Genomic DNA, 70,562 nt, shown 5'->3' on the forward strand with positions numbered 1-70,562 from the left:
TATTGCCTCTGCCTGGATCCTGCAGTGCCCTTGGAGCTGTGTCCCCCAAAGGAGAAGCCTTTTTTCCCCTCAATAGCCCTGCCTTTCCCTGGGGCCCTCCCTGGCACCAGCACAGCCCCACTTACACCCAAACCCTGCAAATCCACCCTTGTCCAAGGAGGAGTGTCCCATCTCCACACTGAGCAGTTCCAACAAGGCAGCGACCAAACCACACAAAAATGATTTATCCAGACAGAAGTACTGCTGTGGTGCCAGTGCAGCACAGGACATCAGCAAGGACTTAGGGAGAAAACATCATCCCACTGGGAAACAGGGCTGCAGCAAACACTGCAAGCTCTCCCCAGGCAGGACCGGGCTGTGAGGATGGGTTGAGCCCCAGCCAGGCTGTGTCAGCCCCTCACCTGCCCTCCAGCTCATTCAGTCCTCTGGCCAAACCTGCCTGCTCAGGGATGCTGCTGAGCTGTGGGCACTGACTGTCACCCTCTATGGTGACTCTGTTGGTGGGGGCCAGGCAGGGTGAGCACACAGGCTGCCCCACACACCCAGGAAAACAGAGCAAATAAAATAACTTTTCCCAGGCAGCTGTTCCCCCCAAAACACCTCTGTAATACAGAGCAGGTTGGGGAGAAAACTCCTTTCACATGAAACCCCAAGTCCCCAGGGAATTGCTGCCACTCCAGGGCAAGAAAGACAGCGGAGCCTCCAGCTGCTGTTTGCCGTTTATTTTAGCAGAGAGAAAAATAACATGGACAAGAGGCATTTTGCATAACTTAACAGGAAATAACACTTTTCCTCCACTCTTCACAGATCAACAGGCAAAAGCATTTCCTACACATGGCTACTACTGGGTGCTAACAGCTTGGTGTATTGGCTTCCTCTAACACGCTGTGATAGTTGATGTGAAATCCAGAGCCAGACTCGGGCTTGGGGACTCCTTTGCTGTTGAATGTAGCTCCTGTCACTGCTCAGTGCCAGGTTCATCCCCATGAATACTCGCAGGAGGGATTCTGCAGCCGGGGACGGGCCGGGGATCCAAGCAGCTCCACGGCTCTCCCAGCCCAGGCCATGTCCTGACTGCTCCTCCTGGCACAGCTGGAGAGGTGACCCGGAATGAAGGGGGGTGTGGGCAGCCCCAGCAGCCTCAGTCCAGGGCCAGGGAGGGGATCTTGCAGACGAAGGGGAAGGATCTGCCACAGGCGTTGTCATTCCAGGAGCGCAGTGCTACCCTCCAAAAAAACCACCAAGGCATTAGCTGAAAAAAGGCAAAAGGAGGGAACCATGCACTGCCCCTGGGACCAGAACCTCCTGCCACTGTGGGAGGCTTTCCCTGGATGTGCTCCCATTTGTGCCATTCAGTCATGCTTCCCCCCAGCATCCTCATCCGGGGGAGGTGAGAGGGGAAGGCTGGGCCCCAGCTTGGACTTGGTAGTGGAGGGGCAGCTGCAAACACAGTCCTGTTGCCCCAAAATTATCCAAGGGCTGCCCATGGACAGGACATTTAGGCACATCAGGGGGGCCTGAACACACCTGGCTGGTCTCACTGGCAGTGAGGGTGTGAAGTGAGATTTTTGCATAGGCAGGGTCTTGTCCCGTTTCAGCAAGATGTCCTGGCCCAAGCATGGGAGAGAAAAGCTGGCAGACCAGGGAGTGTTTCCACAGGTTTCCCATGTGGGAGGGGAAATGGAAAAATTTGACCTTTGACTAAATCTGGTAATTCTTCAAGGCAGCTGATGGTCCTGTCCTACTGCTACTGTGGGAGAGGGAGATGGGCTGGGAGCAGAGGGAAGATGAGTATGTATGCATGTATGTACATGGTGAAAGGGAAAACACCTTTTCACTGTAAAGAAAAAATAAAAAAAGAAAATAATACTAAAAAATTAAAATGCAAATCCTGCCTGCCAGCAAGCTCTTCAGAAAAGCAGGAGCCACGGTGGATTGAATTTATTGACATGCAAATAACACTGAAGGTGCCCTGGGCGCTCACCACTGCTGTGTCTGTACCAGATCTGCACGCAGTCCTCCTCCTCCGGGATGGAGTGGATCCCATCGTCAGGCTGGCTGCCATCCCAGTAGTGGTAGTCGAAGGAGGAGCCATCTGTCCACTCAAAGTGACCCTCCTGACACGAGGCCAGTGGAGAGAGGCTGTCACCACAGGGCTGTGACTGCAGAAGGTGGGAGGTCCACTCCATGGTGTCCCCACCCCATCCCCAGTGCCACACAGCCCAGGGACACAGACAGACACCACTCAGCAAAGCCCAAACAGCATGTTTGGGTTTTACAACTGGAAACCTGCCAAGAACAGCCCCAGGTTTCACAGTGTTCTCACCAGGGGAAGCCCAGAAATTAAATCTGTATATTTTTAACACTCCCACCCAGCTCTGCAATCATTTTCCTTTTCATTTTCCATTCCTTTTCCAGTATCTGCAAAAAAATTTGCAGACATGAGACTCTCTCAGGGTCTCAATTTTTCTTTCTAACATATAAGACTATATATTTCCAATATGTCAGCTTTCAAAAGTCACAGAGGATCACAAGAGAGCAATGGAACTTGGTGATGTTTGACACTGAAGACCTTTCAGTTTATTTGCTCTTCTTGGACCAGCAGTACAATACTCTTTCTATTAATCCAGTAATCAAATGCGATACAAGTAATTATTGATTAATCTATTAATTCTAGTAACACTTCTCTTTTAAAAGCAGACTGGAATGGGTGAAGTAACAAGTTGCTCTACACCACAGACTCTATGCCACCTCCTGATTAAAGGGGGTATAAGGGGAAAAGAAGAAAATCAAGTGGCTTTCCAGGGGGGAAGCACAGGGGTGAGTTTTTCAAAGCCATTTCCCATATGATACAGGGAGCTCCCACCTGCCGTAGGTCGTTGAGTCCTGTCCAGATGTCGGTGGGGATGCCGGGCACGCGGCTGTTCACCAGGTCGTACACAAAGACGTTTTCTTCCCAGCTGGAAAAACAGAGCAGCGCGGGGCAATCAAGAGGAGATGTCAGCAAATGCTCAGGAGTGCCCCTAAGCACTCACCCTACCACAGGGCCCGTGGGCAACTGGGTCCCCTGCTTCTTACTGCTGCTGGTTCCTTTCCTGGCTCTGTGCAAGAGGAGCACTGCTGAGAGCTGGGGGAGAGGGAATAGGGAAAAAAGCCTGTGTAATTGTGTACTTCTATCCCTTTTTCTAGAGTAAAAAACTGCAGTTTGGGGCAATTTAGGGAATACTATGCCAGTTTCCCTGCCCATCCAGGAAAAGGGATTTATTTTCTCGTATTGCCTTTGTGTGACCTGTGCATCAGCCCTGACTGGGCCACTGCTGCAGAGGGATGTGTAGGCTGGAACATGAGCTGTGATGTGGGAATGGGATTGCCCCCAGTTCCCTTCCTCCCCAGGCTGTGTCAGGTGGGATGACACGTTTCTGCACACCTCACCTGTGGATGGAGGCCAGCTTGGCTGATCTGATGCCGATGGAGAACTCGGCACAGTAGAGGTCGGCTTCAGCCCAGGTTTTATTGATGGGGAAGTACCGGTAGCAGTGGCCTTCGTATTCCGTCCAGAAGAGTGGGCAGGAGTAGGCGTGGACAGGCTCAGGTATGGCTGGGGGCAGAGCAGAGGACATCCAGCAGCTGGTGGTGAGGCAGCTTGGCCAGGAAGCTGAGCAGGTGGTGGAGGCAGCAGTGCTCAGCCCTGCTCTCCCACCTCACCCAGGCAAATAACCACCAAACACACCAGGGGAAACACAACTGCTGCAGCAGCCGTGCAAAAGTTTGCAGAAGTCAAAATACATTTTAAACAAGTTGCAGGCTCTCAGTTTCATCATGTGTCTAAATCAGGAGGGACATTCCAACCTTGCTTGACATCATTTTGGATAGAGGATGCTTAAAATAAAGGCACTGACATTTGCTACTGGGAAAACCGAGATAAGGGTTCCTCTCGCCTCTGTCAGCACCGCTGGAGCCCCTGTGCTGGGACAGGAGCTGACAGGCAGGGCTGAGGGGTTATGGCCGTGTTCTGCCCTCCTGCAAGGACAGCCTGCACCTCCTCCCCCCAAGGAAAGCCCCATGCCCTGTCCCTGGGATGCAGCCGTGCACGTTCGCATCGGGCCCCAGCCCCAGGAATAGCTGCCGGCAGCGGTGCCAGCCTGCCTGCCTCCCACCAACAGATAACACCGGGCCACACAGCTGCTCCTCCTCCCCTGCCTTCCAGCACGGTGGGGAAGTTGCCCCAAAAGAGGCCACTGTGAGGACAGGATGTCCCTTTGGAGCCTTTGTAGTTGCCGCTGTCTAAACACAGCAGTGGCATTAACACACTGCTCCAACCTCCTCCGTGTTCTGCTCCCCCACGTGTGGGGAGGATGCAGCACTCAGGTCTTGGGGCACACAGACTCAACTCTCTTGGCTGCTGGTTTGTGAACATGGGGGAATTGCCAGCTCCCCCTGAGCCAGTTCCCACTCCCCAGGGAGCCGTGCTCTGGGGTCAGCGCTGCTGTTGAAGCGAGTGGGGCAGTGGGCAGGGTGGGTGTGCAGGGGCTGAGGGCAGATGTCAGATGCCATCAGACTATCCATGCAGGTAACAGGCTCAAGCCCAGAGAGGTCAGGGTGGTGCCTGCAGTGCTGAGGGGCCAGGGGAATGGCTTTCCCTGAGGGTGGGGAGAGCAAAACCCTGCCAGCAGCAGCAAGGGATGTGGCTGTGGCTAGGGAAGCAACAGTGTGGAGAAAAAGAGAGGCAAGGTGAATCCAAAGCAGCTGTGTGAGCATTCTTAGAGCCAAATCCTTCCCTGTGCCAATGCTGGCAGCTCTGGGTGATAATTTCATCTCTCATCAGCTCTTTCCACATGGGGATCTCTGAGTGTTCTACAGCCACCAGCCAGCCCACAGGGTCCCCGCTGTCACAGCCCCCTCCCAGGTGACAAACCACAAATGCAAAGAGTCTTTTTTTCCTCCTGAGCAAGGCCAAGTCAACTGCCAAGCCCTGTGGGGCTGTCACCCCATCAACCTGCCTTGGGACCCCCAGGCATCCCTCCAGAGGAGCTGAGACTGGGGCAGCTCTGCACCAAACAAACCCTTGAGGGGCTCAAGGGGCTCTCCCATCCTCATCAGCACCAATTATGGGCTATGGAGGAAAAAGGATAAGGCCTGCTGGGCTGGAAGAGAAAAACAGCTTTTGGGGAGAGTGGGTAAGATAAAGACAGCTCAGTGGTGATGCAGAGTTCAGTTCTCTGATTTACACCTGGCCAAAATTGCACTGGGAAAAACAGCCCTAGGAGATGCAAATTACTTCATTGAGCAATAGAGCAGGACCAAGAACTCCAAAAGCTGATGTGATTCCTGGGAGTCAAGCGCTCCTCCCCTCATGATGCTGGCCAGGATTCCCTGTCCCCACCAAAACCGAAGCAGAGCAAGGGTCAAAGTTCCAGTATGAGGCTTCAGCTCTACCACCAGGTCTCAGGTGAGGCATGTACCCCCAATAAGGACAGGGCTGGGATCTGGTCCTGGCTTGCAGAGACTCGAGGTTGCTGTTCCCTCCTGCTGAGGACAGCCCAGAGCTCTGTGCCAGACAAGGCACCACCAGCTGCCCCAGCAATTGGGATTTTATTATAGTGCCTTGACAAAATCCTCACCTCCAGCAGCGTGGTGGCAAAATTCACAGGGCTTAACCCAGCAGCATCCCCAGCAAACGGAGCCTTCACTGCTGAGTGCTAATTGCAGTGGGAGTCCCACTGTCCTGGCTCCCAGCTGGCCCATGGGCACCCCAATTGCCAGGGAAAATCAGCCTCATGTTTGTTCAGAGCAGCTGAAACCAAGTCAGAAACTGAGACAGTCCCTCTTTGTTATTCCATACTGGTTCCCATTAGGTAGCATTAATTTGACGAGCTTCAGTGAACCAGAGGTGCCTGAAGGAATTTAAGGTTAAATATACCAAAAAGGAAAATATGGGAGGTCAGCTTTTAATTAGCATCTTTTCTGTTAGGTCAGGATCAGAGGCTTTGGCTGTCTCTTTGGAGGAGAACTACCGGTCCCAGTTTTTCAGGCACGAACAATTAGGGGAGCTGCTTTATTTGAAATATTTGTAGCAGAAAGACCATAATAAATCTGATGTAGGGTTGTGAATATAGGGGCCTACTCATGGCTCTCCAGGAAAGCCTCACAACCCAAGCCAGCAGCTGTGTGTGGTATTTTGGTCTAGAAGGTGACAGGGAAAGCATCTGGGGGCTTTTTAGACCTGATCCTCACTTTTAACCACACCAGCAAAACATCAACTCCTCCACACAGGGCAGGATCAGCACAGCCAGTGCCTGCAGCATGGGGATTCCTGCTGACCTCAAGTCAGTCCACCCATTTGTCCCCAAACTCCTGGTGAAAAATGATGGCAAGAATCTTTTCTCCCTTTTTTTGCTTACAAAATTGACAGCAATTCAGCAGTTTTAAGGGTAGGACCATGTTTTAAACCAGCACCAAACTTGGGTGAGGATAAGATTCAGATCAAGCAGCTGTTACTAACTCAGAAAAGCTGGAAAACAAATATTTGGGGTCAGAAATAAAGTTTTGTGCTCTCTTCATTTGTGTCAGTGCCAAATTGGAGCCTTTTTATTTATTTACTAGCTGAGCCCCACTGTAGAACTACCAGGAAAATCACTTATCAAAATCTTACAGAAGCTGGCACTGCTCTGCCAAAAAAGTTTCACTTCCCCAGCTGGCCTATTTCCAACTAGAAATAATTAACTGAGAAAATCCTAGCCAGTTTCACAAGGGTTTATCTTCATTTCAGGATGCTACTGGAAAAAAAAAAAAAACCTGCTACCAGCTGCATGGCTCCCCTGGACTCAGCTGGTGAAGAGCAAGTTTGCTCCTGGAATCTTTGTCCCAAGGAGTAATGCTGCCTCACTTCCATGGATCTGCAGGTTTGAGATGTGAAATCTGAGGGTAGGACAAGGCTGGCAAGAGATGCCCAGGAAAGGAAGACTCCTGAGGGGCTGCAGCTCCATCAAAGGGTTTTTGACAGCAGACCAGCTCAGGTCAGTGCTGGCAGCAGATGCTCTTCTTGTTGCAGAGAATCAAAGAACTTCATTTCATCAACAGCTGGCAGCTTTCCTCAAAACTTAGAGGTGCCAGGAGACACCCCCTGCACATCCATAAGCTAACGCTGCCATCTGACCTGAAAAGGCAAGTGAACCTCTTCAGCTCTTGGCAAGCAGCTGGGCTTGGAGAGTGTCCATCAACGCCCAAGAGCCTCGTCTGAAATTAATGTCAGCAGAGAAGAGCTGAGGAGATCCCTGTCATGTGTCAGTCTGGTCCTTCCCAGGGCAGAAGCCGTGCAGCAGGACCCGAGGGCTGTGGTGTGAGAGTGAGGGATGGGCAGTGGGCCCGGCTGGCAGAGCTGGGCTCAGGACCAGCATCCTGGGGCTCACCCACACCAAGTCACCTCTCAGCAGCTCCGGCCACGGGGAGAGCCAGCAGCAGGGCTTCACCCAGGCTTGGCACTGCTGGAGCTGCAGGAGTTAGAGGGGACAGGGGACCCCCAGAACCCACCCCCAGGATGACTTCAGCAGAAACTGCCCGTGGCTAAGCTGGGGGTGCCAGCTGAGCCGTTGTCCATCCCACCACATCCTCTTCTGAGTAAACCCACAGAATAAGCATTTAAACAGGGGGTTGGAGGGCAGGAGCGTGTGGCAGGGACTAAGACAGTGCTGTTGTGTGATGTTGGGATGCCTCAACTCAGCCATGGCTTTAGAAGCAAGTCCTTAAGCCCCGACATTACAGTCACCATGGGCAAACAATGCCACCTTCATGTTACTTGCAGTGTTTGTTTTTCATTAACAGATGAAAGAATATCACACTGAGAATCCACCTTTGAAGGAAGTGATCAGAGGAGGTATCTTGGTCTCAGTGTATCTGGGGGTTGTATGGAGCTGCAGGGGATGTCTCCACTGATGGAGACATGAATCTCATAACTGGGCAATATTTTACACACCCTGAAATGTTTTTAAGGCACATAGCAAAAGTTTTCAAGTAAAATATTAAACATCAGTTGAAGCACATTGGGAGAGACATCCTCTCACACCGAGGACTTTATTTTTAAAATTATTTAATGAAACCAAGCTGGTTTTACAGCTTCAAATCCTCTAGCAGGTATGTTTCAAGTTGTGAGGCTACAGCCAATACCAGCAGCAATGCTCTTGCAGCTGGCACTGACAGATAGAAGTTATCTTGCAGAGATTTTTTTTCCTCCTTAATTAGTTTTGGCAACGCTCCCACGGATTAGGCATCTGGCAGGAAAGCTAGGCTTGTATCGATCCCTTTTCTCACGATCTCACCAAAAAGCACTTAAGGAGTCCCTTTCCACTCACAGTCCCAATAAACCTAACAGGGTTCAAACAAACTTGGTGCAGCAACTCTCCCTTGCACCGACACCATGGAAAAGTTGGAAGAAACCTAAGTGACGTTCAGCGGCCAGCAGCAGTTCGGAGCAGAGAGGGGGAATAGGGGAGAATCCCGGATTTGCTTCACATGCAGTAAGTGTGAATGAACGAGGAGCCCTGGTGGTCCTCAGCCTGTCCTGCTGGGACACCCCGCACCCTTCCCGTGTGTGCCTGGTGCAGAGATTCCTGCCACCGGAGCCAGGCAGGGCCAGGGCAGCGTGCTGGCAAAGGGCTGAGCTGACACACAAAGCCAGCCCAGAGACCTTTGGCATCGCCAAGAGAAGGACCGGGGTAGCCCTTGGCACGTCCCCATGAAGAAGGTTGATTTCGAAGAAAGTCAAAGATTTCTGGAGCAGGGGGAAGGCAGCTGCCAGCCCTGCGGGAGGCACACACGCTCCTTCCCGGCGATCAGATCCCCGCGGCCAGCGCCGGGCACTCACCTTGGCTGATCTTGATGTTGGTCTGGGGGAAGGCGTGTGCGGCCAGCAGGGCAGTGGCCAGCAGGGCAGTGGCCAGCGGGGCTGTGGCCAGCAGCGGGCACAGCGCCCGCCCGCCGCCCATGGCCGGAGCGGCCGGGCACGGCTCCCGCTCGGTGCCGGCGGGGCTCGGGGTCCGGCCGGCTGCGGCTCCCGGGGAGCTCCGGCCGGCGCGGGGCTCCCTCCGGCTGCGGGGGTCGCGCTCGGGCCGGGCCCCGCGGGTTCTGGGGCTGCCGCCGGGCGGGGCGGATATAGGGGCCGCTCTGCCCCCTCCCCCGAGCGGCGGCTCCTCCGCAGCCCGCCCCTGGCCCCACTCAGAGCATCCCACCGGGACCCGCACCCGGGCCACTGCCCCCAAACCCGCCCCCGGCCCCGCTCAGCGCATCCCACAGGGACCCGCACCCGGGCCACTGCCCCCAAACCCGCCCCCAGCCCCGCTCAGAGCATCCCACCGGGACCCGCACCCGGGCCACTGCCCCCAAACCCGCCCCTGGCCCCGCTCAGCGCATCCCACAGGGACCCGCACCCGGGCCACTGCCCCCAAACCCGCCCCCAGCCCCGCTCAGAGCATCCCAGCCGGGGCCGGGGCCGGGGCTGGGGCCGGGGTCCCCTGCGCTGCCCGCAGCCCGGCTCGGGCACACGCTGCTCCCGGAGAGCTGTTGTTGTCACCCGCCGGGGCCGCAGGTAAGGGCATCACCCCGCTCGCCCCCGGGGGGCTGCCCGACACCGGGGGGTGGCAGGCGGGACCCCGCTGCCGGCACGGACCGGGCAGGGCGATGGGCGAGGGCTGCGATGGCACCGGGGAGCGGCCCCCGGCAGCGGGCAGCTGGGGAAAGGCTCCCAGGGCTGCAGGGCAGTGGGGTTTAACACGGCACTGCCCCATTGTGGGGCGTCCTTTTTTTTTTGTTTCGGTTTAGTTTCGGGCGGGTGGGGGGATTGTTGTTTTTTTTTCCTGTGTTTGGTTTGGGATTTTTCTCCCAGAGCAAGGCAAGGCGCTGACACACTTAAACGGCCTCGAAGAAGGAACCCCCAGCTGTGCCCGGGGCTCCAAGGCTATTTCAGGAATTCACTCTGTGCCCATCTGCCAGGTGCTGGGCCCATGCCATCATGTAACAGCAGAAAAGCTGATATGATACAGCAGCCTGTACCAATATAATCCAGCATGTCTCCTTCCTGTCATCACCATTCTGTTAGACATAAACTTCAGATTTTTAAAAACACTCTATAAGATCCTTCTCTAACTGTTTCACTCATAAGGGAAATAGTACAGGCACAAATACTATACAATGTTGTGGTCCTGTTCAGTTTCCAGTTTATGCCTTAAATTAGCACTGAAGGAACTGCTTAGGAACACTCTCAATGCTGTTCCCTTTTTATTCTTAGCTACAGATTAAAATTTTTGACCCATTTTTAGACATTCAAGTACAAACCATTTGGGGTGATACCAAGCCTTCAGTAGAGTAAAGCACCCAGATTTACCCCAGAGACAGTAACTCATTCAATTAACTTTTCTGTATTAAGTTTTCTTCATATTAAATAAAGCCTTTTACGAACGCCTCTCCCCTCCCATACATTCATCTGAAATTATTTGGTTCAAGGAAAAGCCTACTGCTACAGCAGAACACTAAAAATGAAGGAATCTGGATTATAAGAAGTTCAGGCATGCCTCTTCTTTCCTGTGTGCCATCCTTAGATAAAGCCAATGTTATAAACAACTTCTGGCAAACTACGGAACAAAAATCTTTGAGCATGTTTATCTACTCCCAAAGCACACAAATATTCACGTTTAAAGAGGGAGCAGAGACCCTGAATAATTTTTACCCCGGTTTCTAAGAACCAGACTGATGGCAGCAGCATCCCCCAGCGCAGCTGGGAGCACTGAGCCCCCCGTGCTGCCCCCGAGGCACAGCCCCGAGCCTGGCACAGCAGCTGGGCACCAGCTTTGCTCCCAGCACTGGGACAGCACAGGCACGTCCAGCACGCAGTGCCAGCTGGAGCTGCAGCTGCACTTTGGCTTACCTTCCAACTTCACCAAACATGAGATGTGCTTCACCTGCCGGCTGCAGAGCCAGGAGCATGGCCACAATTCATCCCTCCTGCTCCCTTCCCTCCCACGCTGCTCTGTTCTGCTCTTACTGACCTTCCCTCTGGGCACCCTCTTCAATTTTTGGCATCCTGTGTACATGACTGTTCCTCCCCGTGGAACAGACACCTCATGACTTCAAGGACAGACTCAGGCAAGATTACCTTCTGTTCACATTTCATCCCCAGTGCTGGGCAAAGCATGTGTCTGCACCCATGGATGTCCTGAGCTCGTTCTGCTGTCCACAGGCCCCACATGGAAGAATATTAATGTCAACCACAGGAGCTGCTGAAACCACAGCCCCTTGCCTCAGTTACAGGAAGAGATCAGCCTCCTACAGCATATGCTCAAACTGCTCCCAGTTCATCTGCAGGGAGTAAAAACAGGGTAACTGCCAACATTGTGGTGGTTTTTTCTGCCATAAGCATAACTGAAGGAGGTCAACACAAAGGTGAATTCAACAAGTATCGTCCCAATCGATGTGGCACAATTAAATAGAATTTTATTTTCAATAAATATACGATCTGCATCATACCAGACAATACGCTGTGAAAAAATAAAGTGTACAGAAGCAACCAACAGGACAGCTTGACCGTAGCAAAGTTCACTTGGTGACCTGAAGAACTACCTGGGTAAACACACACAACACAGAAAGAGCCACTGCAGTCTGTGAGAGAATTAAAATTGTGTTTTCTGGGTCTTCTTCACCGCCAAAGTCCCTGGAGCAGGTTTTTTTTTTTTTTGCACAGCACGTTTGAAAGGACGCGAGCCGGTTTTCCCAGTACAAATGCTATTGGAAATGTTTATTTTTCTATATCAGCACGGAATCTACTACGCACACAGACTGCTATCGAGACTGGCAGGTCACCGCTGACGGGACATGGGATCCGTCCGACGTGGGCCACACGCGTGCCCCGGCACACAAACGCACACACTAACAGCAGCTTAACTCTGTAAAAACTAGTACAAGGACAAAACTGCAGTCAGAATCGATTTCACCACAGGTTCTACCATTTAAAAAAATATTCTAGCCTAATTACCACGTTCACCAATGACAGCACACGGGTACTTATATCTCCAAGAGGATGAGCCATGGATTTGGACTGGAAGGACAACAGAGGCAACTCCCAGCTCCTCCACCCACTCCGTGCTTCCCACGGCCCGTCCATGCCCGGCCCGGCCCCACGCTCCTCCCGCGGGATGCGAACAGCTGGGGGCAAGCGGCCAGAGGTCGGGCCCCAGGGGAACAGCTGGACCCGTGGGACACGGATCACGGAGGCCAGCGCGGCCGGCCGGGTGCCGGCGGCCGCTTTAATCCAACGGAGCTGCTGTGGGGTGCGTGTAGGGTGTGAGGTGGGGTGTTTCGGTCCTCAGTTTATTGTTTATCTCGTCCGCCCGCTCGGTCCGGCTGCCGTCGGTGCCCCAGCTCATGTCACCTCGAGGGACGCGGGCGACACGCGGTCGCACTCCTCGCGGGAGCGCAGGCTGTGCCACTGCTCCACGGCCGTGCGGTGCGCGTTCAGCATGCGGCGCCAGTGGTTGGACTCGGGGGCTCCCGTCGAGTACTGCCCGATCACAATCCTGCCAATGAAGTCGTTGCTGCTCTTCACGTTGTGCCCATACACTGGGGAGAGCAGAAACAGAGACTGGTCAAGGCAAAAGCACCACTCGCCCACCCAGAGCCCTGCCCCAGGAAACCAAACCTCCTACAGATGTCTCCCCCACTGCAGGTGCCAGTAACTCAGCATCTGAAAAACCTTAGAGAAACAAGAGCTTGGAAGGAGCAAAACAAGCTGTACTACAGATTGAAATACAATTCAAATAAGACACAAATACACAGTTGCCACAGGATTTACCATGAATAGGTAGATCAATAAAATGATTTGTGTTGGAAGGGACCTGAAAGGTCATCCTATTCAACCCCCATGCCATGGACAGGGACACCTTTCACTGGAAGCAGGCTGATCAAAGGCCTTGAAGGAGAATTTCATTGTGTAAAGAAGTGCCAGAAGCTCTGCCTGGGCATCATGAAATCACAAAAGCAGCCCAGCAGCCTGAGCCCAGGGGAACACCAAAGCAGCATCCCAAGCTGCCCTCCTCCAAACACACATCACACGAACACTCCAGTGCTGATGGACAGCCTTCCCTGCTCCGAGACAGGAATCACACACATCCAGGCTGGCAGCAGGATGTTTACACAGTAACAATTTCCATCATTCTCTCATAATGCAGCTACTTGCTAAAAGTCCAGGAAAGCAACTGAGGGAGAGACATCAACCCAACAGCCTGTCCTTTGGATTAGCCCAGTCTCCTGGAACAAAAGATCACAGACAGCAGCAAACCCTAATGATGGGCCTTATCCTGGGGAGGGCTGAACACTCCCAGCAGACAGGAGCAAAAGCACTTCGTGTGTTTCAAAATGAAGCCCTGCCTCAACTCATTAGAAAGCTGAAACAAAGTCCTTGCAAGCTGAAGCCAGGATATCCACAGGCACTGCCTGGAATATTAACGATTAAAAAATCTCCTCAGGAAAGAGAGGGATTTTTAAGGACAAATGTCTACAGGAGCTCCAAATCCAGCTGGGCTGGTGCAGCCAGAGCATGTTCAGCCTGGCATCGAGCCCCTGCCAGCAGCACCAGCTCTCCAGGGCTGCTGGAAACCAGCACTGGCAGCAAAACAACATCTGGGAACCCCCACAGCATCACCTGATGTGAGCACACCCTCACAGGCAGGCATGACAGCGAGCACAACACACCCAACCTCGCTTTTAACCACACACCATTGTCAGGGCTGTGCATTTCCTATTATAACACACCCCCAAGTGATCAGCATCACTTTAACCTGCCCCTCTGCCTTCTCCACACTCAGCAAAGGCTGGTTCCTCTCCTCTGCACCGGTCTGGGATCTTGCCCTGGGAAACAGGCACCACCTGCCAGTGCAGTCCTGACATCGAGCAGTGCCAGGTTACATCTCACTTTATCCCTCCTGACAGCCCTGACACACACAGTTTATGGTCAGAGATGCTTCTGCTCACCAAATTACCTGTGGATATTTTAGGTGACAGCAAACCTTCCAATGCCCAAGTAATTTGTTCAAATAATTGCTCTAAAAAATCTACCCTGCAACTCAGGCCCCTCTAAGTCTATCTTCAAATGACATTTAGAAATGATCTGGGGTTTACCACCCCAGCAGGAAGACTGCATCTCTTGTGCCTGTCACCATCAGTTGTCTAGGGCTGATGGCATCAGGACGTGTTGCCAAGCAAGTGCCCCTGTCAAGAGGCCAGGCTGGTGTTTTTGGAAAGGCCACCTTCTGAGGACACAGTCAGGAATTCTAAGCCATCCATCTCCAACTAATACACAGCCTGTCAGGGTTATTAACGAGTTCTACAAGGCAATGAATCACAGGTGTAGCTAGCAGGACTATACTAAATATTTTGCTATGATTTATTAGCCTACAGAAATCAAATATTGTGATAAAACCACATAAAAATACCCCAAAACCAAAATTTTCAATAGGATTTTTTTTCTTTTTTGTTTGTTTTTGTGGGTTTTTTGGTTTTTGGTGGTTTTGGGTTTTTTTTAATTTGGAAAAATGAAGGAAGATGAAGCTTAATCCTGGGAGACAGTACCAAGTAATTTAAACCAAGAAGCCTTACAGGCCATCAATTAATCACAGGATAAATTAACAGTGGAGAAGTACCCCAGGCATACCAATTCTTCAAAAATACTTCATGCCAGGACTGTAAAACAAGCAGGTGTGCTAAGGACACCTGTTATTCTACTGTTGATCCAAGTATTTTGAATTCTAGTAATGCAACTTGCTAATCGCATTGTGTCAGGTAATTAGCATGCTGAGTCCTTTGGAGTATTAATGGGCTAATTATACAAGCATTGTTGCTTCTATCATTAACTACTGTAGATAGCACAGAGAATTATTGCTGAGGAACAGGGAAGACATTTTCCAAGGCCAAATGCTTATTCACACATAGATCATAAGAGGTAGCACTAGGCTGACCCCAGGTTTACAAACTCACAGCTTCACCACAGCAGCTTTGAGAAAGATGAGAGGTCTTTGTGTGCCAGAAATTCAGCTTTACCCATCAGTTCAGAAGCCTTTTAAACTCAAGGACATGCCTTTCTGGGAGGCTAACAGCTAAATGGCCAGGATTTGCTGAGCAATCTGCTGATGGCTGAGTTCACCGAGCTGTGGAATGCATCTTACCCGAGAAGAGGCTGGAGCTCACATTGAGAAAATAAAACCTTTCCTTTGCTCACATTCAGGAGCATCATTTGCCCTGTTGCTGCCACCAGCACTTCCAAGAGCAGCTTGGGAAAGAGAACAGTAGGAGCCCACAGGCGCAGGTGAGCAGCTGGAAGCAGAGACTGGCGCTCCCATCCCGACACAGGGAGGGAGAGAGAGCATCTTCCCGGTCCTCCCGTGCCTGCAGCAATCGCTTCTCAAGCAGGGCAAGAACCATTTCCTTGAGCACCAACAAGCACCAGCCCTGCTGCACTCAGGTCTGAGCCTTCAGCCTGCTCCAAGCCCTGCAGAAGCAGCAGCAGCACAGCCTCGCTGCACATTCTGCAGCGAGCAGCACTGCTCAGGCACACCCCACAGCCACAGCTGCTCCAGACACAAGCTGAGCTGGGTGCTTACTCCACTCTGGGGCTGGCCCCTGCCTGGCTGGAAGGTGACTGCTGATGCAGCATCCGTGGGGAGACCTGGGAGCCCCTTGGAGCAGGAGAGCCCTGCAGAGCTGCAGCAGCAGGCTGCACCAGAGCTCTCTGCTTCTGCACACAGTGACACACACCACGGCTGCACTCCCACCTGCACTGGAGCCAATTCCACACAAACTGTGTGGATTCTCTGGCAGAGCCACAACCCTGTTGGAACTGACCCATCAGCACTTCCAGCACTTCCCATTCAGCCCCAGCACTTTCTGAGGCCTCAGAACGTGCCCCCTTCACACACCTGCCCATTCAGGCAGCAGCCAGTGCCCAGCAGCCAGCCCTGCCTGTGCCCAGCCTCAGCCAGTGGGGCTGAGCTGCCAGCTTAAGCAGAACTGAAAACTGCTTTGAACTGCTTGACACCAATATTAAAAGGCTGTTTAGCACAAAGAGGTGACACAAGCAGCAGCAGCAGCTGGGCTAATGATGCACACTGAGGAGGTCACGGCCCAAATCCTGCCCCTTGCTCCTCGAGCATGGCCTGTCATATTTAGTAGAGAGGAGAGAAAAGCACAGGAGAAGATGCCGTGGTTTCCCATTTATCAGTTTAATCTCCATCAGGGTCTGATGGGCACATTAAACTCTTTCCAGGCCTCCTCTGTGTGACTACTGCCTGCACTGGCTGCACCTGCCCAGCTCCAGAGGGAACAGGGACTACTGCAGTGCATGGCCACACCAAGAGACTCCGCAAACCTCCCACCAGGGCAGCCCCTGTGCTCTGGCTGGGGCTCCCTGCACCCCAAACCAGGAGTCTGCCTAATCATGGTCTGCTCCCAGGCAGGGCAAGTCCTGCAGCAGCCAGCAGGGATGCAGGGTGCAGGGAAAGTGCAAATGCACAAGTGTGTCTTGCAGAGAGCTCAAGGGCATGCAGGGATGACACCTCATGAAATTACCTCATTGGGAGAAACTGGAATAAAGGGCTGGATGCATCTATCTCAACAGCCCAGAGGATACTGAAAAGGAGTATCTGTGACTGGCTTTCTCCACTTCCAGCTCCCCTTTTCTCTAAAATTGCCTCTTACTTCTCTGCACTGTGAGCCCCAGATGCACCAAAGCACACAGATGGCTTGGTGCACATTTACACACCTCACAGGAAGAGGCTCCAGTGCCACACAGCACCTGCAAACGCAGGCAGGGACAGCCATGCAGGGAGGCAGCCTCTGCATCATCCATCTCCTGTGACAGCCACAGCCAGGCACAGCCATTCCACCTCCAGACACTGCTCTGCTGCCCACAGCAGCTCCTGCCACCCAGACTTTTCTTCATTTGATACACAGGCAGATTATGGCACTGCAAGACATTTGAACAATTCCTTTCACTACAGCATGAGCCAAACAAGATGAAGGGCTGAGGGCAGGAGAGCCGTGACACTGCTTAAATTAAGGTGCCTGGCAAAAGGAGCAAACACCCATCATCAGTCTGGAGAGAGGAGAGTCTGCTCCTTTCTTTAGGAGAAAAAGATTATCAAAAGATTCCAGAGAACTCCAGGACAGGCAGTTTCTGCCACATCAGATGCACTACATTTATTAACTAAGTCAGGTCACTTGATGAATCTAATTTTGCCTTCTAAGCAAGCAACAGATCGGATCAGGAAGCGTCAGCATCTTGTTGCTCTCGCCCTGATTAATGGTGTTTCGCTCCTCCTCGTTAAAGCTGTCAGTCTGCTGCAAAAAGCCAAATCCAACCCCAGAGCATCTTCCCTGAGTGACCCCAAGGCAGGATTGAGCCTGCAGGACCTCACTCAGCATCTCTGATCTGAGTGAGGTCTGACCTGATCATCGGCTCTCTGCTGTCACCTGCTCCAGGCTGACCAGCAGCACCTGCCATGGAGCCCAGCAGGTCACAGAGGGGACTGGGAATGGAGAGCACTGGGGCCCCTTCTCCTCCCAAAGGGGATTTGTACCTCTGGAAATGTGCACAGAGCCACTGTGAGGAGGCTGTGCCAGGCAGGCTGGGCTTCAGGGGTCTCCCCTGCCAGCCCATGTCCCCCAGCCCTCTCCCAGTGTCCTCCCAGGACCTGCAGGGCACCAGGGCAGGAGAAGGCCTGGGAGGGCAGGAGGCACCAGCCAGGAGCTCACTGCTCTCCCCAGGCCTGGGCATGGACCACATGGTGTCTGCTGCATAAATGAATGGAGAGTTTTGTAACACCAGACACAAAGGCCAAATTCTGATCTAAATTAAACATGTATAAATGACCAGAAAAAACAGTGCTGACATCGGTGGGGCTTTTTTTCCCCATTTTTTCTCCTTTGCATAAGATAGGATTACACGTGTTTAATCAAGGACTGGATTTTGCTTCTGAGCTCCAGATATGGGAAATATACAGACAGTCCAATACTTCCAAAAGACATGTCCAACAGATGACAAAAAACAATTTTCTAGCACTGAGTTGTCTAATTATCCATCCAAGAGATGTTATGGTGCCCACAATGATAGTATTTCAAAAAGAAACCATTTCCTCCTCCTGCATTCCAGCATGGGAAAAGAACAGTTTAATTTGACTCATATATTAGAGAAGATATATCTGTGTACAAAAGACAAAGTGCCTGAATGTTTGTTGGAACTTGTGGGAAAGCAAAAGCAACAGGAGGAAGGAGAGATGAGCAAGTCAAAAATGTAGATATGTGATGACTCCAGACACGTGGTGGTTTCCATCCCTGCAAAAAGCAGCTAGAGGTGATGCTGGTATCTCAAGGTCATGCTTCCACAAAGCCAAGGAAATCAAAATTCAGACATATTTATGGAAATGCCTCGGGACAAAAATTTTATCAGCCTTCAGCCTGCTCAGCTAATTGGGACATTTGGAAATCAGTCTGTTAATTAAAAAAATACCACTAAAAAGCCTCTCTATCTCTGTGTCCTGTTGAAACAGGCAGCATTGCTCCAAAAAGAAAACATTTCAGTGAAAGCAACCCAATACCCAGAACTACACCACAATTACTTTTTTTCCCTTTAAAAATACTTCATTAAATGGCCCCCATATTTTCCTAAAGGCCAAGGGAAAATGAGCCAACAGAGGAACCAGGTATATTGCTATTGAACAGCAATCTGTTATTTTAATCAAGTACTGCCTATTAACTGGGAGTTAATTAGAGCCCTGGAATAAAGCATTGTCCAGGGGTCTGGAGACACATTTTTACAGCACTTGGTGCATGGAGGTGGCTGATGGCATTGCCAGAGCCCCTCTGCTGTAGCCTTTGGACCACAGGTACAGCTCTGCAAAGTCTCAGCATTCTCTCAGGAAAAAAAAACCTCAGAAAAACCCCAACAAACAAACAAAAACCATAAATGAAACAAAAACTCAAAAAAAAAATAAAAAAAGGAAAAATTGGTTCTAAATCTTTACAGAAAGCAGTGACACTGCCAATTTTTAAAACACATTGGAAAGTGAGGAGTATCACCAAATCCTGGCAGAAGACAGAGTGCCCATGAGCTGCAGCCTCACCAGGACTGACTGTGAAGGTCTCAGCAGTGCAGGTCACTCACGTATCGAGGTCCATCTCTCCAGCAAGCACACCCTGACCCACCTTCCACACAGGAATGGGGCAGTGGGGTGAGCCCCAGCACTGCCCTCCATCCGACACCATCAGCCCCTGTGCTGCCCCAGCTCATGTACACCTTCAGCCAGGTCAGAAGGCAAAGCCATTTTACCTCTACAATTGCACAGAGTGCCCAGAGCATGAAGATGATTTCTCTCTTTGTGGACTCTGCTTGTGTCACAAAAGATCCTGCCATGAAAACATGTCCCAGTGCTGACTTAAATGGAGAAAGACACACAGTCACCACAAGGACCTCGGGGAGACAAATATCCCCTAACTGTGAGTGATGAAGGTTGTCTTCATCACTGTAAGTGATGAAAGGATGCTAAGGAGTCACTGAGACACAGCCTGCCCTGGAGTGCTGCTGGTTTTTATTGGGCCATCTGGGCTTTACTGCAGTGCAAACAGCATTACTGACGATTGTTATTAACAACATTATAATCATTAACAAAATACTGCAGTGCTCAGGTTTCAGGTGTTGTCTGCCCTCCTGCTGCACAGCCCAAGCTTTCTGACAGGCTGAGATTTAGAGGACAGCCCGAAATCCCTCACTGGGTAGAGCACAGGGTCTCTGGGTGCCCATCATCCAGCCCTCCCTGGCACAGGGGCTGCAGTTCCATCTCAAATACTCTTTTTTCTTCATGGAAATGACCTTGGGCAGCAGCTGCCAGCGCTGATGTTGGGGCCAAACTCCACCTTCCCCTTGCCATCAGACAGAGTAACTAACACCTTTGTTCATAGGTGTATGTGTTAGGAGAACACCCAGCCTTTCAGAGCCTGCCCCATTTCTCTGTGGGAGGAGAGTCCATGATTTGCCTGCACTCAAGCAGAAGATGGCACATGGGGGATATGTGTCAGGTTGCCAAAAAAAACCCAGAAAATGGAAAAAAGAACCACCCAGAAGAGTGCATTTCTGTTACAATATGTATATGTCTGCTCATTACCTAGACAACATGTTTGATGAAGCAAATGAAAATCAAACATTCTCTCCACCAGCTGTTGCCTCACTCATATTTTTTTTTTTTTTGTCAGGACAATAAACTTGTTATGAGTATCAGTGCCTTTCCTGGTTTCAGCCTCTTTTGGGGAGAAGCTGTTAACAGAATACTTGCAGCAGCAATCCTGACCCTGGATGCTTTTTCCTGGAGAGGACATTTCCACCAGAGCTCACCCCACCTCATTTTGGGCACTGAACTGGGACATGTGGGTCAGTGACAGCTCCAGCAAGCACCTGAGGAAGGAACAGAGGGGAAGGCAGGAAGACAGCTGGTACAAGGTGTCCTGCACCTGTGTGGAAGGAGAAGCATTTTGGTCTGTAAATGCCAATAATTTGCAGTACTGAATCTTTATATGCCTCAGGAGGAAGAAATATCAAAGAACCAGCCTGATCACCCTCTCCTCCAACCCTGGCTAAAGCAGAGCTCTTCCTGTGCACATCATCTTGGAGGCACCCAGGGCCTCTCTCCAAACCCAGCTGTGCTTCAGCCCTGAGTTTGGTCTGGAGTTCAGCTCTCCAGAGCACCACCAGGAAAGCAGGGATGGTGCTTTACTGTATGTCTTCACTGTTTGCACACACAAGCCTTGCTAAATCACAGCAGAACAGTGAGAAATCCATACCAGAGCGCACTGAACACAGACAGCTTGAGTCAAGATGCACAGGAATGAAACACACAGGGGGGAAAACAAAATTAATCTTACTTTGTCTGGGTAGTGCCTTACTCTGCAGTGTGGTACCAGCCCCACCAGGAGCCAGGAGCCCCAGCTGATGGGAACTGGCAGAGTTCCAGGGCTTTCCAGTGAAGCCAAGCCAATGTAAAGACAGCTGCAGACTGGGTCCAAAATACGAAGCCACAATAAAGGTTCCTTTAAATTATTGAAGACATACTCACTTCTGGCTCCCATGACTGCTTTTACAGCTCTCTCTCTCTCCATTCAAAGCATCATCACCCACCCTTCAAGCAGGATTATTTTGCTTCTCAATTGGACTTTGACTCAACAGCAAATTTAATTAACTGACCTAATGGACTAGAGATGTGGATTAAAAGAGAAAAGAAACAAAAAAAAAAAATCCAAAAAAACCCCACACAACAGAAAGAACCACCAATGCAGCAAAAAAGAACCCCAAAGCACCTAAGTTAAAAAACCAACAAAACAAAACTACACCCCTGCTATGCAGAGATGCAAGACAGAGCTCCTCACAGCAAGATACCCAAACTGCCAAACATTTGTTCTTGGTTATCTTTTAACAGAAGATCCCAAAGCCCTTCACGAGTCCCTAAGCTGCATAATACTGTAAGGTGCCAAGAGGGAGCTTTGTGGGGAACAGCACAACCCCCTTCCCAGAACTTCAGAAACTCATTTCTGCAGATCCCCACAGGAATTAACTGGTGCTGCATTCCCTGTTGGGGACACACCTCCACCAACAGCAGGAGTCAATCTGTCACTTGGATGAACACTGAATGTGCCTCAGCATCTTCACCACCGTCACATTCCCTGCTCCAGAGGTCCCTGTGGCAGACAGTGCAGGCACTGATCCAGCAGAAGGCTGTACACACAATAACATCACCAGCACCCCTGGCTCCAGCTCTCTGCTGGCTCCACCAAGCCCACCTCTCACAGCAGAGGCACCAGCAGGGAGCCCAGGCAGCGCCGTGCCCACGCTGCCCCTCACCCTCCAGCCCAAGGGCAGCCAGGGGAACCCGGCCCCACCGCTCCTCCCAAGGCTCTGCACGTTCCTTCCCAGCTCCAGAGCTGCTGGGGACATTTCTGCCCAGGGATTATTTATTGTAACATCCAAAGCAAGCAATATGTCACTTAGAGAATGAAGCCTCACTTACGAGGCTCGGCGCTGAAATCCGACTGCGTGACATAGGGTGATGAATCAGCCAGCTTCCCACTGGCTCATTTGGGAATACACCCCTTTGCACAGAAAAAAAAAATACTCAGAGATCCACTCATTAATCCTAACTTCATTCACTGTGGTGAGGAGCAGAGTGTTCCCCTCACCCTCCCAACTGCAGAGAGCTGCTACTCTGCCTTTTCTGCTTCCAGCAGGAAAATGGGAAAACAGAATCAAGTGATTCACACCTGTCACAAGACCAGCCGATGGAAGCTTCCAAGAACAAATTCATCACTGCACATGCAAGGTACAGTCAGGGTGGCATGCATGCAAAGCAGTGATTAATTATAGGTGTTTTGCTGAGGAAATTTCTGAGCATGAAGGGCAAAATTTAAATTGCTAATCAGCATCACTTTTTGTTATAACATGTTTGAAAACAAACTAATGGGATGGAATAAGCCTCCTTGAACCAGCTTTGACACCTGTATCTTGCATGTAAAAAGTAAAATTTAAAAATACTTCAAAATACATCCTTTCAGAAGCAGACTCTTTTCATCAAAAGAAATGATGGGTAACGGATGGAAAGTTGTCAAAAAAAGTGTTGGTGAAGCATGAGAGCCTGATGTGTTAAGAGAGTGTGGGCCCCACCACCCAGCCCCTCTGATCCTGCTCCTGGTGGTGCCTGAGCTCCACAGCTCCAGAGGGTGGGTGAGGTCATGGCAAGGGAGGGACCCCTCCCCTCCTTCACAGGGGTCCCTGCAGCCCCGCTCAGGACTTTTACAGTGGGAAAAGGCAGAGAATGCCATCAGCCCCAGCAGGTCCCTGGCCTAGGACTGCAGCCCAGCCAGGACCATCCCTGTGCTCTGCCACTCCTGCTCACTGCACAAGCCTCTACTGCCTGTCTTCATGCCTTGAGGGCAAATATAGGAGATTCAGAAACTGCTTAAAAATAAAAATTCCCATCCCAGCCGAGCATCTCCAGTGCTGACAAAGCTCTCAGGTGAGCTCAGCTCTGAGCCTGCTCGTGGCCCCCAGGCTCTGTGGTCTGTACCTGGGTCCATCTCAGCTGTGCCACACAGGGTTTGCCACTGGGTCCCAGTCCTTCAGAAACCAAGGCACGAGCAAGCCCTGCTTACAGAGCAGCTGAGGTCAATGTGGACGCCTTTAGGTGCATCCTCTCACCAGCAAACCACCTCAATACCAGGGGTTATTTTGCCAGTGCTTAGGCTCTGTGATTCTTCACTCCTGTTCTCTCATTCTTCTCAGGTTTGACTTTATGCCCAGGCTGGGTGCCACTGAGAAGGGAAATCAATGCTCCTCCTCTTCCTCTGCACAGAAGCATTTCAAATGGGACCAGTTAAGCACAGGACTGACTCCCAGCCAGGTCCAATGGTTGGGTGGCAGTGCTGGGGACAGCCTCTGCTGGGGACAGCCTGTGCTAATTAAACTCACCAGGAGACCCCAGTGATGGACACCCCGTGTAGGGTGGGACAAGCAGTGTCCTGCACCCCCACAGCTGCTGCTGTGCTCACCTCAGAGCCAGCCACGACTGTGCCAAGCCGGTACCACCACCACAATTACCTGTGAACACCAAGCTGGCATTCTCCAGCTCTTCCTGTGGAACCTTGAAGCTGAAGGACTCGTTGTAGAAAGGATCTATTGTGCCCCGCATGCAGGAGGTCTTCTTGGTTTTTGTTAATTTTAATCCGTGAACAAGCTGAATTTTCACAAAGGGATCTGGCAAAAAGGACAAAGCACAGGCCCTGTGTTAGGAGGATCATGAGCCAGCACCCCTGTTCATGAGGGCTGGGCACCACAGGGATGGACTGTGCTGGAAATGGCCTTTGGAATGGCTGGGACCTGTACCCCCACACTGCTGCCAGATTTCCAGTGGGGACAAAAGTCAGGCAGCTGGACTAAAAACAGTCCCTGCCAAAACCACAGTTAATGTCAGCCTTGACAGAGACCAAGCATACTGTTCTTTTTGGAAAATGCCACTATTCTGGCAGCAGCAGAGGCTGGGGCAGGAACATGGGAGAACCACCTGAGGACAGAGGCAGGAAGCAGCTCCCAGCCAGAGTGCCCAGAGCCAGCAGGGAGCGATGTCCACAGGCTGCCTTACACAACACAGCACAGGGGGGTCACAGCTCCTGCTTCCTCACCTCAGCCTGGCCCAGAGATCTTTACCTTAAATTTGGCAAACCCTCCATTGTATCTCAGGGTAAGCGCTCCAAACACTCCCAATATTGTTGTCTACACAGACAAAAGGACATCCAGAGCTTTGTATTAACAGGAGCTGAGCATCAAATCCCCCTGGGTCCCCCACAAATTGCAGCCTCACTGATCTGCTTTAAAGGCACACATAATCTGTGCATGAGTAATGTGAGAAATGCACTGCCCTTTACCTGAACCTTGGCTCATGTCTGTCTGAAGAAGCTGTTTTGCTCTAATGATGTCCACATTCAGCCTTCCTGCACTTGGTAGGTAGTTCAGTGACAACAGCAGCTCTCCCAGCTCCACTTCATTCTGCAGGGAAAAGAGAATGTGGAGATTTAGAACAGAGCTCAGAGGGGAAGGGAAGGGAGAGAAATTAAATAAATCCCATTTGTCTAAGTGCCTGAAAAATGAATTTTAGTCACGCTCTGAACTGCAACCAAGAACCATCTGGTGGTAGCTCGTGCTAAGCAGAAACAAGAAAGAAACTATCCCCAAATGAAGATCCTTCTCTAATCACCAATCCTTCACCAGCAGCCATGCAAAGAGGGCCTAGAAGGAGGCAGGGGTACAAGGTCAGTAGCTTCTACCTGCTCCATTTTTAATGGTTCCAGGTAGCTCTGATCTTACCAATGTGCAGAACACAGGCCCATTGGAGAAGACATTCTCTTTTCTCCCCAGCCCCCATGGACCACACCAGCCATTTGGGAAGCTCAGCCATGCAGTGGTTAATGCATCCCTGGGTCACACAGCTCAGAGGAGACCTTCCCTTGGCATCTCCCAGAGACCATGGCACAGCCTGACTGTGCCCGTGCTGCTCACCAGCCTGCACCATGGCCACAGCTCCACATCAGTACAGCTGTTCAGCCATCATATCTTCTCCTTTCACTTAATGATGCTTAAAACTAGTAATTAAAGAGCTGGAGAGCTCACATCACTGCTCCTCAGATGTGAGGGTTTAAAATAACCTCTCCCCCCTTGCCTTGGCCTGGCTCTGAGAGGATCTTACTGTTAGATGCAAAACACATACACTGAAACAACTCTGGAGACTGAAAACACCCCAGCCAGCCCAGGCAGGGAATTGATCCATCTGCCTAGTGTCAGGTCCACAGAGTGCAGAGCTAGGGCTTCATTCCAAATAGTCAAATAGTCCAAAACCAACCTAGATCAGGGGTCAGAGCCCTTCCCAAGAGGAAAAGGAGCTGCAGTGGTATTGCATATATCATAACAAAAGGCTTAAATATCTTTACTGCTGCCCAAAATATTAGATTACAGAAACCAGAGACTGTGGGTAGACAGTAAAGTAAAAGGCTCTCAGAATAGTCACAGCCTGAACTGACCCAAAGAACCAGGTTCATCAGCAGATGGGCCAGCACACGAGGCACAGTCCCTGCCAAAGACATCAGTGGCTCGGGGAAACTGAGGCTGGTGCTGCTGGGAAACCCAACCAGGAAAAGCATCTGATTTCTTAACTCAAAATCCTTCTGTCACAGCATCCTGTGGGGCAGTACAGTGACTCCACAGCACCCACACTCACATCTACCACATGCATTTTCTTTTGTTGCTACAGTATTTCACCCAGAAGGCACCTCTCTTCCATCACCCTGTGCCAGCTCCCACATCACAGGGCTCTTCAATATATGATGTTTTAAGTTCTTTCCATCAGAAAGCCACTCCCCAATACAAGCCTGACCCAATATGCACACAATACTCACAACTCTGGCAAGGCCAAGCCGTACACCACACACCGTGGTGCCCTGTGGTTGCACAAGGTAAGGATCTCAGTCTCACATCCAATGTGGAATAAACACCATCTAATTGATTTAAACTACCATCTTTCATTCGATTTTGCCCAAAAATGCTCCTCTCAGGTCTGTGGCTGGAACAGCCTGCAGACACGTTTATCATCAAGAACAGCCAGTGATGTTTAATCCTATTATCAGGACAGGATGGAAGCATCAAAGTGCCCACACCACCACCGCCCTCAACAGGAGCCACACAAGGCAGCCCTCCACCCCAGCTTGTTTTTTATAACATATAAACAACATTTTTAACAGACACAGTTCTACTTCCATTTGCATTCACTCCTGGTTCCATTCAGGCTTAAACTCCTAGAAATTCAGGTGCATTTGGACAGTGTAAATAAGGAAACTGATCAGTGATTTTATTACCTGCTGGGGAGAGACAAACATCTCCAGCTGCAAATACCAAACCTCTGGCACAGCCAGGTGGCTGGCATGGGGCAGTGATGTAGGACCTTTCCAGTCACCTCAGGCTTAGAGTGATGAAAATCTGCATTAAGATTTGGGATAATTACTTGTGGAGTTGTCCATTGATGGAACCTGTTGACCTTATCCAAGAACTGCAGGAAATAAGATGTTTCTCTGGGCCAGAGAGGAGCCATGGAGCTCAGCAAGGGAAGGCAAATCTCCGTGATTCCAATTCATTTGTATTCATGATCCATTTACCAAAAAAAGGGAGAAAAAAAAGCCCAATGCTGTACAGTGACATTGTCAGGCTGGATCTGTAACACTCCTGAGGCACTGGCAGGAGAACCACGTCCCATTGTCCCTGCAGGGATTATGGAAGGAGCCACTCCGTGTAGCCATCACGCTGCTGCCCAACCCAGCCTTCCACAGGTAAAGACAGGACCCAATTTACTGTAGGACCTAGCCTAACAGAGATTTTGGAGCCTCTAGAAAAACCTTTTTGGCTATCCAGGCTTAAACTTGAGTAAGAAGAGATACAAAATGCTATATTCTAGAAGAGTGATCCATCGATGACATGCAGACTACGAGTAGCTTTAATCAGTCCCAGATCAAGCCAAATCTCACAAATCTCAGCCTTCATGCCAGTTCATGCTTTTCAAGAGTGCCCAGATTTGTGTTAATCATTTTGAGGGAGGGAACACAGAATCAGCAGGGAAGAGCAGCCCCTCCGCAGGCAGAGCAGCAGCAGCAGCAGGAGGAGGAGGAGGAGGAGGAGGAGGAGGAGGAGGTGTTTTCAGAAGGAAGCCCACATTCCCGGCCAGCTCACCTCCCCGGACCGGTGACTCAGCCTTTCCAAGGCACTGAATGCCAGCAGCCGACTGTCTCTGATGTTATAAATGCATTACTTCTAGCTCAGCCACGAGGATCTGGGGAACATTCACAGGGTATCCCGGTGCCTCTGGGGATGTGGAGCACACAGGACAATGGATCAGTGTCCCCAGGCTCAGCAGCCCTCTGCTGTGCCGGTCCCCTGCCGCAGTCCCCACAGGAGCCCAGGGCTCCCGGGCTGCCCCGAGCAGAGGGGGGCACAAGGCAGGAGGTTTCGGGTCCTCACAAACCCATGCCATGGCTCCCTTTGCTGAGGTGAGTTTTGCTCAGGCACAGCTCGGAAACAGCTCTGTGCTGCCAGAGGCAGCGAGCCCGAGCCCAGCCCGTGCCCAGAGCATCCTGTGGGGGAACAGAACCTCTCTTCTGTCTCCCCCTGGGGCATCCCCAGAGCTCGGGCTGGTGTGGGAGCTGAGAACAGGGGATGGAGTTCGTGCACAAGAGGTGTCACTGGCACACCGCTCACCGCTCAGGGCAAGGAAGGGACTGAATTTCACATTTCCTAGGTCTTTCCATCAGGAAACGACAGTGCTGTTGGCTTTGCCTTCAATGTTCTGATCACAGCAGCAGCGTGCAGAGGTGCCCCCAGCACCCGTGCTAAGGCATCATTTCAGCTGCCATTATTATGCTGATGACGAGCTGATTCTGCCGAGATCCCAGATGACCCTGGAAAAGCAATTTCCTGTTTGATGAGATGCCGGAGTGACACCAAGTCTGGGATGTCTGAGACTCCTGAAGCTCTGATTAACATTTCACTGCTGGCTATATCACACTGCCAGGTTGGATTTGCCTTGGGCTCGCCTGTGATCCAGAACCTTCTCCAGTTACTGCCTGGGCTGAACCCAGAAATTTTGAACCAGAATTTTTTTCTGTTCTTTTCTGTCATCTCTGAAACACAAAGAGGTTCCTCCGAAGGAAGATGAGCTTTTAATTAATGACATTCGCACATCTAGTTTGGACCAGGTAATTCCTTCCTCACAGCCCCCCAGACTGTTCCTTGTGCATTGTTACAACACCAGCAAAATTCTGCAGCTGAAACCCTTCCCAACAGGAACCAGAGCACATTACATCAGCACTGACATCTATGCATTGCTCCTAATGAAGTTTCAGATTGATTTTCCTCCTCAAGGTTATCTGTGTTGGTACCTCCAGGCACATCAGAAAACTGATAGTTTAGAACAGTTTGCTCTGTTTTCTACAGCACCCTGTGACACAGTCATTGTTTTGGGAAGGCTGAGCTATTAAGGACCAGAACCTGAGAAAAAAATATACTTACCAATGAATAGGAGCAGTATTTCCTACATAACTGACACCAACTGGATGTAAGATGAAGAGAGTCACAGAATCCCTTCTAAAGTCAAATTGTCTTTGCATTAGTTTGAAAGGCCATGACAAAGCCTCTGTTTTGCAAAAAGCTTTGGGAAGAAGATATCCTATGGAGAGGTCCTGCTCCTGGAGCCAAACAGCCTCTCCTCTGGGATCCTCCTCCACAAAATACACCCCCAGCATCCCAGTCCTCTGCAGGAAGGGCAAGAAGTGAACAGTGCTGAGGGCAAAGGATGAGGTGACCAAGAAGACAGATAAGGATAAAGAAAGAACAGCCAAGAAGAAAAGCTTTTCAGTGCTGCAGCTTTAAAGACTCAAAAAGGAAAGGGGGGAAGAAACCTCTGAAATGGAACTGAGGAAAAACAAACATACAGAGTGAAACTGAAGAAGATAGAACAGCACAAGCCAAAATATGAAAACAAACCAAAGATTAAGAGCTAAAAACGTTGTTATCGTGATGGACAAACATCCATCACAGCATCCCATCACAGTTCTAACTCCAGTGACCTGCAGGGTGGGGGTATCCTGCCCTCTGCCAGGCTTTGCCCAGGGCATCTCCTCCACTGGCCACAGGTCAACTTCCAGGGTGATTTTAACATCCACCTGATGAGCACACGTGGCCCCACACAACCACCTCGTACCATCTTGAACATCAGAACTGACAGGTCATTCTAGTGCACTCATAGTATGAAGTTAAAAAAGCAAGTCCAATACACACTCCCTCTACTATAAAAACGGCTTAATTTGAGGGAAGAAGGAATTTCATGCTATTTTCCCACCACAACTAGGAATTTTTTTTTTTCTTTTGCAGAATGATCTCTAAGCTCTCATTACTGCTGGTCTAAAACATTTATTCCTGCCCACTCAAATCTGCCAAAAGAGAAATGAATCATATGTCAATAAAACTTGGGGTCCTGAACATGTGCTTCAGAATTAGTTTTAGTGGTGAAATATGTGAATCTGAGCCCAGCTACAGCGAGGCCTGCCAACTTCATTCATGGTAATTAAGCAAAGCCACACACATTTCAGGGGATATTTAAGGAGTGCACAGTGTTCCTATGGGGACTGGACTCAAGAGCCTTTCCATGAGCAGCTACTGAGTGTTAGAAAGGCATTAATTACCCTGCAAGAGAAAGCCTCCCAGAACCACCAAGGATAAAGAATTTGGCGATACCTGCACTGACATTCTCCACAAGGAGTCAGTCCTTCTGCCCAGCTGCTGCCTCAGATGATGCATTGGGCAGCAGCTCCCCCGTGCCTCTGCCTTGGGCTCCATCCCCCTGAATGCTGAACGCGTGATCCAAGCTCAGAAAGTGCTTGTGTGCAGGTAGAGCCCTCTGCCTGAGGCTTGGCACCGAGTTGTTGGTAGCTCTGGCTCCTGAGGCTGAGAGCACAGCCCACTGCCCAGCTGGGCTGGGGCTCTGTGGCCAGGCACTGCTGCCAGTGAGCAGGACGGCGCTGCACAGACACCTCCTCACACAAGTGCTCTGCTTGTTGGCTCACAGCAGCCACGAGCTGCTGCTGAACACATCCCCCAGCAATGAGGAGCTGCACATCCCACCCACAGGCCTAAGGGGCTGATCTTGCTCCAGCTCCCAGTGGAGCCAACAGAGCTGCTGGCTGTAGAAGCTGGAGCGTGCCTCACCTGGGACAGGCTTGCTGTCCCTGCTGACTCTGCACACACCAGAGGATTCCTGGCCTTCCCCACCTTTTGCAGCTCCCAGGTGCTGGCACAGCCCTGCACTAAGGCAGTGTTCCAGCTCTGGGATGAGGGAACTCTACGTGATGGTGGGACAAGGACTCGGCACCTGACTTTATCAGCACACTGTGTCAATGGCTTCCAGGTGGAGACAGCAAGTGCAAAACAGATGCTCATCTTAGCTCATGTTATTTGGCCACTTTCTCTGCTCTTTCACAATGCCTGCCGCCCTCCCACTCCCACCAGTATGGAGAGAAAACTTCTCCACAGCTCCTGCCATCTGGATTTACTTTCCTCCATCTCTCCCCATCTCACGATGTTTCTGTCTATAAATTCCAGCTAAAAAAAAAGTTCACGTATTTTGTGTCTTTCATCTTCACATATCATGTCTATGACTGTCTGTGTTTCTCTCCCTCCTGTTACTGCTTTTCCAAGCACCTGCCTCAGCCTTTTCTCCTGTGGCTGTGGGGGTGCTGCCAGCTGCTGCTCCCTGCCCCAGCCCAGGGCAGCCAACCTACACAAGCAAATTTTCCTGGACTAACAATCAGAACTGCACCCCAGCAGTTTGTGGCACTCTCCAGGATCCAAGGACACCTTCTGCAAAATAAAATGCAACTGCACGTAGATATTTTTTTTTTGTCCCTGTCTATCACCATCTCTCAGCACAAAGCACACTCCAGCAAGCTCAGGTTCAATCCAACAAGAAACTGATAAAGGCTGTCTGTCCCTCAGCTAATCAAGCAAAAAAGTGAGAAGTATAAAAAAACTTGTCAACATGTCAAATCTATCATTCCACAGGCAGAAGGTTCCAACTAGTATTAAAAAAACCCTCAGAAATTTCTAGCACAAACATCACTGTTATTGAAAGACATTAAAATGTATTTTTTCAAAGCAACGAGCTTTATTGTTTTACTTCTTCCAGGATTTCTCTTAACCCTTTGATCAGTGAATTTAATCACCACTAGGATGAAACATGCCTTACTCAATGAACTTTAAAAATTTTATCATTTAGAAAATATGGGAAGATGATGCCAAACATCACCCCTGGATGTTCTGTCCAAGCACTATTGATCCCTTTACAGTTGCAGTCTGCCAGCTGAGGTAAAAACAGAAAAAAGGTATGAAAGGACCACTTTACTGAGCAAAGTGTGGAGGAATTTTTGCCTAAGTTTTTCCATATGATAGCAGGGGGATAAATGCAAAAGGCTTTTAAGCCTGTGCATTCAAATGGAGTTTTGTCTTTCTCCTTCCTTTTATAAATATCAGAAATGCCAACTTCTGCATAAATAATTTATCTTGAATGCTGGTGAAGCAGACAGCACTGCTGAAAACAGCAGCAGCTTTCAATGAAACTTTGGAGAGGGGGAAAGGAAGAGCTGGCTCCAAGTTTGGCACATGAAGGCAGAGATGATCTTTTCTAATCAAGGTCTGTATTAGCTGTGGAATGAATCCATGTTACTCATAAAGATGCAAAACACAGAGAAGTGTTTATCATGCAAAAGTAGGGAGCAGGGGGAGAAGCAAAACTGCATGGTGTGAGCCACGGGAGGATGATGGGATGCAAAGACATGCCCTACATAAACACACACTCAGGGACCCCATGATTCTGACTTGTGCACAACTTCCAAAACCTCCCTTTTTGCCTGAACATTGTTCAAGCTAGTCCCACAACACTCCTGCCACAGGAAATGCAGCTGGCTCTCCTGCAGTTACCTGGAGCCCTGATCTTCCTCCCCTTTACACAGTGCAGCAGGTCTGAGCAAGAGAAGAAAATGCTCCCAGCCCTCTGCACACACAGAGGGGCAAAGGAGAGACAGAGTCCCAGCCAGCTTCACCTCCAAACACTGCTTGGGGTATTTCCCTTCCACAAGTGTCTGAGCAGAAGTTTCCACTCCAAATCCGACTCCTGAACCCACAATGTAAAACAGCCCTGAGACAAATGATTTACTGCTCATTTCATCTAGTGTCTTTGGCTATGGGACCCTTTTGTGAACATCTAAAAATCAAACATGAACTATCCAACAGAGTTTAATTCAACTAAGACTCCTTGGAAATTGCAATTTGTGAGCTGGAAAGGAACTGGGAGAGACAACCTCGTGTGATATTCCTGTACTTAGTACAAACATTTGAGATGCTGCTCACACTATGTTCTTCCCTCGGTTTTTCACGGGGTTCCGTGCCTCTAGCTACATGGGTGATACCACTAGTGACAAATTTGGTAGGTAACCACCATTCCTGGATGTAAAGCTCAGATCTTTCCACTGAATAGCCCTTTAAAGACCTGGCTGGCAAGGAGCTGGCCCTTTCCTGAGAACAGAGGTGAAAGCACACAGACCCTCTGTATTTCCTCTTCCTATCCCACTGGATGGCTGAAATGCCCCAAATGCAGGCAACATCCCATCTGCATCAGACAAGTATTTGTGGCAAATTTAGTTCCTTCAGGGATCTGATGAAAATAAATCTACTACTTCTGTGCAGATTGTTGCTTATGTATTATGTCACAGATCTGGGTAAATTCCATCTTCTAGATATCTTATTGAACTAAATCATTACTGAACTGGCACCAGCAGTTCCCCTCATGTCCTCAGAGCATGGGAATGACCTGGCTGGGAGAGTGCCACAGCATTCCTGAGAATGGATGCAGGTCACTGCAGTGACAAGAAACACCTTCCCAAAGGTGCAGACTTCCAGAACAGTCTTGGGTTGTTCTTGTTTAAGCTGACATAGGATCTTTGCTCATGACTACAGAAGACAGCTCCTCTACCTCACACTGTTAGTTATAAAACCAGTCACAGGCCCACAAAATCCCAACCCAGCAGATGCTGTGTTAACAAAATGACAATTACTAATTAGAAACAGCACTACTTGCCAACAGGCAAAGGAACCACACACGCACAAAACCCCCCAAAACAGCAAGAAAAACTGTGGCAATAATCAGATAAATTCTGTTACCTGAGAACTAGGCACAAGGGCTTTCCACCAGTGTCCACCTTTCACAAGGTCTACATCACTCAAGGGCATTGACACCTTGCCAATAACACAATGGCGTGAGAATTTGTCAAAATCCACTACAGTTAAAAGCAGAGTTCTTCTCTGGGCTTCTAAAAAGGGGATTTCAAATGTGTACCTCTCCTCAAACACTGGGTTCTGCGTTTTGCGTTTCACTCCGGTCTGCTTGGAGTTCTTCTGATCAGGAAGAAGGCAGATCTTCACGTAGGGGTTGGAGTGAGCCATGTCTTGCCTTGCACCATCGTAAGAAATTGGAGGGGGCAGATCTTTAGCCTCAATGACTCGCACTATTAGATAATTGTGCAACAGATCGTACTGTGTGCTAAAATGCAGCATGCCCAGCTGGTACTTGGACAAGATCTCCTCATCTGTCAAGGAGTCCATGTCATCGCTATTTGAGTCAAGAGAGTACAGCCTTGGTTCAAATTTTCTAAAATAGTCATCTGGGGTGTAGGTTTTTCGCAGGATAGTTGGCTGAACTATTTCTTTCTTAGCTCCTATTATTCCAAACTCGATGGGTTTGATGTCAATTAGCGGAGAACTCGGCCTCCTCGACTCCAGACCTGAACAAGAGAAACACAGCAACGTGCTGGTTAGAGAGTCCAGTGAAGCAATTACAGGCACACATCAGCTTCTTTGGGTACAGCTTTTCTGTGCCTGTGCAATGCCAGCACAGGCTCCACAGTGGGGCTTTCCCCTTGCACTGCCAGCAATGAACAGCCCCCTGTGCCACGCTGGAACATGAGCCAGCCTGCACTGGTGCCACACTGGAGCACGAGCCAGCCTGCACTGGTGCCACGCTGGAACACGAGCCAGCCTGCGCTGGTGCCACACTGGAGCACGAGCCAGCCTGCACTGGTGCCACACTGGAACACAAGCCAGCCTGCACTGGTGCCACACTGGAGCACGAGCCAGCCTGCACTGGTGCCACACTGGAACACGAGCCAGCCTGCACTGCTCCCTCCCTGCCCCTCTGCACCTGCAAACACCGGGCTCCTGCTTCAGCAAGAAAAACAGGGCTGGCCCCTTCCACTGTGCCTCTGCAAAGTAGGATGGGATTTTAATCAATCTGACTTCAACTTGACTTGGTTCCCTGTCTAAAAGATGAAAGAGCAAGCACTAGAGTTTGATTTTCTCCCCCACAAGAATTGCATTAATGTTGGAAGGACGACCTTACTTGAAATCCGCCGCGTGAGGCTGTAAGTGGACCGTGATGTATCTGACGACGACCGCCTTCTGTCAGGGGAAACATCCTGAAGAGTGGGAGGCAGCTCGCTGATTGTATTATCAGAGTCTCCATCTTTGTCCTCATTTTGGCTGCTTATCCTGTTATAATGAGAGACCTTTGGATGATTCAACCCAGTACAAGGAGTATATACAGAAAAACATCGTGTTCTGGCATTCTGGGGCTAATCTTGGGTGCTCGTCCCTCCATGCTGTGGGATATCTCCTGATCTATCTGGCAAGCAAAAGGCTGAGCAACTGACTTGAGAAAAAATAGATTCTTCACCTTTCTGCCTGTCTTTCAAACAGAGTTTTATCAGTATTAGAGCATGACACAGGCCACTAAGGCACATATAACTCAGATGTTGATCAGAAATATTATACTTCTCTCTAAGGAAAAAATCAAACCAAAACCCCACAAACCACAAACCTCAAACAGTAGCTTCCTGCTGTAATTCATAGCTACAGTTTGGAAGCACAAACTTCACTAGGAACGAACAGAAAATCACCATGCTCAGATATCCCAAACCTACCACACACGTCCTGGTAAAATATTGTGGGTTTGCCAGTAAAACTTCAAAACTTGATCTTACAGACACAATTCATTATTTGCTATTTATTGGCATGCCTTTTAAAATATTTGGCTGCTTTTTATCCACTTCTCTAAGCCAGATGTGATTCTCAGCAGACAATAATTTTACTGCCCAGGGATCTTGGTGGGAGCAGGGAAGTTGGCAGGATCTAAATGACAAAGCAAGTTTTGTAGCATCTTTGAGAAGCCTCCACAGAAGGCTGGCCATCATAGACAAGTCCACATGTAACTCCCCTTTCAGTTTGTTTAAATGTTTTTATACAAAACAGCATTCTGGTTAAAAACCCCAAGATATGACCACTGCAGTGGCTCCTGAAAGAAGTGAGGATCTCCCAGCTCTGAGTGAAAGAAGGGCAGGAGCAGACAGTAACAACTGCAGGAGGTAAAGCCTGCAGCTGTGTGCTCAGAGGGGAGTGCTGCCGATGGAAATGGAATCACACAATGGGTACATGACGTGTGGAGCATCCTGCAAAACAGCCAGGCCACCAGACAGAAAATAACAGCAGATCACAAGGAAAGCATCAGCACAAAATGAGCAAAGCAAAGGGGAATTCTGTGTGAATTCTGCTTCCAAGCCAGCCTTTCTATGTGCACAACTCAGCTGGGTATAAATGAAATATATTGAATCATTTTCATTAGTAACCAATGACTGGAGCAGAGCAAGTGATATATTCTGCAAAAAGCAGTGAACTTGCAGAAAAGTCAAAGAAGCATTAAAAAAACAAACAAACCCCCCAAACCAGTTGGAAATTCTTATCCAAGCCCACAAAGTTCACAGCAGGATCCATGCAAATTTCACCAAGTCAGACTCACACAACTCATCCATACTAAAAAAAAAAACGACCTGTTAATAATCGAAACCAAACCCTCTGCTAAAAGGGGCGTACAATATTTGCACAGCTCTGCAGCCCATTAAAGGCAGTCCAAACCATACAGTTTGATATATAATCAGTACTTGGAACACAAATAGCTTTTTCATGCCTAAATGCAGGTCCACACAACCATCACAGGTGGCATTTGGATATGCCTGTGTTTGAGAAGCAAATGCACACAACAAGGCAGGGTGAAAAGGGAATCAGGAAGAGAGGCATTAAGGATGTTCTACAATGGGTAAACGTAATAGTGAGTTAATAACATACAGATGACCTTTAGTAAGGAAATTGCTACTGAGCCACAATAATTTTTCCTCAAATAAACTTTGGCTCTGGTTAAAGCAGCTCTGTTTCTGTTTAATCCAAACCTTTGGAAAGAGGAGTCGTGTCCTGATTTCAATTCAGTCTCACAGTGTGCACTGTTTATCTTTGGGGTTTGTGTAGAATATTCCATAACAAGCAGCTCAAACATCCACCCTCATTCCCAGGCCATTTCTGCAAGGACCAGGATGCAAGTGCTCCTCATGAAATAACAAGAAGTTATTATGTTAATAATGTGCACAGTTATGTGCACTCAGGTCAATGCAACTGGGCTCGCTGCAGGAAGGTCTGAGACTGCAAAAAATTCAGAAAGTGAGAAAAATTCATATTCTCCCAAGAGGAAGGGCTTAAACTTGCAGCTTTATCATCCACTCCTGAATTTCCAGGACAATGAGGTGCCTCAGAGCTGCCAAAGGGAAAACCTAGGGCCAAAATATAAAGGATGGGTCATTAACCACAGGCATTTAGGTGTTTGCTAATTCACCAATGAGGACCATAAAAACAGTTTCCCCTGGGGAGTGGGTAGGAAGGTGAGGAAGGCACAAATTGCATTCTACACTACACCAGTGTCTCAGGCCCATGAAGAATAGGCAAGATGGAAAGATCTCAGCTGAAAATGTACATCTATTTTTAAAACACTTTCAGGCTGCAAGCAGGGAATACGATAAATTGATTTGTCCCCAAATTCATTGCATGCATCTAAATTCAAAATAAGATGATGCCAAACCTGGTTTTCATTGTAGGGGTTTCCACTAAATACAAAAGCCCCTTCTTCAAAAATAAAGAGAAAAAAAATAAAAAATACTGAAGGGCCCAACTGGCATACACAGATCCCTGAACACTTAAAAACATTAAAAACCTTATTCTAAGAACAAGTCCAAACTCTTACTCTGCTCATGCATCTACTCCAGAAATCATTCCCTACAACCAAAAATACATATAGAGATATAAAAATATATGATCAACACAGTGAAAACAGAATTCTTTGGTTCTGAATTCTGAGTGAACATGAGATCATTTCCACCTTAAACATGCACACAAAAAGCTTGGGTTTCCTACTCGTCAGCAAACAAAATATACCAAATCTGGCTCCTGACTTTTAATTTTTTTTCACCTTCATCTTCCAGACCCTTGTTCCTCTACAGCCTCATTTTCTCCCCCTCTTCTCTCAAGGAGGGGGGTCCCCTTGGGATTGATCCAATCACATCCCCTTGGGTCCTCTGCTTCTCCCTATCTCCTCTGTTCTCTCTGTCCTCCTCACTTAAATAATTTCTGTGCTCCCTCACCATTTTCCAGCAAAATCACCCTGGAAGCACAAAGCATTATCACATTGCCTGGCACCACTCTGGGTCCATGCCAGCTCAAGAGGAGCCCAGAGCATTTTCAGACAATCAAAGCCTCATCTCCAACTTACACATCAATGTGTGTCAACAGACATCCTCAGAGATCACAGGTTCTGTGTCACAGGGGATGGTGACTTCAGTGACCCTAAGGCATGGCAGTGCCCAGGTCTCCTGGCAAAGCAAAGCTTCTTCTCTCCTGTGTCCTCTCTTTGGTGGCTGCTGCCCCTCTCAGGCTTTACCTCTGGGAACTCACCTTCTCTCAGCACTAGAGCAGAACAGGGAGACCCTAACTGCACCAAACCACCCGGAGCTGGATGGAGAGATGGATAAATGGCCTGGGCTGGGGTCACAGGGACCATTCTGAGCATCTGTAGGTGAAGCATAAAGTGCAACAGGGTTGAAGACCTGGGTTGTTTTTTTACCAGAGAGTGTTGTCCTCTGCTTATGGCCATTCCAAGAAGTTATTGTAGAGGCTTTCAGATGGAGCAGGACCAGGGGGAAACAATACAGGCTGGAGAGAGCATTTTATGAGTCCAAAGGTCTCCATGCTCTCTGCCCATGGCAAAGTCCAACTCACCTGCAAAGCCACCATACATCTGAGATTTGAGATAATAGACACAGGGCTTCAGTGCTCACATCACCCCTTCAGGCAGGCAGAAGAATCCAAGAGACAAAAGCTACCCTGGTACAATCACTACACACCCCAAAACACACAGGATGTCCCTTCCGCTGCTCAGCACACCAGATAAGCTCTGAATCTGCCTCTCACCACAAGCCCAGCTACTTGTTCCCAAGATGTAATTGCTCCTGCACCAATCTTTCCATGTCCAATATTGCAACCTCATCACTGTGCTCTCCTGTGCGTGATGCTTTCCTATTTAGCATTGATTTTGTTTCCATTCCCCATTAATTGCAGGTGAATCTGTTTCTGAGCATATATCAGACTCTTAAACATGCTGCTCCACATTTAAAAACCACTCTAACACATCTTGAAGACTCTATTTTTATTGCTTCAGTATTAATTACCATCCTGTTCTGCCTGAATTCAAAGGAGTACGTGGACAAGACTGCGATTTAAACATGACAACATTTATTTCATGCAGCACCAAGCCAGGAACCTTCCAGAGCTGACACAGAGTAACAGCACATAAACACAGGAGTAGATAAATTACCTGAGCGCCTCAGTGCCCAGGTACCAAAGTCTGAGCATCACATGATGCACTGAACAGGCCTCTCCTGTGCCACAAGCTCTGGACACGCTGATGCTGTGTCCATCAAATGCTCTGCTCCACAAAGACAGCCCAGCTGACAAGGCAGCCACTAAAACACCAGAGAGCTCTGCTCCCCTCTTGGTTCACTATTGCCTCCACGGGGTCACCTCTGTGCTGCAGATTCCTGACTGAGAGGGAGTGAAAGAGGGAAGACTTCACTGACTTCCTTTGTAGTAGATTTGCAAACATTCTAATCAGAGCTCCAGATAAGACCTGGTGCTGTGGTTCTTTAATGATTTGAGAAGAAATTCTGAAGAGTACTATGGTGACGCAGGAGATCAAGTCTTGCTAAATGAAACTTTAGATGAATTTCCCCTTCAGAGGACGTAGGAGTTATGCCTTTCATCTGCCTATATGATAACCACCTTCACGCTAGGATAAGAAAGTATTTCAAAACAACCTCATCAGCATTTCAGCCAAGTTGAAGTGCTCCAAAGGGTTGGTCCATTTGAAGAGGAAACAGGACTGCAGATGAAAGGCATCTTTAGAGAAGGGGGGCACAGCTGAACAAGTTATCAGCTTGTTATTCCAGCTTACAAAATAACCTCTGTCTTACCCATCAGAAAAGGTTTTTACAAAGATTAACCTTGCCATTTGAGTTAACAGAGCTGCCCCTTTCCACCATGCCAAGAGTAGCCTGCAGCCCCACCCTCAGGAGGTTCCTGCTCTCTAAGTGGCATCCTCTGAATGCCCCATTCATATCAACACTCTCATCACAGCTGAGCAGTCCTACTCCTTGGTTAAAGCTGGGAAATCATGCATTGAAACTTACAGCCAGGCTGGAGTTTGAGCAGGAAAAGGTCCCAGGATTTCAACTTCATCTTCATTTGTTTGACAACAGCTACAGTCAAAACACTTCTGACAACAATTTCTGCAAGTCCACCGGCACAGCAAGAGATCAGAGATTCGAGCAAGCAGACCCTGAAGCCATTGCAAACCAAAGTACAAGATTACAACCCATCAATAGCTATTGAGAAAAAACACTCAGCTGTATTTGTGTTTGTGTTTCTGCAACAGAACATTAAGAACTATATTTATTTCATCCATACCAACAGACAAGTGCTATGCAGTTACCAGCCCAACCCCACTGATGCCATAACAAGGAAGGAAAATAAGCATTCTCTGCAGGTATTTCCCCCTCTAGTAGCAATATATTATTATGTAGGTTGGCAAAAAGATGATTTACAAAGCACTATGGCACAGCAACATGCTGGAGTGGAAACATGCATATTCCTCCACACACATCAACAATCTAATAGATCAGCAAACATACAACAGAAGGAATTAAAAACAGAAGGTAAGTGAAAGCTTCAATTTAATCCAGCGAGGATCTACTTAATTAACACAGCAATGTGAACACACTTCACCCCTGTAGATGTACCAGGAATATTTGTACAATCCATACACATGAAGCATTACAGCCCAACAAACTCACCACTAAAATTGATTAGCCAGAGCACACTATCCTTGTGCTTCTGCTCTGCTACCATGATTAATTTAATGAAGAACCTTCAATGATATTTTTTAGAGAATAGTTGACCCAGAAAAGTCTTTCATGCCCTGGGTTTCCGTGGTGGCACTGGCAGCACCACTTGTAGCAGCGCAGTGTCAGCTCCCCACCGGAGTGGCAGCACTCTGTGGCCCCATTTCCAGGCCATCCCCACAGCCTTCCCCCACCTCAAAGCTCTGCCTTGAGAGGAGCAGAGAGCCAAACCTCAGCTCATTTCCCACCCACACCAGCCCCAACTCCTGCCATTCATGACAGGGCTCATTAAGCAGCCCACGGGCACTGCTCTGGGCACGGTGGGAGATGTGCAGCTGCAAGGGCACAGCACCTGCACCCAGGGCCAAACCACTTTACAAGTGTGACCTTGAAATGCTCCTGAGAAACTGAAGAAATGAAGTGTGTGAGAGATTTTCCATAGTTATCTCCCCAAAATACTCGAGACATTTGCAGTGTTCATGAGTGTGGACCATGAGGAGGGGTTTCCTCACAGGAACCTGATCTGCAGAGAAGACTTCATAGGAACATGGCTTTTTGCTACAGTAAAACACACATTTTTTCCATAAACAAAATCTGGGCACTGCAAACCAAAAAATTACCAGCCCAAAATGCAGTGCATTACTTATATCTAGGACATCAGTAAAGAGTCAGAAAACACGAGACAATCCCCTCAGGATGGAGCAAGGAGACAGAGCGGGGAGTGAATCATCAGATTAACTCACCTCATTTATTGGTTCCAACTGTCCTTTTAGACATCCAGGATGAAGCAAAGGGGAACAAAATGAAAAAGACAAAAACAAGTCAGCAATGCTCAAACAACTTTACATTTTCTGCCATGACATGCCCCAGCCTGGGATGAGTTTGAATTTCTGGCAAGACAGTACCTTGTAGATGTTAGAGGAAGGAGAGATCTGACCACACATCAGCTTCTGCCATTTCCAACCCATCCCTACCAGAGCTCCTCCTGCTCTTCCTTTCCCACAGCCAAAACTCCCAAACGCTTTCTGAAGCATGAAAATCCTGCTCATTGCTCCTTGCTAATGGGCATGCAACCACTTATTTTGTTTTCTTTAGTGACCTGCCTCTAACTGCAGCAACTACTTGCTGCTGACAGCAAACCACATCCAAATTTTTCAGTGGGAAAAAGGCTTGTCTCCACATTCAGCCCATATCAATGCAGTTCCAATGCCAACTCATTAAAGCAACATTTCTAGGAAGAGGTAGAGACTGGATACTCTCCATTACATACACATCTCTGGGCACCTTCAGCCTCATCCTCCTATGTAACTTGAAGAACACAAAAGATACAAGTTAAAGGCTTGAGTCCTATGCTCCCATTCAAAATCTACAATGCAACCACCTCCCCCAGGCCACAGAGAAAATCTACAGCAAAGGAAGAAGGCATCACAAACCAGTGTTTTATTCACAAAGCCACCCTTGGAACATCATATATACATATATAATGGACCCATTTCCTTTGGAGACTCACTAGCATTTCTGATACCTCCTGAAGTGTCTTACCTATTGCATTCCCTCGATAATGTCTAAGTTTCCTGTTTGTCCTGGCTGTCTTTGTATATGGGGAATCCCTAAAACAAATCACCAAACCAACACATAACCACAGAACAAAGCAATACAAAATAAAACCACAAAAAACTCCATCCTACTCCTCCAAACGTAGAAGATGGCTCCTAGCTTTACACTCATGACCACAAGCAGCCTTTTCTGAAGAAGCTGGGATGCAGAAGTTGACTTTAGTTCCAAGAACTCTCTCATGGACCACGTGTTGGTGCAAGCCTTCCTTTTAAAGTTCTTGGAAGCCAGTGCTCATCAAGAAAGCCACCACTTGTTAGGAGCAGCTAAAAGCCTAGGAGAGCTGTGGTGCAATGAGACAGGACAGTGATTACAGACACCCATGGGCCAACTGTTTAAGAAAATGCTAAATGGTTAAACGGGCTCTGTCATTCCTTATTAATGCAAAGTTGCAGCCAAAGCTCAAGTGGTTTAGCAGAGCTGCAAGGAGGATATTTGAATTGCTCTGAAACAAAGCGGCTGGATCGGTGCCACACGATCGAACGCCGAGGCACATGTCATGCAAAGAGAGGGCTTTTCCAGGCGGCCCACAGGGACACACTGCAGGCTCACATCCAGCAGCCCTCCCGGCCACCAGCAGCCACCCCCGTGTGCCACCAGCCCCGAGGGCACACACAGCCACCCCACGGTACCCACAGAGCGAGCCTGTGACCACCCACAAATGGGAGGGCAGGGAGAAGAACTGAGTATTACAGTGCTGAAGAGGTAAACAAGGCAACAGCACCTGTAGGGATGAAATGCAGGGGCCCATGAAAGGAAAGCAAACACGACCACCTGTTCACCCACCTCGCTGGCACCAGGCACGAGGGGCAGGGCTGGGGAAGGGCAGGGGTTCAGGGAGGGCTGCAGCAGCGGGCTGGCGCCGGGGATCCCCAGGAGCACAGCAGCTGCCGTGTGCTCAGCACCCCCTGGAGAAGGGCTCAGCCTCCCGGGTCCGGGGGGCACCATCAAGCTCTGCCTCGTCATCCCAATGGGCCGAGCAGAGAACAAACCAGATGGGAGTCTCCAGCCACGAGTGAACCCTCATCAAGGGCGAGGCTGGGGACAGGGCTCCATCTCCACAACCTGCTGCAGGGCCCCTGCTCCAAGTTAGCAGAGCCGCCAATCCCCGCCAGGCCATCAGACCAGTGTCAACAAACCACCGTGGCAGTACCCCTAGGGATGCTGCAGCAGGGTGGGGTCCTCACTGCTCACAGACCGCGTTTTGCCCCCACAGTCACCCCAGGAAGGGCTCACAAGCTCCATCGGCAGTGGACACCGCAGCCTGGACAGACACACACTCCCCACATCCCACCACGACTGAGCCGGTGTGGGGATAACGGGGCGTTGCTGGCGTCCCGCTCCACACCCGGGTACCCCCATCTTGTACCCGCGGGCCCCGACGGCCGTGCTGCTGCAGACCCGCCGAGCCGGGGGGCGCCGGGACCCCCGAGCCCCGCAGGACACCTCGGGCGGGGTCCACCCGCGGCTGTTCCAGCGCGACTCCGGGGCAGCTCGCTCAGCATCGCTGCTCGCACCCGCCGGGCGCGGCCGCGGCTCGGTCCCGAGCGGGAGGGGACCGCGGGGACACGGCGGGGCGGGCGGAGGGGGGACACGGCCCCGCGGGACGGGGGGCACGGGTGGCGCCGGTAGCGGGGTCTGCTCCGGCTGGAGATGCCCTCCCGCTCGGGTTCATCGCGAACTGCGCTCGGGGCAATGGCTGGGAAGCTGGCGGCTCGGGGTCTGAAGCAGCCCGACAAAAATTCAGCCCCACAATGCTGGCAGAGCTCATCCATCACGGCGCAGCCCAGGGCGCCAGGGCCCCCCACCCGCCGGACCGTGCCCAGGCGGGGGGGCCCATCGCATCTCAGTCTGCCCGCGGGGTTCAGCATCTTCCTCCCTCCTAGAACTCCTTCTGCGGGATCGGGACGGGCTTCCACGTCCCCGGGGCCATCCCGCTCCCCCAGCAAAGAGAGGCCCGAGGGATGCTCGCCAGCCCCGCGGGGATCCTCTCCTGCCCCGGTGTCTCGCCAGCAACAGCTGCCGGCCCCGTTCCTGCCCCGGCCCCGCCTGGCCACTCTCCGGGGGTTGCTGTCGCCTTCGGCAACTCCTCCCCAGAAGTTAACCCGAAGTTGCGCACCCGCACCGGGCGCGGAGCACGGGGGGGGCCCCGCCGCGGCACCGCACCCGTCCCGCAGACACCCCCCCGTCCCCCGGGGAGCAGCCCCGGTCCCGGCGCTCCGCACGCACCTGGATGTACGCCATGGCTCCGCGGGGCTCCGCGGGGCTCCGCGGGCGCGCACGGCCCCTCCCGCAGCGCGGCCCCACCCGCGCCGCAGCGACAGCGGCACCGCCCCGGGCGGGGGACGGGGGCGGCCCCCGGGCAGCGCCGGCTCCGCGGCCGCGCAGGCACCGGCAGCGCGGGGCCCCGCCGCCCCCGGGGCGATGGAGCGGCCGGCGGGCGCGGGGCCGGCGCTCCGAGCGGGCGGGCAGCTCCCCCCGGCCCGGCCCTGCCCGCGGAGCCTCCGCGGGCCCGCAACAGGTCCGCCGCAGCGCGGGCGAACACTGACCTCCAGAGGGCCCGGCGCGGAAATTCAGGGATGCGAACCCCTCCTGGCCCCCGGGACGCGGCGCGGGAGGTGCCGGCGGAGGCGAGGGACGGCCGGGCAGGTGCGAGCGGCGGCCGTGGCTGATAAAGCGATTTCACAGTGCACTCTCCCGCGAAGAGTTCGCTGGATGAGAAGACGCACCTGAGTTTCAGGAGAGATGCGGTTGTTTGTGAGCTTGAATGAACAAAGTCAAAACGTACAAACTCACACCTTCCCCAGCTGAGACGAGCAGCTGGAGCGAGGAGTGAGCTTGTCACCCACCGATCACACTCAGCACCTTGTCCCTGCGCTGATGTTGGGTCCAGCCAGAGGCAGGGTGGGAGGGAACGTGGTCCAGCAATGGGCAAATCTCACCACGGGGGTGGTTGGACCTGGAGAACTCAAGTAGCAAAACGCTCCTGAGGTCAAACTCTTGAAAGGGAAAGCACAGGAAAAGTGGAGCTTTTTGGCCGTTCTCTTGATTAGCACCTTGGTGCCACACAAAGTGGAGGCTTCCCAGCATCCTGGTGTTAACAAAGGCTTCTGCCCTCGGTTTTGGAAGAAGCTTTCAGGCTACGCTCCTGGCACCTTCCTGGTACATCGATTCACACTAAACCCTGGATAGAGGCAGCAGCTTTCAGCTCAGGCTAGCTGGACGGTCAGGGCACCTCCCTGACTCACAACAACTCTGACTCCACATTTCAGTTTCCTGTGGTGAGCGGTGAAAACATCTCCTGCTCTGGAGAAGGGGACACTGCAGCTTCAGATGTTCACTGGTGACTGCTGCTCCCTGCGGTAAGGAGGGAGCATCTGGGCCAGGATGTCTTTGGAAAGCTCTTGCATTACTGATCTTGTTTAATGGCCCCTTCTCATTGAATTCAATGAAAAACTAATGTTGACTTCCGTGGGAAGGGCCATACTCTGAATTAAAAAAAAATGAACTCTCTTTTTCCCCAGGGAAAGCAGCTACTGCTTTAGAAGAATAATTATCATAGTGGAGATGAGCAAGAAAAAGCCTGTAGTGCTTACTTGTTTCAGGCAGTTTTGAGCATATGATTAAGTGGTGGTACAAATTATTTGTCAATTTTTGCTCTGCAATTCTTTTTAATTCCACTTCTTTCCAAGTGCCAGTATTTAAAATGTCAACCTTTGCTTTGAATATTGTTGCTCTTTTCACCACCACCTCAATGCGGCTTGCAATAACTAAACGCAGATTTTCGATTTTCTTTTTTTTTTTTTTTTTATGTTGCAACATAATGAGGAGAGAGGCTTAAGCTTTCAGACAGATTTTTTTTTTTACTCCTTAAAGACAGAATGCTGTGAGTCACAAAACTGTGGCAGGCACTACACAAACATTATGTGCATGTTTGTAGTTATTCCTTTAAAAACTTTTACAGAAGAGAAAGATCAAATGCTGCATCACTTCACAGTGACTTTTTGGCTGACACATATAAAAATTATGAGCCAAAAAAAGAAGAGAAAAATAAGTTTATATAGGGACTCACCAATACTATTGATTTTTACATGAAAGGAATGCCCTCTTTTCCCCTTCACACGCTTTGGTAGCAGCTTGTAGCATAAAGCCATAAGATACACGTGCTCCCCTTGCACACTCATACATATACATGCATTTAAGAGCTTTTTACATCATGGCATGAAGGCTTTTAGATTATTTTCTCCCAGCACACACATTCACTAAGCAAGCACAGCGCTAACCCAAGGAATATGACAAGGACTCAAACGAGTAGACAGGTGGTTATTGTAAAATCTAATTTCAAATCTGCATATGGCTGATGCTCTGATTAAGCTCTGCTTCTACAGCACTCAGAATAAACAGATCCATTTGACACGATGACAACATAACCTTTGGATGTCCTTTGCTGTGCACGCTCTGTGTCTGATAAGACACATTCCATACTTCCCACATGTAATGGCTGTGATGCAGATGGCGAGGCTTGCAAATGCAGAATTTTGAGGCAGAAAACTAGGAAATGAATACTGCTTTTGCAGAACATGATTTTATGGCAGATTTCTATTCTTACTAATACACACTGGGAATAGCATCAGCTACATCCAAAGCATGCACTCGAATCATTACAACCAGCCCAGCAAGTAGCAAAATCTACCTCCAGCACAGCAAATCAGTTCAGCAGCTTCTCAGACAAACCAAACCAGGGATGTTGGTATTAAAAATGCCATGCCATGTCCAAACCTACCCAATGACTTTCAGCTTCTTTGTGCCTTAAAGTTAAGAGAAAAGAGCATCACTCTTTACCCTGAAAAAATAAAGAAAGCAAAGGAAGGCAATCTGATGGCTACTTCAGTGCACTTTCATTTGAATCCTGCTAAAGCAGTTGACAGTGCTTTCTGCTGCAAGGGGAAGCAAGAAGAACAGAGGCTATACAAGGTAAGATGAGGTGTCTTCCTCTGCTGTTCTTTTGCCAAATCCTTATTATCACCACTTGAGCCTGCTGGAATAGCCAGCTACCACACTGCCTAAAAATAAGGTTCTTATCTCCAGATGTTTTTATAAATGGCAAGCCACTGTAGCTGGTGTTTCCCCACTGCTGTTGGCAGCTGATAAAGGTCCAGCTCCTCTTGTCGTACAGAATTGACTTCATTTCCTCTCAGCAGCATCCCTCCAATAAAGATATCTGCAATTAACTATTCAGAACCATCTCTAGCAACGTTTGTCTCTTTACAGGCTTCATGGAAATGCAATTTCTTTCCCTGTGTGATTTTCACACTTTTTTCTGCCTTGGGTTTGTCCCCTGAAGAGGCAGGTCCAGGAAGTTTTATTCAAGAAGTTCTGGACAACCAGGAGCAGGACTGTTTCCTACAACCTGTACCCAGGAAAGCCCCCCCCCGTCCCAGTTTTTTGGCAGTGTCAGGGAATGCCTGAAGTGGGCTGAGTTGAGCTCTGTGCCTCCAGCTAATGGCAAAGCTGCAAGCTCAACCCTGTCAGCTGCCTCCCAGGCTCACGTGCTGTTCCCTTCAATCCTTTCTCCCAAATTCCCATTGGGCATCATGCCCAGACAGTTCAGTTTGCAGTAGTGAAAGGTCAGCCCCTTCTCCTACATCATTCCCGGTGTACTTCAGGGATCAGTAAGAAGCTTGGGCTCCAGTCCCTTGAGGCATGAGAGAGTCACAGTAACTGATCTCATGCCAGTGATGATGCAGTTTCCAGCAGGAACGGGGCTGACATCAGTGTGACAGACACAGATTACAGCTAGTGACAAAAGGGGAAGGTGCTACAACCCATTTCCATGACTCACCCAGCCTTTGGTCTCAGCTGTCTCTAAATCAGCCCATCAGCACCACAGACATCTGCATGATGTGGAGTCAAGACACCATTCCCAGGCTTCTGCACTGCCAGTGGCCAACTGCTCCTCAGATTTCATTGCATTCCCCTCCTTCTTCTCTGCAATTTTCCTAGGCTCTTATCCTCGTATGGATTAGCCTTTACCTACCGCAGGCTCCCCCTCTTGTCACATCTCCCGGACCCAAGTCACGCCCATAGCCAGAAGGAACGGGCTGGTGCTGAGCCCTGGAAAACTCTCCTGTGCTTCCCTTCGCAAACAGCCTCTGCTGATGCTGCATCTTGCAGCACATCTGGGTTATTAACTGGCCACCTGGCAGCTCCCTAATTGGCAATATCAGTAAAAGCACATTTTTCTCTTTTCTTAGGTCTCCAGATAAAGCAGTTAAATTTGATCTAAGACCCTCACATCCTCATTGCCTCATATAATTTGTAATGACCTTGCCTACGCCTCAAAAAAATTACAGCTACTATTTTTGCACTCACACACTTTCTAGTTTCTCTTTAACATACACTCTGGCAGGGAACTGAATGACACAGCATAATCTGCTAAAGCTTTTTCTATAGTAAACAGAGATAAAAACCACAGCCAAAGGGCATGCAGGCTCTGAGGAAGCAAGCACCATTTGTGATTGTACCAAACGCTCGGATCCAAGTTCCTGCTCAGAGGAAAGCTGTCCCTGGAGGGAGCTGTCACTGCCCAGTGAGGCCATGCTCTGTTCCAGCACACTGACCATTGCAGAGCCCAGCACAGCCCTCGCTGGCTCCACACAGAGTCACTTGTGCGAGCGAGTGTCACAGCAGAACGTGTTGAAGGGGCATGGTGACTGCTAGGTCAGGTGTATAAATACCAATATCAGGTCGTGCTCTTTCAACAACCTCATTTTGCCATGGAGAGGGACCTCTGTGAGCTGTGACTCCCTGGCTGCCTGACTCAGCACAGCCCCAGCAGTGGGAGAGGCTGGAGGAGGCACAGCCACCGAGACTCTTCTGCTTTGGAACTCATTCCCCGCATTGAGGCCAAAAAAGCTTGGATACAGCAGGCTTTGGGTCAGGCTAAAAAGCCCAGAGTATTTTCAGACTTCTGAGGAGAGAACATTGTATTTATAGGGAAGTTTAGTTCTTCAGTTGCTTTTGTAATTCATTTTGTTTATGACTGGTTTACTCAAGCTGTAGGGCTGAGGAGTTAGTTGCTAGATTTCTTTTCCAGGCTCACATTTCTAACTGTTTGCAGACACAGGACAGAGCTATTTTTGTAATATAAATCATTACAAAGAGAGTATCTCACAGTCCCCACTGAAGCAAGTTCTTAAGGAAGAGAGCTCCATTTTAGAAGTAAATTTGTACTTCATATTTTTTTTCAACTTAATGACTGAGAAACAAAGAACATCAGTCTGAAGCCAAGTAGTGTCCCCATTTCTCAGGAAGACAAACTCAGTGGAACAAGAGTCACTTCTACCAAGAGGAGCTGGGTGGGAGCTGCAGATGTGGCTTCCCAAGCCCCAGGGGATTGAGTGTGATCCTGGGGAAGGGGTTGAGCAAATGGGGACAGAACCTAGGCTTCAAGGTGACACAACTTTAGAGATAAAGGTACTCAAGATACTTTCAGTGCCCACCTTAAAAAGTAAGATAATATCTTCTAAAAAGGCCAGAGTGTGGGATTTTTTAGAAAAAGGCAAACATCATCTGAGACTCAGGGACAGAGTTGTAAAATAAATACTGAGAGCTTTGGTTGTGTTACAGACTCGTGGATGATTTATTTTAGAAGAACAGTCTCATCCCCTGGAAGATGTTTAAATATCTGTGCTATGACTCTTCCCATTTAATTGACACTAATTTGGCAAGTCACAATTCATATTCGTAGGAGCATCAAAAACTACATCAAACCTAGAAAGTGGGCAGGGAAGGAATTAGAATTTACAAGTTTCTCCTTCCAAGCAGTGGCTTTAGGATGTAAATTAACACAGAAACAGATGTGGTCAAGCACACTTTCTTCAACTGAATTAGGAAGGTTTTATAACTGAGCTCCAGGCCATTTAAATGTAGCTCCTAAGAGAAAAGCTTTTAAATTATGAAACAAATTAACAAAACAGAAAAATAGAGATTGCTTAAAGCCTTTGGAAAGAACCAGCAGCAAAACCCACTCCTGAGCTGCAAAGGAACAGCTACAAGAACATGTTCAGGATCATTCAGTTACAAATACCAAATCAAGATTTGCAAAAATATGGCCAAGACAGCTTCAGAATTCAACAGGTTCAGGAGGGCATGACTGTTTTTATGACAAAAGGTTCTGTTTCCAGTTGTCTCCTCACAGCAGCAGAGACCATTACATCTGCTTTTCCCATTTTGCACATCTCATTAAGCAGATGTGCAAAATACTGTATCGTGCAGTAGAGCTAAACTTGGTGGGCTAAAGGGGCAGTTTGCATTCTAAAGCACTGCAGTGCTGTAGCTGTGAAATAAACGCAATTCCTGAATATTTCTGCCTTGAAAGGACCGTGGTTTCACCTGTCTGTTGTTGAATTCTTTCCCTCCACTCCATTCTACACATTTACCCTGCAGCGTTTTCAGTGGGACAGAGCCCTGCTGAGGAGGGAGGCTGCAAATCCAGCTAAATGCAATCAGTATAAAGAACCGAGCCCTTTCCAAATGGAAATTTCCTTCTCACAAGGAATCTCTTCTTTGGACATTAATGGAAACCAAAATCACTACACACACAGTGCTCTCTGCCACTCAGAGCAGAGCTTGGAAGGCAAACCTGTTTTCATCACAGACTGAAGCAGGCTCCTATGCAACAGTCTGTTAAAATCCAGGTGATAACATTCTTCCTTGCTGCTGGGAGTTCCCTTGGGTGTCTGACTGAAAACCCTGTTCTTACAGATCAGATGGGAACACCTGATCTTGGGGCTGCTCCCTATATTACAAAGGTAGCAGCATGTTCTGTTCCTCCCCCATCAAGTGCCCCGTTGCAGCTGATTAATCGAGCAGTGCTGTCAGGGAAGATGTCCCTGCTCCTGAGCAATGTCCTGTGCCCACCCTGCACCTCAGCCCACTGTGCCAATAGCTCGCTCTGTGTCACCTGCCACGAGGGGTGACAAAGCACTTCCACTGGCCCCAAAAAGCAGTTTATGAGTCAAGGGCTGCTCTAGCCCTCTCCCAAGGGAGGAAGCTTACTTCTCCTCCTCCCTGCAGCATCCCTTTTACAGCGTTGGACTGGGGACCTCGTTAGCAACACAAATAAGTTTCCAAGCAGAAAAGGGACAAAAGTAAATCTGATCTCATCCTGGCTTCCTCCCGCCCCCACTGGAAGAACTGGAGCGGCTGTGGCCAGCACGTGACTGTCCCCATCTTGTCCCCATTCCACAGGGATGCCATTGAAAGGTTATGAAAATACTGTGCAGGACGGAGGAAGGAGGCATCCATCTGCTGCCTTCACTGCAGGGGCCTGCTCCCTCTGTGAGCCTGGACCAGGGAGATCCACTGAAAACAATCCCGAGGTGCTTTCGAGGGACAAAGATGTGCCAGAGCAGTCAGGACAGCATGCTGGTGTGTGCAGGGTCCTGTGTTCAATCAGAGAAGCAACTTATTCACTCAAAATTAACCTTCTGCTCTGCAGCTTAAAAGTTTCTGGGGTAGTGTGTTTGCTGACCTCTGAGAGTGAGCAGTTTTATACAAACTAAACACCCGTGCACTTCACATACAGCTACTCCAGTGGCAGTCAGGTGAACAGATATTCAAATTGCTGCACTGCTGGAGCCCTTTGAAACTAAAGTCTCATTATGAAGGTCTTTATCAGCCAAAGAGATAAATTTCACTACTGAAATGATCCTTTTTCAGGTCCCTCCAGCAGCATTTGACCAGCTGACATTTCAGAAGGCAGGAGGCAGGGCTCACACATCTCCATCCACAGGAGTTACAAGCCATGACAGCTTTGGCTGAAGAGGTTCACGCAAATCCCGTGGTTCTCCCTCAGAAACAGTGTCACGTTTTCCATTGAGGGCTGACTCTTCTGATGACCAGCCAGGCAGTGAGCATGTTCCCCAAGGTGATCACCTGTCCCTCCTGGCAGTGTACCTGCTGCCTTCCCTACCTATCCCTCTCTCCCAGCATCTCCCCTCCAGCTCGTCCATGTGCACGTCTCTGTTGTCATTCTAAGGCAGATACTAATCTCATCCAACAGCATCTCATTATAATTAGCTCTTAATTGCCACTTAACACAGGGATCGTTTTGGAAGGCCATAACAATTTTTCCTTGAGGAATTGAATGTTAAAAGCTCGTTATGTGCCCCTATATACCCTTTGGGTAATGAAAATTATTTCAAGAGGCAAATTAAGAACACCGCTGTGCACACAAGCTCTGTGCACACAAGCTCTGTGCACAAGATTTATATGGTTTCCTGGAGCACTACTAGCATTTTCAAGGAGCAAACCACAGAAGTCAGTTTGTTTTGCTACCAGTCTCCCTCTGTCCCTCCCTCATGCATTCACCATGTCTGAAAGTCATGCCATGCAACTCAAAGCAGGAACATTTTAAAAAGCACCTGTAAAATGCAAGGGGTTAATGTCACAGTAAAGTTGCATTGCTGCTGCTCTGCTGGAACCGCTCCCCCAGCCAGGTGCAGCACATTGTGAACAGTCTGCATTTCAAGGCAGGCAGCACTCAAAGAGCCAAGACATAAACAGACTGTCAGACAAAACTCATCCTTGGGCACATACACAAGCTTCAGCCAAGACCTCATTCCTGAACACGTCAGACTCCTGAGAGATTTGAAAATGGACAATTTGCCAAATTCTTATCAAGATCCCCAGGGTTCCCACAGCAGAAGCTACAACTGAGTGCCAGTTCGCTTTATTTAACCATCCATCTGTCGGTGCAGCAGTGAGGAGAGGCCTGATGCTTCTCAGGTACTGCCCCATCCACACTGTGCCAACAGGCAGTTCAGTGTCTGTCACAGTGCTCTGCACAACACTACACTGAAATAAAGGGGAGAAATGGGCCTGTTGCTTTCTCTCACTCTACTGCTGCTGTTCTCCCCACTCCCCCTCTTTTTTTACTATTCAGGAGATGTCACTGTTTTTGGTAGGGCCTGAATGACTGCTGAGCTCAAGTGGCTTCTGGGGAGAACATACAGGCTCTCTGCAGAAATATTTTTTGGAGAAGTGCCCGTGATTCACAATCCCTATGACAAGTTTCTCTTTTTTGAAACACACTTCAACAAGCTTCCAATGGGGCGTGACAAAAAGAGATGCACAGAAAACACACCCATATTCCCACACAAACACCTCTTGGGCAGCAGCCCCTCCACCAGCAAACAGACCCAGAGGTGAGAGCTGCACAAAACTCAGGGTTCCTGAAAATCCCTCCTGTAGGAGCCAGGCCTGCACAGCCGATTTAAATGAGGAAAAAATCTGTAATGTGCCTGTTCATTTGCTGATGTTTTTATGCCTAAACGTGGTCCTAGGAGAACTTCCAAGAGGCAGTAGGAATATATTCCTAAATGCATTGCACAGCACAGAGAAGTCTTTTGCACCAGAAATAGAGGAATGACTCATTTCCTCTGTAGCGGCTGCTCCGGTATTTCACTTGCACAGGCAGTGGAGCAGCTCCCTGTGCATTTCAGGAGGACCTGGGAAACTCAAGAGCAGTTGCCAGCATGTGTAAACCTAACTGAATTTTGATTTGCCTTCAAAACCACTGATTCCTGATTGTCATCTGGCAGAGCACAGGAGACAGATTGGCAAACTGCGCCCAAACGCTCCCTCGATGGGAGTTTTGTATTTCAGCATTTGAATTTTGCACAGGATTAAATCCTGAGGGAGCCAAGAGCTGCCCTCTCTGTTGCCCTCCCCTGAAGCAGTGCATACATGGATTTGCCACTGAATTCAGCTCCAAGTTTCTCCTCTCCTCTGCTTGAAACTGAAAGGAGTGGACTGAAATTGCCAGGGAGAAGTGGGCTATTGGTTGGACTTTGCTGCTGTTCTTCCTGTTTCCACAGCTATTTGTTTTCAGTCGGTACAGTGAGACTTCTCAAAGCAACTCTTTCACTCTCTACCCTAGGAATCCATCATAAACTTTTGGTAATTTTTGGTAGCTTTTCTCCTTTAATTTGATAGTTGGTAATCTTCACAGCACTATCTCCATCAAGCCTGTCTGCTCATTTCCTTACATCCCCTTTTTCCCTTCCCCCCACCCAGATTTTCATGGGGACTCCGTGGCAGGCATAAAAGCCAGTAGACAACCACAGGTATCATGAAATCACTAACAAACCCTTGTCACATCCAGCCCAGCCTAGAGAGATGAGTATTCTCTATGCAGCTCTGGTCCCAATCTTTTCAGGGGTTTGGTGGGTTTTTGGTTTTTTTTTGTTTGTTTTGGGGTTTTTTGGGTTTTCTTGGTGTTTTTTTTTTGAGGTGGGGAGGGGGAGGAACTCCCAGGGGTGTTGAGAAAGGCAGCTTGTCATTGGAGTACACCGAATTCTTCTGAGTCTCTGAATCACCACTGCTATCCTTTAAAAGGAAAAAAACAAGGCTTAACACAGAGCCTGGTACACAATGACATTTGATGCACACACGTTGGTAACAACCTTAAGCATTTTGCATATAAATCATTACTCTAATCCACAGGCTGTTTACAGACACAGAACACACATTACCTATATAGCTCTGCTGCTGATCTCTTAGAAAGCACTGCAAATATGCCAATTCTTGGTTACTTATTTAAAACAGGACACTGAAGGCACGTGCACAAGAGCAGAGGTAATCTCAGAAGTCAGCCACCTCGTATGTTTGAGGAACCCAGACAGATCTATCCATGGTCAGCCCTCCATATCCTGCTGATTTTAGAGCTGGGAGCCATTTCAGCCCCTCCAGTAAGCACAGCACCGTGCTCCAAAGCATCAGCAAGCACTGAAGGAGAATCCTTGTGCTTTAAGGGGTGCCAGTCCTTTTTCCTTCCTCAATCACCAGCTTCCCAGTGCTGTCAGCCCAAGGAAAGTGTGACCGGCTGCTCTTCTGCCAGCTACTGAAATTATGTCACCTCAGGGAAGACTCACCAGGCAGACATTTAAAGAGGTGACACAAGAAATTAACCAGCCTGGAACAGGAAATTTCCCATGCCTGAAGTCTTTTGGAGCCTTATGAAAATGGGATGCACAAATAAAATTCCCTTCCCTTCCAGACAGCTTTAACTTGCATTAGCAGTATTTAATCAGCAATTCACTGCTGACATTGGCTGCATTACAAGGAGGTATTTGCACAAGGATGGAAAGATTTTAAACAATTTATCCAATGAGTTGGATGCAAACAGGCTTTTCTTTAAACATCAAGCATGCAAGTTCTCAGGCCAGTTAATTTTTTGTTAACAGATTTATCACAAAAGGAAAGTACTGTGTTTCTGTGTTGAATAGGAACTTGGGCTTCAGAGAAGTACTTCAGAGCAAGGACTGAATGGAGACCAGAGGATGGCTATTGCTTTATGGAAGCCATTAATAAGAGATAATGTTAGTAGAGGTAAAGTTCTAAATGCATTTTCACCGTGCTGACTTGGGTGGCTGAGTGTTGACACTAAATGTTGACATTTTTCCAGACTTTGCCAGCAAGAAGCCAACTAATCACACTGTGCCAGCAACTGCTGTCCCTCTCTAGAAGCAGCTCCTACAAGGTAAAGGCAGGAACAGAAACACCTGCAGAAAGGCACTTCCAGCCTGGCCTTGATTCAGTGATTCAAAAGTTGTTATTTCATTAACAGGGAACAGCAGCACAAGCCATGTGTATAGTTCTTGAAGACTAATAAAGCACAGGTAATTTGCTGGCCCATCCAAAGCTCCTGCTGGCTTCAGCATGACTTTTCCCATGTTTAATAAAAACGTGACCTACACGGTTTGGAACGGAGACGTGTCTGGATGTGCCATGCTGAAGGATCACACTGATCCTGTGAAATGAAGTCCTCACTTTCCACCCAGCACCAGAAAGAGCAGATTTGCTCTTTAACCTAACACTGGAGCCAAGGAAACAAGAACTCTGAGCAAGCCAACCACAAACCCCAATGTGCTCCATTTCAGATGTCAGAACCCCCACAGACGGTGCCAGCCATGCTCCACTCGCTCTTCTGGCTCTTCTCCACATCCCTCTGCACAACTCCCAAGGTGTGGACTTCCTGCTTTTCCATCACTTTGCCACTTCAGTAGTCTCCTCCTAAAGAGCACATAAACCTGCCAATTACAGTTCTGTGGCTGCAGGTAGCTTTTAGTGAAAAAAAAAGGCAACAAGGAATTTAAATCTTGAGGCACAGATGCTTTAACACAGTTGTTTATTATTACTGTGAAATATTCAAACAAAACCACCAACTTTTTATTGTAACAATGAAAGTGCAAATGTATTTTGGAATTAAATAGGAAATGAATTTATAAACGTTTCATTAAAATGGGCTGACACTTTGAGCCTATAAACACTCTTAAAAAACCAAAACAATAGCAGCTGAACACCTCAGTTTTATCTTTGGTCTTAGGATTAACCAGCAAAAAATAGTTGTACCAGGAATGTCCATTACAAACAGATACTTAAAATTTACATTACTCTGAAGAGATTCAAAATCAAAAGAGGAATGTTTACAAGATACTTGGTCAGATAAAATATAATGTCTTTGAGAAACAGCATTTTTCAATACAAAATGAAATTGCATATATGGATTTTGATACTGTAAATTAACTTATTCTCTTGCAGGTGTGACTCCTCTTCCAAATCAACATTCAATAAAAACAACTTCATTTGCACAGTCTTTGCAAAATCAGGTTGCAGGTAAGAGAACCAAGAGCCCAAGTTAGTGCTAAACAACATGCTCTTTTTTCTGTGTTTGTGTTTCTGTTTACACACACACAGGCAACCCTGCTGAATCCATGGTACATTGTAACAGCTACACCCTTAGCAAACAGGTATTCATAACCTTGTTGTGTATCCATGGGCTGGGAGAGGAGGAAGAAGGCAAAACAGCCACAGGATTACTCCTATGGGTCAAGTTCTCTCTACACATCCCTGCAGATAAGGCCCTGTAACAGCTCCAGCACACAGCAGGCACCAGTGCTGTCAAGTTTCTGTGGAATAAGATGAATGCTGTAACAGAAACCCAACTTCTTTGAGCTCCTTTTGTCAATGGTACTCATGAATGCATGCATGCTTTAGAGCAGATAAGGAGAACACATATTTAATATCTCAGTTGTACACCTGAGCCACCAAGTGCACACACAATTGCCTCATGGCAGGATGCCCCCTCACTTCAAGAAGGCTCACCCAAGCTTAAGGGGAAAGCAAACACATGCATTTTCTCCATCATGAACTCAAAACATGCCTTGCTGAGCAAAAACTCTCACTGAAGAGCTACCTGCATAGCTAATGAACTGAGGGTTTGCCTCACTTTTTACCCTAATGGACTCAACTGCTTTGGAAATATTGTCAAAACAAAACCCACTTAAATCTCTTTATCCTACACTCCAAATCCACTTGCTTTCAACAGTTCTCCTCCAATTTTACCCCATGTCCTTTGGCTTGTTTGCAGTGCATCTTCACTGAGAGTTCACCGTCACTGTCACTCACTCCTCAGCCCAACTTTCATTTTCTAAACTATTTACATTCTCCACCATCTCTTCTTGTCATGTATTTTCCAATGCAACTCTATTCTCCTGACCTTACTACATTTTCGTGAGGAAGTCCTTACCAAGTCCATTACAGGTTTCCTGTATTGTGGCAATACTAAACAAATGTACACCCCTTTCCAGAGAAAAGATCCCTTTTCTGAGGCAAGGATGCACTGATATAAACAGACAGACAGCTGACTGAAGTGATCATGATGCCAGAATTAACAGCTCAAGGGTTTTCATGTCAAAAGTTCAGGCAGCCACAATACCCTGGGCTGGCCATCTAGTTCTTCTTTGGGCAAAAGATTCAATGGCTTTGATTGCAGAACTGCATCTTATTTTAAATACCAAGAAACAGAAGCCTGCAAAAATAGTACATATCATGGTCTGCTACCAAAAAAAAAAAAGCAAACAATAACCCAGAAACACCAATGTAATTGACTTAGTCTTAAATACCATGTGCAAAGAACATTTGATCAATACTACCTATAAATACACTATTTGTATTTGTAGAAAGAAGCACAGTGCTTCAAATACAAAAATAACCCAGCTTGTGGGTGTGACCTATGCCATAATTACCTGAAAATATGACTGCAAGAGCAGTTAAAGAAACAGACAGAAGTAGGCAAACATCTGCCTAGGGAGTGTTTCCATTTAGAAAAATAGATTTGTATTAAGCTTTATAGATTTTGAAAATGTTTGTTTCATGTTCTGATGCACAGAACCGTGAATAAAGCACACCAATACATCAGGGAGAAGAGCAGGTTAGTAACTTCAGGCTATCCTAAAGCTGCCTGAAGCTACACTTGGTCCTTCACAATTCCAGAGTGCTCAGTCAGGACACAGCATTGCAGGTAATAAGGCACATGCTCAGCTTCCTGAGCACCTGCAATTTAGCAACACATTTTGGGGCTTAATCCATCAAATACTTGAGCAGGTGACCAAAAAAAGCAAGGATTTGAAATTCTGAATTTTCTGACACCCTGGCACACCTGCAGTAGTAGCTAAGGACACTTGCAAACCTGGCTGCATCACAACTCAACAGGTTATTCCAACTGGATACATAACCAGACAAAACTGGATTACGTCCCAGCAACTGGGACATAACCAGACAAAAAGTGGCAATTATCTGCCTAATATTTATACTCAGAGGACACCAGAATCTATAGTCCAAGACTGCCACTGTACCACAAATCAGTGCTAAATAATTCTGAAGTACCCTGAAATACTTTACTTCCTTCTTCCCATAATAAAATAACAATTTGCTATAGTACAAAACTAGAAAATCCCATCAAGGTTATTTGGTTCAAACACTGACACAATCAGACAACTGGTTAGGCAGTCATCCAAAAATCCCACCAAACTCCTACCAGGGAGCAGGAGGGTGCTGCAGTCAGCTTATGGCACTGAGATTTGGACTGGTTTAAGGTTTGTTCCAAAATATAATACAAAATTTCTTATCTTGTTGTTGGTCCTTGAGGTAAAGCGTATTCTAAGAAAATAATACTTGAATACAGAAACAAATAATAAAACTCAACTAGAACCCACAAACAAATGAACCTCAGAGTATTTCTTTAAAAGATTTTCCGTGGGATATTTCAAAAACTACTCCTTTAACAAAATACTAATGCCTCCTCAATAGCAATATTTAGTGCAGCCAATTATCCTAAAAATAAGATCTTTGTGAAAATAAAGTGCTATTTGTTTCCTTCTATTTGCATTTCAATCCTTCAGTATAACCTTCACTTGAACACAAATGTGAAACTAGATTCTTCATCCTGTTAACAGAGCAGTTTCACTTCTTCCCTCAAGTTTACATTAACATGTGTTACATTTCTATTTAGCACAATGTGCTCGATTACCCAGGAAATTTAAAGCACGGCATTGAGTATTTCAAACTGTGATCCACACCCATGCTCTAGTGCTCATCACATTTTAAGAACATCTTGGTACATTGATGGATGGGGTGGGGGGGGGCTGTTTGCACTTAGAAGATTTTTAAATCCCACATGGATTTTGCATCATATAAAGAAAATCTCAGAAAAAAAGCTCTATTTTGTCACTAAGACAAGAAGTTAACATGAATTTCTAAAAACGTCAGTTTGAGCCTCTCAGTTTGCAAACTTGACTGAAGGCAACACTTGACGACCAACGTGTTTCCCCAGAAATGTCCAAGTTTTCCCACGTACAACCAATGAGAACGAGAAACACAATTTCAGTAAGTCTTGGTCTTCTCATGTCAGGAACAAAACCACAGAAGCACATTCCATCAGTCCCAGCATCCTCAGTCAGATGCAGGCTCCTGAAGCACCAGCGAGCAGGGAGTGTGCGATGCCCCAGAGGATCCCTGGGTGCCAGCGGCTCTCCCTCCCCAGCTCACTCTCCCGGGGGCTCCTGCCCGGCCTCAGCCATGTGTCGGCACGGGGCGGGCGCTGGCCGCAAGTACCGGGGGCTGCTGTACATCCTGATGATGTGCGGGGCCTGGATCCAGGTGCTGATCAGCTGGAAGGCCACAAGGTCCAGCGTGGGCCCGTCGAAGGCAGACAGCAAGTTCACGGGGGCCGCTTCCTTGAGGAACCGGGGCAGTGCCACGGCCTCGGGGATGCTGGTGTTGCCCAGGAAGAAATCCATCAGCACCTGCTTGCGCAGGCAGTCCCGCAGGTACAGCACCAGGTCCTCCAGCCGCTCCACCAGGAACCGCTCATCCCAGGCCTCCAAGGGCCCCTGCAGCAGCAGAGAGAAGAGCGCGGTCTTGAGTGCGTAGGAGGAGAGCACCCGGCCCCACTGGGAGCAGAAGGGCTCCTCCAGGCCCTGCCTGCGGAGGTCCCGCAGGCCCTTGAGGATCTGCAGGCACTTGAGGTGGCAGGAGGCGGCCGGAGCCTGCTCCTTCAGCCAGCCCAGCAGCCGCTGCTCCTGCCGCGAGGCGTTGAGGCCCCAGAGCGCCTCGGGGCCCAGGGAGCCGCGGGGGCCCTCGGGCGGCAGGGCCGTGAGGTAGAGCGCGTCGCCGAGAGGGATGGCCGGGATGAGGCGCACGGCCATGGAGATGTGGCAGCAGACGTAGTCGGAGCAGGGCAGGATGTGCAGCGTGGGCGGCTGCCCGGGGCACGCCGAGAGGCTGACGCGGCACCGCTCCTGCAGCCGATACCGCACGGAGCTCAGGCACCGCTGCAGATGGCCCTGGAACCAGCGCAGCACCAGCCCCGAGGAGAGGTGGCTGCGGCCCTGCAGCTCCACGCAGAAGCCCTCGGCGAAGGGCCGGCAGCGTCGCGTCCAGCCGTCCCTCGCCCGCAGGCCGCAGACGAAGGCGCCGCACGGCCCCAGCCCGTCAGCACGGCGCGGCTGGGGCTCCAGGTGCGGCGGCAGCCGCAAGGGCACCAGGATGTCGAAGCAGTCGGGGCTGCGCACCTTGTGCTGCTCGTAGGCGCTGCCGATGCGCACGAAGTCCCCGCGCAGGCTGAGAGCCAGCGGGCCGGGCTGCAGCCCCTGCGCCTTGGCGGCGCGCACCAGCTCGGCCACCACCCGCCCCACGTGCGCCTTGCTGTGGCCCAGCACGTGCGGCGACACCCGCAGCTGCCGCGCGTGGAACCGCTCCAGGGCTCCGCGCCGCGCCCCCGCCGGGCACCGCGCCCCGCCGCGCCGGGGGCCGCCGCCCGCCGCGCCGCAGCAGCGGGCGAGCAGGCAGCCGAGCAGCAGCAGCGCCGAGCCCTTCAGCAGCGGCACCCCGGACCCCGCCGCCTCCTCCGCCTCCGCCGCCGCGTCCTCCGGGCCCCCCGCGCCCCCGCCGGCCGCGCTCCCCCGCAGCGCCTGGTAGAGGCAGAGGAGCGCGGTGCAGAGCGCGGTCAGCAGCGGCCAGAAGCCCCGCACGCGGAGGGGGGGCACGGGCAGGGCGCGGCGGGGGCTCGGGCCGCGGGGGGAGCCGCCGCCCAGCCCCGCGGGCGGGGAGCGCCCGCCCCCGCCGGCCCCCTCCTCCGCCGCCCCGGCCGCCCCCAGCGCGGGCCCGCCGCTGCCCCTCGCCCCGCCGCGCCCCTGCCTGCCCCGGCCGCCGCTCCGCTCCGCTCCGCTGCCGGCTTCCTCTTCCGAGGGACGCGGCCCCGCGTCAGCCGCCGGCTGAGCTCAGAGGAAATGCCGCGGGCGGCGGCCCGAGGGCCGGGGGCGTTGTCCGACAGGGGCCGGCCCGGGGCGGGGAGCGGCGCCGCCTGCGAGCTCCCGGCTTCCCGATCTCCCGGCTTCCCGATCTCCCGATTTCCCGCTCTCCCGATCTCCCGATCTCCCGATTTCCCGCTCTCCCGCCTTCCCGCCCAGCGAGGCAGAGCCGCGGCTGCCCCGGCCCGGGCAGAGTCCCCCGCAGCCCTGGCCGGGCCGGCCCCCAAAGAGCAGCGAGAGTCGGGTTCCGTGCCCCCCTCACTGCAACAGCGCCCTGCAGCGTGTTTTGGTGTAAAACTGCGAGTTTCTGTACCCCCGCTTGAGGGGACGGCGCTGTCAGGGGGAGCATTCCTGCCCGGGCTGCGGTGCCGTGTCACAAGCTCCACGTTGCACGTTTTTCCTCAAAGCAGTGTTAGAGGCCTGTCCTACTGCAGGGGCGTCCCTCCCGTTCCCAGCTCTGCCTGAGGGTCTCGGTGCCAAAGGAGCAGCAAAGCCATCAGTGCCAGTGCACCGGGGTGTGTACGGGCTGCTGCCATACTAACAGCTGCCTGCGGTCATAGAGTCATTCAAAAGCCTTGGCTTTTTTACCTTGTGCCCAAATTATTAACAAATTAAGAGGGAAGAAATAACCCCGGGGGTTAAATCTACACAGATACTTGAGATAATTTTTAAACACATAGTTTGCTGGCAGTATGTTAAACTGTCTCAAATATTGATGGGGACAGGGTCAGCATCCTCAACTTCTGTTTGCTTAATAAATATTTACAGAGTTTTGAAGCTGTTTGCTGAAGTTTAAGAACCATCTATGTAAGCATTCGATTTAATTTTGGGTGATGAAGCTCCTGCTGCTGCATCTGCAGGGTGGCATGGGTGGCTCCACGAAGGTGAAAAGCAGTACTTGAACACAAGAGACTGAACACAGCAAGCTGCAAATGCTGTAACAAGGAATGGGTCAAAGAATCAAGAGAAGTGCCATACAAATGTTTGGTTATGTAATTTGTGTTTATATGAAACAAAACATGACTTTAGGTACATAAAAATCACACCTGACAGGAAGCAGCCTATGCTTCATAGCCAAGATGCTGCACACAAAGTCAAACTAGGTAACCAAGGTCAAGCAATCTGAATTAATTAACAGGCAACCAAACTAGGGTGAGAGTCAAGAGTACACTTGAGAGATACAAAGAGAAGTCCTTATCACTTCAACTCTGACTCTTGGAGTTATAAGCAGGAGATTGGGGATTTTTTTAAATTAAGAATGAAGCGGATGTAAAGGCAAGAAACTACAGGAAATTTTGTAACATCTCAGCCAGAAAAATATTCCATGCTCTACAACTGAAAGCACATTTTCCAACACTCCATCCACCTAAGTCCATAGCCTTGCTACTCAGAAATATCATCCCACAACAGCCATATCTTGCAAAGAAAACCCAGGAAGTGAAAAGCATCTTTCTTTCCCACTCTTTGTTTCATGTTTTCCTGTATTTGTTCACAAGACTGAATGAGGGGACAAAATCATTCACTGTTCTGCTTATTGCCTGTGACCCATCACTTCACTTTGTCCTGCACCCCCAAAACTCTGAACTGTTTAAATAACACAGCTGTCCTGGTATTAAACCCATCATTCAACATGTTTTATTGGAAAGAAATGGTTTGTTGAACTCTGTGAACCCTTGGCTCATACATTCAATTTTTACTAGCCTGTGGGGCTTTTTTCCCCCTCAAGCCCAGCATGTTTCACATGCCTTCGGACCTTGCTCCAGGCACTCTGATTTTTCAAGACAGGCTGCACTCTCTTTTCATGCAGGGTTGATTTGATTAGCTGCACGGCCACGCTCAGGAGACAGACAGCTACATCTGCAGGAGCTGGCACAGCCCTTCATGCCTGCTGCCCACGGGGGGACCTGGAGCTTACCAGCACAGCAGTTTTCTCTGTGGGACTCCTGCATGGCAATGCCACAGCTGCCCAGCGAGCCGTGGGCCCCAGGGGCGGGAGGAAATGCAGATGTCACCCAGCCAGTGGCACAGGGACCAGCTGGCCGAGCGTGGGACCAGCCACACCAGGCCTGGCAGCGCAAACAGACTCAGCACGTGCTTCTATGTGCCCAGGTGGTGCTGGGGAAGACTCTCTCAGGCTGCAGAGTAACAGCTTGAATGCTAAAAATGTGACCTTAACATCAGAACCAGAATGAATCCACAGCACTGATTTTTACAACTGCTGTTTAAATTACTGAATTTTAAATTACTAGCTAGTCCTTTCTCTCCTTCTCAGCCAGAGGCAAGATGAAATCTGTAGAGCCTTGGGCTGATAAAAGATGGCCAGTGGCCTGTTTTCTGGGACTTTGGCTGCTTCATGACTCCCTGAGCACAGGGTGAGTCTCTGGGAAAAATGCTGAGTACGTCAGGGGTGGGAGACGTCCCAGAGGTGCTCAGCTTTCTGAAGTTTTTAAGAGCAATTGCGTATCCAAGAAAAATAATAGGTTGTACACTATTGCATGACCTCAAAATTGTGACCAGAGAGAATACATAACATCAATTTTTACTGCCATTGTTTAAATCATCCATTGTTTAAATCGATGTTATCTAAACACTCACTCCAGAATGTCCCATATACAGGATATCCTGCTCACTAAATAAGGAATAATGTTATTCTTAAACAAGTTGAGCTAAAAATAGCTCATGATAGCTCTGGGGGAGATTTGCAGAGGCAAAAGAAAGCAGTGGGTCAGAGCATGTATTAAAGTTTCTCCACAGTTGGCAGTATTTCATGCATCTGTGTGACTGATCTGATCATGCTACAGTACACCAGCCACTGGCAGAGATGAAGGCAGAGCACACCACCTGAGGAGACAGAAGGAAGTGGTAGAAAGACAGAAGGCATGAACAGGTGATGATATTTGTCTGATGCTTTTATGATCTACCTGAGACACAAGCCTGAGATTTCCTCCCAGCTATCCCAGGCTGGTATCTGCCCTTCTGAACCAGAGCTGCAGAGTCTACTGCAGGTGCAGGAGGAGGTCTCTGGGGATCCCTTCCTGCAGCAGGGCTGTGCAGCTGCCTTTCTACAGCAAGTGGGTCGTATCTCCACCTTCTCTGCACTATTGAACAGTCTGTAGCAGAAAAGTATTGATTGCAAAAAATACAAGCCTGAATGGTTGGTCACTAGGCTTCATGTCCCACTAATTACTCCTCTAATTATTTCCTCTGAAAGCAAAGCCACCAGCATATCTCTTCCACAGCCCACTGGATGGTCCAGCCAAGGAGATGCCATGATCAAAATAAGCATCCTTTGCCTGCCATTCCTCTGAGTCACAGATTTTATGGGATACTATTAACTAAAATATAAACCAGCAGCATCAGACAGACATAAATCCATTTTTTTATTGTGGACTAATTAATCTCTGCCAGTCACAGCAGCAGGGGATGGGAAAACAGGAGAGAGTGTCTTGTTACCAAAAACAGCTGAGAGAGCCAAACTTCCAGAGCAGTACATGGACATCAAGGAGTTTGGGGATCAGGGGTGGTACTGCACATTCTCTCCTAAAATATTTTCTGTTTACTAAATTGGATGTGCTTGCCACCTCTGCCAGTCTGTTTGCTCGCTGTCAGCTGGGTGTAGCACTTCTTAATCTGAGAGCCTGCAAGCAGACCAGGCTGCTATAAACCACTCACAGCCCAATACAGGATTTCCTTTCTGCAGAAGGATGGCTTCCTGAGTAATTCATACAACAATCTCTTGTCCAAGCCTGTCCTTATCACAAACTGAAATGCCCTGGCTCTGTGCTGGTGATCAGTACCAGCTGGTTCATTATCCCATATCATTTGAAAACCCTCAAGGATTACTTTTTTGCATAGGAACTTGTTTGAGCAGGGCATTTGCACTTTCCCATTACATGGCGTTCAGGAAGACACACCTATGTGTTTCCAGCTAAGCAACAAACCAGGAATGAAATCCCCAGCCCACCTGCATCAGTGTCAGTGGCACACTGAGTTCTGTCTGATGAGCTGTGAGAGTGGCACTCTGCTGTCCCATGAAGCTGAAGCGGCTCATGTTATGAACAATTCCTGCTACAGCATCATGGAAAGGAAACATCCTTCAGCAAGGAGAGTGCAAGGACACAACCATCATACAGAAGGGTTATCAGCAGTAATGGGGAATGTTTCTTACATTCAAAGTGGAAACATGAAAACTCTCCCCGTCAAGACTGTAAATCTTGCACTTGCTCTTTAAGTTCAGTTTTTGGTGTAATCCACATTTGAATGACAACAGTCACAGCTTCCAGTGCTGTATATAAACACTCCAGCCAACAAGCCCTGCTAATTCTCCCAGGACAGCAGAGGAGATGATCATGCTCTGCTGGTGACAAGGCCCCAGTGTGTCACCTTCCATGCAGGAGCCTCCTCAGCCCTTCCCTTTCCCCACCACCCTCAGGGCTCAGCAGATGTTGTGGGTCTAAAGATCTCCACTATGGAATCCTGAAGCTTAAAAAGCATCAGATAGAGGCAAACCGTTCATTTGCTTGTGTAAAAGTAGTTTAACAAAAACAGTTGAACACTGATCTAATTAATCTTTGACGAATTTGTGTTTGCTCAAATGTAACTTTAATCACTGACTGAAACAGTTTAGCTTAATTACACTGAAATGTGTATTTGCACCAAAACTTGCTGAACTAATAAAAGGAGCCCTAATTCACTGATTAAAGCAGAGTATTTTTAGCAAGGTTTGTAACAGTTTCATTACACCAGTTTGGGGTTGTTGTGCCATTTCTGTTTTTCACAACCAATGCAAGGGAGCAGGAGAGGAGACCCCAGGTTTGTCCCACAGCTCTGTGCTGGTTTCAGCAGGGCTGTGTCAGTGGCACTGGTGGCTTTCCAAGAGCAGCAAAGCAGCAGCAGCTGCCCCTGTCCCCTCCAGTGACTGTCATTACTGGGTCTTTCTGCTTTGGATTTACGTACCCCTAAGCTTGCCATGAAATTAGAGAAGGGGTTTTGTGCCTGACAAATACCCTGCAGCAGCAAGCTACAAAGATGAAGTTTAGGTGCAAAGTGATGAGCTACAGCTCACAGAATCAAAGTGAAGCACACAACAGGGAACAAGCTCTGTTATCGGTTTACAGCCTCAAATAATGAGATGATCCTGCCTCAGCTGACACTCTCCTGATGAGCTTGAGGTGGATCACCCACCCAGGGAAAAGGAAGGAAAATACAGCGTGGGAAGAAACCTGAGTGAGGGAGGATCTGTCTGGGGAAACTGGCTTATCAGCACTCAGCAATTAGGGTGGGAAAAGCTGATGCTCTGGCTCACAGCACCTGTTCTGCAGGGCTGGAGGGCTCTGGTAGCTCTAAGGAAGCCCTGTCCATGACCTTCACCTCATCCTGCCAAGGACAGAGAGGGGAAAAACCAATGGTTTAAAAGAAAAGTGACCTGCAGAGGAGTCAAACAACCCTAAAATATCAAAGGGGCCAAGCCAGCAGTGTTTCTCACTGCATTCCCAGAGGGATGGGAGCAGAGCTCCTTGGGCTCAGGTAGGTTTCACACCACACCCAAACCCACATATGGAGCCTGGCAGTAATCCCCAGCTGGATTATTTCCATCAGAAAACATCACCCCAGTGGCACCAACCCACACAGGGCAGTGTCCAGTTCACTGCTCTGGCCAACCCAATTTGGGTGGAAAGATGCTGGAGGATGCTGCATCTGAAATTTGAAATTAAAACCTTGCAGCACAATTCTTGGTCTAGGAAATGTCTGCACATGGAGTCATTGATATCATGGCTAAAAATTAGCCTCAGTTACGTAATCTTCCTGGTCCAAAGTAAATTCTTTACCTGCTTGACTGTCCTGTGAGGGGATGAGCATTACAGTGACAGAGCCTCACCAGGAAGGCTAAGTTTGATCTCTTCCCAGCATCTCTCCACTGTGTTTTCTCAGGCTGCATCCCTTTAACTAAGATTAAACGTTCCACAGATCAATGCAAAGCAACACAATTACTTCATTTGCAAGGCAGCAAGGGCAGCATATTCCTATCTTTAAGGCCATTCAGATGAGCTCATTTAATGACAGCTATTTTTACATCTGGTGTCATAGGTTTCATTATTACAGCATCAACCACTTGAACAGAGGTGGAAGCATCTTTCATGTTCTACCTTATTCAACTTAAATCTCTTTTTTAAAGATTTATGATACAGAAGGCATATTTACTTCCTGGAACTGTAAAATACAAGTTTCTCACATAGATACATATGCAAAGCAAACCCACTGAAACAACAGGAATGGCCCAGGCTCCCCTAAGGGAGACTGGGGTCAAGCACAAATTGCCTTTACAACAAGCTGGTTCATGTTTGAATGTTATTTCTTTACTTCCAGAACACATTCTGTCTTTGGTTCCCTTTGCTATCCCTAAAGTGGCACCTGCAAACAGGGGAGGAGAATGGTGGATGCAAAAGGTTCACTCTCCCTATTGTTTGTGTGAACAGACACATCCATGACCTGGCTGACCCACCAATGCAAGGGAGTGGATCCCTCACTGGGGGCTTTACAAACATCTTATCAGCGCTGGGTTCATGTTGCAGTGCCCAGAACCAGCTCCTTCCCTAGCCAGAGGGTCACCAGGGCCCATGGGATCTTTATGGCTGAATGGAAAAGAATATGCTTGCAACTGAAGGAGGACACAAATGTTAAAGTGTGGAGCAGTAAAAGACTTGAGCCCATTGTGGCTTCTCTCTTTAGGGACTGTGGATGTGGTGCTGCAGAGTGTGGTGGTGCCAGCCACATCTGCAATAATTTTCTGGTCCCCAGGGTAGCACAGAAAAGGGATATCCATGGTGGGCAAAGAATGAAGAGCATGAATTAAAAAACAAAGAACTGAACCTACCCAAAACCAAGCTTCTGTTCACATTGCATCTCTTTAAATGACACAACACTGTCCTCATATTAATGTGTTTTTCCCTCCATCTCTCTGCTCTGCCTGCTGCCCCAGCATGACAGATGACAGAGGCTTGGAGAGAGCTGCCTCAGGCTGCATGAATTTCAAGTTCTCTCCGAGAGCACTTTGATATTGGAAGTTATACACTTGAAATTTCCATACCTTGTGCTCTGCTGTGGTTACAGCATTTCTGGGATCTGCTCTAAGGGGAGCTTCAACAGCTCATCTCTGTGGGAAGACTTTTAGTTATTTAAGAAGTATGAAATACTAAGGGTAAGCATCTGAACTTGCTAAAATATTTCAGCTCACACAATTGCAGCATTTTAGCCTTTGGCTCTGGAATAAATAATAAACCCTCTTCCTAAATCAATTTTTTGACAGGTTTATGAATTATAGGCCAAATAAATGTATTTTAAATATCACTCCTAAATATATTAGAGAACAATGAATTATTCATGATGATTGAGTGCTTCATTGAATTTATTTCCCTTGATTTAGCTCCCCAAGTAGATGTACATTACAAAAAATAGGTATGCCCCAAAACAGCCAGGCAACAAATCCATTTACAGCCTCTCCACTGATCAAAGATAGGGAGCAGAAACATGCATAACTAATATTAATGCTTGTCCTCATCCATCAGCAAAAGGCAAGGCACCCAGCTCAAAACACACCTGAACATAAGAGTGGCTCACTGTGTGGAAGCCCAGTGGCAGACACGTCCTCTCCTGGCCTCCAGCCATGCCTGCAGGTCATGGGGACAGCATGAAACCACCTCTCCTCTGCTCCAGGAAAACCCAGCTCCTGCTCAGCAGTGCAAGCTCACCCTTTGTCACCAGCTCACCAAGTCCAGGTCAGACATAAATACACCTGTGTGCTCTCTGCATGCTGCAAGAGCCAGCGGAGCGCACCCAGCAGTCCTGAAGATGGGGACAGTAAAAGGCTCCAACTACAGCGTGTTCCAGCCACCTCCTGTCCCCTTGCAGCTCTCCAGGTGCAGCTGAGTGCACCCCAAACGTGGCTCAGGCCATAGCAGCATTTATCTCTGGGAGCAGGCCCTGAGTGAAAGGCACTTGAGTCAGCAGAGCCATAGGATAAAGAAGCACACATTGATATGGATTTGCACAGATATTTCCTCCCACCCATCAATAATGACAGTCAATTGTCATGATAATGCTTCCACTTGTAATTAGTTACCTTTGGAGCAGACTTTGATTGTGTGTGTAGCTCCCTGAAGCAAGGCATTGCTGGGTAAGGGGCACAGCTGCACTTGCCATTGACCACATGATTCAAATAAGCAACACCTTATAAAATTAGTTTAGAAGCCAAGGAAAGCAAAGTCCACAGAAAAAATCAGACCAAACTTATGTCCAAGAATGCAAAGAAAAATGAAACACCTAAAATTCATTTAAGAAGTTGTTTGATTTAAGGCAAATACAGATGAGTAGTGGCTATGACTTCTGAAACCTCAGAGCACGCAAGTCTAAATACAGAGGTGGTAAGTAAGGGCATGGGTGCAGCTCCAGAGACCAAATGGACTTTGATCCACTTTGGATTCTTTCTTCCTAACAACAAGAACAAAGAAAGCAAACAAAAACAGATACTGAATCAAGTCTGTGCTGGTGTGCTGCAGCAATTTGAGATCAGTGACTGCTTGTATGAGAAACAGATTAATATCTTGGTATGTGAGAGAACCCAGGAATGAGTAAGTGTTGTCTAAGATGAATAGGGTGAACATTGAGTAAGAGCAGAGTATGGCATAATAATTGCCAGATGCAGAAAAATTTATCATTGGTTTTACAAAGTGGATGAAAGTCTCTAGGAAATCTCCT

At 49.1% G+C, this 70,562-nt stretch overlaps 3 protein-coding genes across 5 annotated transcripts; all 3 read right to left on the reverse strand.

Moving 5' to 3' along the window:
* Positions 1–713: 713 nt before the first annotated feature.
* On the reverse strand, positions 714–9,779 carry CLEC19A (C-type lectin domain containing 19A). Its single transcript, XM_058849966.1, has 6 exons — positions 9,566–9,779; positions 8,861–9,244; positions 3,433–3,598; positions 2,867–2,960; positions 1,985–2,117; positions 714–1,221 (listed from the first exon to the last, which is right to left on the reverse strand). Exons 1-6 carry the CDS (start codon positions 9,777–9,779, stop codon positions 1,142–1,144), a joined length of 1,071 nt encoding a protein of 356 aa, XP_058705949.1. The 3' UTR covers positions 714–1,141.
* Positions 9,780–11,461: 1,682 nt separating this feature from the next.
* SYT17 (synaptotagmin 17) lies at positions 11,462–44,477 on the reverse strand. Of its 3 annotated transcripts, XM_058849610.1 has the most exons (8): positions 44,380–44,477; positions 41,280–41,297; positions 39,826–39,974; positions 34,608–34,756; positions 33,374–33,993; positions 24,493–24,613; positions 23,669–23,824; positions 11,462–12,603 (listed from the first exon to the last, which is right to left on the reverse strand). In XM_058849610.1, the coding sequence occupies exons 1-8, from the start codon at positions 44,392–44,394 to the stop codon at positions 12,407–12,409; spliced, it is 1,425 nt and encodes a 474-aa protein (XP_058705593.1). In that variant the 5' UTR covers positions 44,395–44,477; the 3' UTR covers positions 11,462–12,406. The 3 variants fall into 3 exon arrangements, with proteins under 3 accessions (XP_058705593.1, XP_058705594.1, XP_058705595.1); XM_058849611.1 differs by lacking the exon at positions 39,826–39,974 and having other exon boundaries at positions 44,380–44,451; XM_058849612.1 differs by lacking the exon at positions 39,826–39,974 and having other exon boundaries at positions 41,280–41,302; positions 44,380–44,436.
* A 13,111-nt stretch (positions 44,478–57,588) lies between these two features.
* ITPRIPL2 (ITPRIP like 2) lies at positions 57,589–65,859 on the reverse strand. Its single transcript, XM_058849967.1, has 2 exons — positions 65,773–65,859; positions 57,589–61,772 (listed from the first exon to the last, which is right to left on the reverse strand). Exons 1-2 carry the CDS (start codon positions 65,857–65,859, stop codon positions 60,042–60,044), a joined length of 1,818 nt encoding a protein of 605 aa, XP_058705950.1. The 3' UTR covers positions 57,589–60,041.
* Between the last annotated feature and the right edge of the window lie 4,703 nt (positions 65,860–70,562).

Source organism: Poecile atricapillus, chromosome 14, assembly GCF_030490865.1.
Source record: "Poecile atricapillus isolate bPoeAtr1 chromosome 14, bPoeAtr1.hap1, whole genome shotgun sequence".
NCBI classification, from domain to species: Eukaryota; Metazoa; Chordata; class Aves; order Passeriformes; family Paridae; genus Poecile; species Poecile atricapillus.

Excerpts from the sequence above, each read along its gene's own strand:
- CLEC19A (XM_058849966.1), bottom strand. The coding sequence starts at position 9,779 with ATGGGGCAGTGCCGTGTTAAACCCCACTGCCCTGCAGCCCTGGGAGCC. Across the intron at positions 9,245-9,565 it reads CTTACCTGCGGCCCCGGCGG|TGGCCCGGGTGCGGGTCCCG; the intron begins GTGACAACAACA and ends GTTTGGGGGCAG. Across the intron at positions 2,118-2,866 it reads GACTCAACGACCTACGGCAG|GAGGGTCACTTTGAGTGGAC; the intron begins GTGGGAGCTCCC and ends GCCTCGTGTCAG.
- SYT17 (XM_058849610.1), bottom strand. Across the intron at positions 24,614-33,373 it reads CCCTTGTGCCTAGTTCTCAG|AATGAAGTGGAGCTGGGAGA; the intron begins GTAACAGAATTT and ends TTTTCCCTGCAG. Across the intron at positions 12,604-23,668 it reads TGCCAGCTTGGTGTTCACAG|TGTATGGGCACAACGTGAAG; the intron begins GTAATTGTGGTG and ends TGCTCTCCCCAG.
- ITPRIPL2 (XM_058849967.1), bottom strand. The coding sequence starts at position 65,859 with ATGAGCCGCTTCAGCTTCATGGGACAGCAGAGTGCCACTCTCACAGCT. Across the intron at positions 61,773-65,772 it reads TGCCACTGACACTGATGCAG|CCGGCGGCTGACGCGGGGCC; the intron begins GTGGGCTGGGGA and ends CTCTGAGCTCAG.